At 43.0% G+C, this 72,089-nt stretch overlaps 3 protein-coding genes across 3 annotated transcripts; 1 reads left to right on the top strand and 2 right to left on the bottom strand.

The window, feature by feature from the left end:
- Positions 1–28,068: 28,068 nt before the first annotated feature.
- LOC126568101 (zinc finger protein sens-like) lies at positions 28,069–37,936 on the bottom strand. Its single transcript, XM_050224519.1, has 5 exons — positions 37,786–37,936; positions 37,558–37,710; positions 36,615–37,447; positions 34,176–34,326; positions 28,069–28,412 (listed from the first exon to the last, which is right to left on the bottom strand). The coding sequence occupies exons 1-5, from the start codon at positions 37,934–37,936 to the stop codon at positions 28,069–28,071; spliced, it is 1,632 nt and encodes a 543-aa protein (XP_050080476.1).
- Positions 37,937–61,143: 23,207 nt separating this feature from the next.
- LOC126567951 (eukaryotic translation initiation factor 2-alpha kinase 1-like) lies at positions 61,144–63,343 on the bottom strand. Its single transcript, XM_050224330.1, has 2 exons — positions 63,216–63,343; positions 61,144–63,128 (listed from the first exon to the last, which is right to left on the bottom strand). Exons 1-2 carry the CDS (start codon positions 63,301–63,303, stop codon positions 61,144–61,146), a joined length of 2,073 nt encoding a protein of 690 aa, XP_050080287.1. The 5' UTR covers positions 63,304–63,343.
- Positions 63,344–63,846: 503 nt separating this feature from the next.
- LOC126567818 (peroxisome biogenesis factor 1) lies at positions 63,847–69,700 on the top strand. The gene is made up of 10 exons (XM_050224127.1): positions 63,847–63,978; positions 64,148–64,375; positions 64,442–64,556; positions 64,630–66,030; positions 66,607–66,865; positions 66,936–67,558; positions 67,621–67,979; positions 68,047–68,220; positions 69,416–69,519; positions 69,624–69,700. The coding sequence occupies exons 1-10, from the start codon at positions 63,886–63,888 to the stop codon at positions 69,691–69,693; spliced, it is 3,426 nt and encodes a 1,141-aa protein (XP_050080084.1). The 5' UTR covers positions 63,847–63,885; the 3' UTR covers positions 69,694–69,700.
- Positions 69,701–72,089: the final 2,389 nt, after the last annotated feature.

The raw sequence follows: 72,089 nt of genomic DNA, 5'->3' as shown, positions 1-72,089 counted from the left end.
CGGATTTCGCTGCTTACGTTGTTGTCCGAAATTACGATCGTACCAAGGTAGCAGAACTCCTCTACCACCTCGAGATCATCGCCGTCAACTGATACTCTGCTTCCGAGTCGGGCTCTATCACGGTCAGAGCCTCCGGCAATCTGCGATTGCTTCACCATTGGACCTCAATTTTATTCTAGCTAGCTTTTTTAATTGTGTTGCGATTAGGAAATTGCTTGTTTACTGTCGTTTTGTGCATCAACACAACAATCCAGTTACATTGTATCTTAAAAGCTTCAAATCACCCGATGATGTATCTGATCGATTGTGAGCTTACGCGGCACTCATTTTGAGCAAAGCTTTCGCCTGTCCAAATGTTCGCTAATCATATGATAAAAAAGATCCTTCAATATCGACAGAGCTTCTGCTATCTCCATCAATGATATTTTGCGGCAATCCAAAAGCATTTTATGGATTTTATTGAATAATCTCTGGGGAAATAACCTCTTTTGGACGACTACAACTTAGGACTAGTACATTAGGACTACAACTTATCTACTCAGATGTTATGTTCATCGAAAGTGATTTCTTGGTCGGATATTGTATACTCATCCCGCCGTCAAAATCGTAGTAAATCCCAAAAGAATGTACACAAAAGCAGAAACATTTCGTTGTAGTTGTTTGGGAAACACTTTCGACGTCATATCTTACTTCTTTAGTTGGAGCACTACGGCACTTGCTTATATTTTTGTCCAACTTTATTTAAGTTCGGTGATGGTATCTGTGATTGCCTCATCAGATGCTGCTGCATTTTACATTCAAACTGCACTTCATGCCGTTTACTTTCAACAAAATATAGAATAAGTGGAAATAGCTGGTTTGGCTATTCGCGGGGGGACGCTGGTTTCACAGTCTTTAAGTTATTTACTTGATAATAATTGCTGATAATTTGAACAAATCTTTGAACAAGGACCCTTAACAAGTTTGAGTCGTTAGACTGACAGGATGCAAAAACATTGCTTGAAAATTCACTAAAATCTGTCCAGATTCGATTGAATGTGGTATTAGCGAAGCATGCTAATTTTGAGGGACATAAGATTTTATTAAAGTTTATGAGCATTAAAAAAGGTACAGCTTCATCGTCAAACGCTCATAATAAGTACCTTCACCGTACGCTGCAATAACTATTACATATAATTTTTTAATAAATGATCACGCCGTTAAAACGCATTTTTATTGAGACGTTACACGCTAAGCAACTGCACATTACAAAATTTAAAATCAATTCGCAGCGCATTTCAAATGCACTCTCTAATTGCATTCCCATCGACCTGAAGGACATGTGGCTGTTGATTTGCAACTTTGCCTCCTCGTGTGTGTGTGTGTGCCTATGTTGTTGCGGTGCATACGTTTGATGTTGCCAAAAGACCACACCGCGGGACCTGCTGTCACCTGCTTTTCTTTCCTTTTTGTTGTGCTGTTTCACGGGCCAAAGGATGGTTCTCGCTACCATTGGCCGAGATGGGTGTAATTTCCGCGCAACACCGGCTGTACCGGTGAGCATTGATTTCTGATATTTTGCTGTCAAAACAATTACCGTACTGTGACAACAATGTTGCGCATGTTGCGCTTGCTACTGTTGAAAATTATGAGTTTTGAGCATTTTTTTCTGTCCTGTTCTACGTTTTGTTTTTCGGATTTTTCCGATCAACCACCGTCCCGGACGTCAAAGTGTAGTGCCGACCGTAGGTAAATTCCTTCGCACCACTCACATACTGCTACGTGTTTGCGCGCTTCGGACAGGGTTCTGGCAAGATGAAAGCCAACACCCGATGTGGCCGATGCTCGCACGAGTGCTCGAGAAAGTATTACACCGGCGGCAAGCGGCATAAGTCTCAGCGTTGCGCTAAATTCAAAAGCGCAAACCCGCGCACCAATTAGTGTGGTGTGGTACGTCCTGCGTACGGTCTGCACTGGTCACAAACGGTGCCAATAATTAGCTACCATCGGGTGATGAAACCATTAAACGGAGGGCGTTTCTGATGCTTGCATATTCGGCCAGCCGAACGCTGGAATTCCTGCACAAACCATACTGTCCATGCACGCAAACGCTGGGTACCGCTGGGGACCTTCCTAATTGAATCGTCACATTATCACACGTCCCACGGAAATCGACAAGTGATTGAAGGGATATCGCTATATGGCGGCTGCACTTGATCACAGCCCCAAAGTGGATGGCACGTACACCCTTTCCCCGGGGCGAGGCACGATAATGAGCGTTCGATGGTGAAGATTTTGGGCGGCATGCAACCCTTTCGGCCAAAGGGTCACGTACCGAGGGATCCCGTGTGGCTGTACAACAATTTGCGTAGAGCCCGGGAGACACCGGGAGACAGCGGTTCTGTAAATTAGTTTTCAATCACTCGCAGATCACGAACAATTATTGGTCGGTAACATAATTAGTGGCATTCCTTTGCACCTGACAGCCGAAAAGCGATAGTGGGTCACCTGTGCTTTTTGGTGCGAGTGTATGGTTAGTAAAAGTTTGGAAGAAAAATAATTTGGAAGAAAATAATTAATAAAAAAAAGCGACGAGAAGCAAGCGGATCTTCAGATTCGGAGATATGCTTGGATTCGATCGTTTTGAGAGCTTCTTCTTTTCCTTCTTGGCTAACAACCTCTGAGGGCACGCTCGAATGGCTTATTAGACTGGCCGGTACCACCGTAGTTGAATAGTCAAGTCCTCGCTGGGATCCTCGATCCTCGAATGGGATTTGAATCCCGGCCCTGCCGTTTGAAGACCGGCGCCGATGTCGCTAAATCACCCAGCCTCAGAAATGCTTACGTATCGGAATTAAAATAATTTTTTTATTTTAAATATAATGCCCTGCGCCGTATTGGGGAATGGAAATAATTGCTCTGGTGCGAAAATGCTCGAAAAATATTGATTTTCTGTTCAAATGTTATTCTTTTTTTGGAAAAATATATCCAAATGATTACAAATGAACAACAGTGGAGATGTTCACAAAGAATTCGTTTTTTAAGTAGTAATTGGAAAATATTTTTATTTTTTTAAATTTTATTGCGCTGCCAATAATTTAATAATTATTATTTCGTAAATATTACAATTGAAAGAAATATATTTCATTCTCACGTAAACTAATCTTTCCAAACAAGCCTCACTATTAAATAATTTTTTTCATTAAATAAGTCATTGATTTACGTCCTTTATCTTAGTTTTTATCGTGTAGTAATCAGCTTCAGAATAATTCAAGCAAATTAAAATTAAATGAAGTGAAAAAAATCTCGAAAAATAACGAATATAACGAATAATAAAGAATCGCACTGCTTCAAACTAAAAACACCCATTAAAACAATTTACTGTCAACGTTTAGAAAATTTGCAGAGTTCGTCGAAATTTGACGTAAAATGAACACAAATGAGTTCCGTTCTCGCACCAACGTACAGTTCAGTATCGATTGCATCCAAGAAAAGCCTTAATTATCTTGTCATGATTTGGTTTAAAACAAAAACCATGTTCCACCTAATTTGCTTGTACAAACCGTAATAAAATTATGTCTCATTCCCTCGCTCACATTGACAAGGTAACTTCTTTAACTGGTGATAACTATAAAATGAATTATTCATAATCATTACAATTACAGCTAAGAGTTGCGACTCGTTGACGTGAATACAACATTAATATTATTATACCACGCAATCATTGCAGCTTGCAGCAACTTCAACCTTCGTTAATTTTCCAAATTTTCACCGAGAATCAATTTTATGGCTGATAAGAATCCAATAAAACAGGCAACAGCAACTAAAGGAAGAATCGTTGTATAATCATCCTTGTTTCCTTTCTGCTGCACAGTCAACGTGCAACATTGTTGCAGTGTGGCGGCACCCGGCCGAGCGTCCGGTGCCACATTCCGGTGGTTTCGAGTTTGTGATAAGATTGGAGCAGGAAATATGGAAGGAACTTGGCCAATTGCACGTTAACTATCACACGGCAGATGCCAAGTGCTAAGCGTATGCCACAGTATGTGTCTGTGTGTGTCGGTTTTGAGGGTTTTTTTTGGTGGTTGGTGGTGGCCTTTTCCTCGTCGCCAGCGTGCCCGTGCGGTAGGAAAACTTTCTCGGGGTTTGCATTTTAATCGAAACGCTTCAGCTTGATCGAATTACTTACGTATAATTATCAGCAGGTATCGGACGTGTCCTCGCCCAAAATTTGACCCTGTCCAGATGGTTGCGGGAAAACGTGTTGAACGGTGTTGCAATGATCGATTTTAACCCGTTTTGCAGTAAACGCCGCAAATCAATCCATTTTCTTTGCCGGATGTGTCGTCTTTCTTTTGCATGGTTTTGTTTATTTTTTCCTTATCCACGGCTTAAAGCGAAATCTATACCACCTGGGCTGGGTTCAGTCTGTGGATAAGATTTGCACTTGGAGGCTTCACGCCTAATCCCTTTTTTTTGCTCTGCAAACATTGGCTCCTGGTATTTGTAGGGTTAGTGGTTTAGCTTTAATTAAGTTAGGACAAAGTCAGTGCAAAGAAGGGTTTAGTTTCTAAATCTACACATTGCAGTGTCACTAAAAATCTGTTGGAAAGAATGTCCTATTAAGAAACGTTTCTATTTTAAAAGCAGTGCAGCTGCATGTTTTCCTCAGCGCCTGTACTGTAAATGGCAAAGAAGAGATGGAATAAATCTGTGGAAAGTTGGACAGAATGATTGTATTAGCCCAGTTCGCGTCACATAATATTGCGGAATAATATTTCATATTTCAATAGTTCAACGTCATCTCGATCGTTCCTCCGCTTGGTGTTCATCCGATGGCCTTTCGTTATCCCTTCGTAATTGTTGCTGAACCGGGCCCTTATCCCGTTCAACGGATTGAGACCGGAGGATATCTCCAACTCAACCTTTTAAGAGCGGAGGATGCCTCCGACTTGACGAAGTAATTTCGGCTAAATTGAAGACCGGAGGTTGCCTCCGACTTCAATGAACCGTCTAAGGGTGTTTAAGGGCCGACCGATCCGCAGTCAGCGGATATATCTGACCTTGTTTAACTGTTTTCGTTGACTCGCCTGATTATTACTTTTTTTTTGGTTGATCGCATGTCTACCGGTAACGTCGTCGGTAACATACGGCACATCGGTGCGTCACCAACAGTAATTGTTACTCTATTGCCTTCTGTCGCTTTCCTCGTCCTATTTGTTGTGCCTATAAATGTTGTGATATGTCTCTCCAAAGGGTGTCATTATTATGTTTGAAAGCTCGGTATTGTAGTCTAGTCAGACCGATACTAGAGTTTGCAAATATAGTATCACCACCTCCATTCAAAGAATTGAAAGAGTGCAAAAAGCATTCACACACTTTCCACGTCGTAAAATCTTTGGCTCTGGGTACCAGAGTACCTCCCTCCCTATTGAGTACGCCTACAACTCCTTGGACTTGAATTTCATCGAGTTCAGGCTCAAGCAGCATTCATCGCCTCAGTCCTGTTGAATGAGCTTGACGTCCCTCACCTTCGTTCTCTGTTCTTTAAGTTGCCGTCCTCCTATTTGCAGCACTTTCAAAATTTCTCTCCAAGAAGTCTCTTTAATGTTGTGACCAATCTGTTCCATTTCAATTCCTCCTTTGCGGCATTCCGGACTCGACTACCTATGCTTTCACTAACCTTGTACTCCCGCATTTTCTTCCTGAATAATCGTCCGTTCCTACTCTTTAGATTAAGTTTAGTTATTAAGTTAGTTTTTGTTCAGACATTTTCAGATGAATAGGTCATAGGATGCTACTGTTCGTGGGCCATACTTATGTTGTATTTTTTTATATTTACATTGATTATGTTGACTTGTCGGCACGAATAATTAATCTCGCCACTACAGAAAGGCTTTCCAGGAATATATAGGAGGAATCATACCAAATCCCTAGATTTATTTTAATTAACAAAGATAGCAGAGCAAATAATGAATAGAAAGGATGAATTCTTGAAATCGAAAACGGCGTTGACCTTCACATGGCAGGACCTAGGTTCAACTCCTATCCGGACTGTTCCTCCGAAGTGAGGACTGAATATCCAACTACGTGGATCAGCAAGTCTAGAAAGCCATGAGATGGCCTGCGTGATCTAGAAGGTCTTTAAGCCAAGCCATGACTATGACCAAGACCACGAAGCCACCACGAAATTACTTTAGATAAAGCTTCGATAAAAAATGTCCCTGTGACGACAGACTACTATCAACCAGAAATTACAGTCTTGCTGAGGTGATCTTAATATAGAACTGTTACTCTCTGCGGCGATCCGGGTGATCTCTTCATAGTTCATATCTACCACGTTTTAGTGGAGGTTCTAAGACATTCCTGTGTAAAACAACCATTAAATGACATAACTATTTTCAGATCGAAGCATAAATTTCTATTAAAGTCTTGCACATTTTACACTGTTCGTAATGGGCTAGAAATGAGGAGCTTCCTTGCCAAGCACCGGTCTGATGAGCCCATCAAATTTTTTCCGTCTCTACCAAAAGCCTCATCTTGTACTGCCACTACCCGCTCCAGGGTACTTCTGAGAGCACCTTCAGTAGCAAACAAAATGCATCTTTCCCGAATCCATCCAGAAGGCAGTAGCGCCCTTGCATAGCTGCTTAATGATAGCCATTAAATTTGGCGATTTAATAACAATAACAGCCCGGGTACGGGTGCTTTAACCTCATCGGTGAAGCGTTCAATCCACACAAATCGATTATTATCCCGCATCCCGATCCCCGTTGATGCGTGCATTCGAATGAGCTTTCGGCGGAAGGCATCTTTTAAGCGTGCTCGAGCTGCTGATCGGAGGGTGAAATTTTTGGCACACTTCAGCTACCGAGCCGAATGCTTGCGATGGAGTGGAGATTCGTCATTTCCCAAACGTTGGCCACACCGGCCCCCTTAAAAAAACAACCGGTTAAGCGGTAAAAATGTGTACGCACGAACCATAGGAAATATTTGAGGGGCTCAAGCCAAACCAACTATAAACCATTTCGTAACAGAAATGAGCCCGCTTTGCCGTTTCCCCCCTCCCCAGGAACCAGCGAAGTTCCTGTTTGGCTGGATTGATGTAGAAGATGCCTCAACGAGCGGACTTTAGCGCCCGAGGTTGTATACTAATTTTGGTACAACCGCTTCTTCGGCCAACTCAAACTGTTCCCCCTGGTGGCCAAAGAGATGCAATTCTCCAAAGGATGTGCAGTGGATGCAGACACATGCACATGCTCTCGGACAAGAAGTCAATAGCATTTGCAGCAAATCGGAGCAACTTGTTTTTTGGTGTTTCCCTTTTTTTCTGTGTCTCCACACTCCTCAGCGCTCGCCCAACGGACCACATATTTCAAGGCGTATACGCATACCGTATGTGGCTGCCGCAGTTTTGGGCCCCAATCGGCAATCCTTCGGGATCAGTGTAATGGGCTTTGGTGGTTGTTCTGTTCTGCAGGAGCAGTATATTTTTTTCTTTCTCCCGTTCTTATTGCTCTGTTAGCCAATACCATCCCATCCATCCTTCTTACCTCACTCGCGCTTGCTTGATGGTTGTTACGAAACCCAAGGATGAGCATAATTATTGTTTATTATCTTAAATCACTGCCTGCACTGTTCACTTTAAGCCGCTACCACTGGCAGGACCGCTGGTTCAATTTTGTATGGTGCAATTTCTTTGGTTAGCTGTTATGTTCTTTCTTGTTATTTTTTCCGCTTTAGCTTTAACGTTCCAATTTGTAATCTGCATTGAAACGTGGGTTAGAAGGATTTTGGGCCTGGAAGAGCGAAGGATCGCTGAGTACTTGAGTGTACGATTACCAATCTGAAGTCATTGAACTTGTTTCAAAGCATCATCATTTAAGAAATTCACCGAAAGATGATCTTACGCAACAATCCTGAAAGGCTGAAGGGCTGAACTGATTGTTAGTTTAAGTGTTGGTTTCGATTTATTAAGAAAACTTGTATTTTATGAGCTCCAGAAATGATTTAGAACAGGTTTTCATTAATTTTAAATGCTCATTTCTTCTTGCTCCTTGTCTTCGGTGCTGCAACGTTGCGAGAACCGAGAATGCCCGGGTTAAGGCAAAATCCAAGGAGGAAATGCCTTTTGAAATTTGTAATTAGTCAACACACGCGGTGTTGACGCCAAGACGGCAAAGAGTCGTCATCTCGGAGTTAAATAAAGTAAAATTAGCAACGTAGAGAGGTCTCGGTTTGCCATTTCTGGCTTCTTTCGCTTAAGTTCAGCTTTCCTTCATTGCTTTTGATTACATACGCGACCCTGACGTGCCAAGCCCGGCTCTTTAATCTCCTCGGTCCCACAGAATTTACAAGAATGTCCTTAAAATCTTTAACATCTTTCAAAGTTTCAGAATTCTTGTTCAAGAGTTCCAGAATGCGTTTAGTAGTTTTCTAACTCTGTCCGGAAGTATGACAGATAAACCAAAGGAAGTTGTCGAGCCAACAAAACAGTCAAAACAAAAAAAAAAATCAAGAAACAACTGTAACGGGGATCCTTACCAACACTCACCCTATTTCAACGACCCCGATCGTTTCTCGGGTGCACCTTTATCTCTGCTCCGAATCTGGCTTTCATCTGCCATTTCCTCTTTCCGGGCGAGATTAGATTCGACGAAATAGTTTATAATCGATTTCCGTCACTTCCTTCGCAAAGGTCGTCCCTTTTTCTTGTGTTTGGTTGCCGCATGTCTACGCGCTGCTTGTGCCACTTTCCTGTGCCGATTGGGCCGATCGCGACCGTGATCGAAAACGCGCTGCGTTCGATCAGCTGTTAGGCGAAGGGGTCTTTCCGAATCGGTACCGGCTGACGAGGCAATTAAAATAACATATTTATCTTTGATGAGATTCTGAATGCATCAGGCTGCTTTTTTTTTGGGGGGAAGTTTAAGATTCTTCATCTGACCTGAGGGGAAAAGAAAAGCACACACAACACAAGACAATAAAGGTGACGAGATAGAAAGGGAAGCGTTCCGTATTTTTTTTTGTTGAATGTATTAAGAATCATGATTCGGCGCATGGTTAGATTTCTTTGACGTTTGTAGCACAAGTCCAAAAGTGGTTTAAGGATTAGGTTTCTTGATTTGTTTTACTGATCAATTTTGTTTGAAATAGTATACAAAATAGGGACAATCATGCTTACAAATTTCTACTATCCAAAGGACTTACACAATATGTTCGTAAGTGTTTTGAGGCTCGAATCTTATTGCTGTGTCCTTGCAAACATTTTCATCATATCTTTACAGACGGCTCCGTTCATCTGGACTCAGCTGGCTGTGGGATCCACTCCACCACAGACAACTGCGCCATCATACTTCCTAATCACATCTCCATTTTTTCCGCCGAAGCAATAGCAACCAGCAATCCAGCTCCTAGACTCCATACCTGCATCCCCGACAATCATTTTCTGTTGGATTCCGGGTCATTCCGGAATCAATGGAAACGAGAAAGCCGACCAACTTGCCATCAATGGTCGCCTCCGTCCTGACGAACCATACAATACCCTTTCACGCCGTGATGCCTTCCGCTTCACCAACACCATCATCTCCCAACACTGGAACTCCACATGGTACAACGTAGACCTCAGCAACAAACTCCGTCCTATCAAGAACAACACCTCTTCATGGGAAGATACAGCATCCAGCCACATCCAACGAGTCCTTTCACGTCTTCGTATAGGTTATACCCGCCTCACGCACTCCTATCTCCTAGAAAAATCCAGTCCTCCACTCTGTAGCTTCTGTGGTGTTGACATTACCGTACGCCACGTCCTCACCGATTGCCATGGATACACGACACACCGAGCCACCTGTCAACTAGAAACTGATTTAACGACAATCTTATCCCCCGTCAAACTTCAGCAGAACCGCCTCATTAGATTTTTACGCATCAGTTATTTATACAACGAAATTTAAGCAAAAGTTTAAAATTATCCATTATCATATGCCATAATCGCAATAGTTTTCCATGACATTTAAGCCACATATACGATAGTTTTGTATTAGATAAAACCATCTCTTTTTTTATACAGCAGAGAGGCGAATGTAGCCTATAAGATTCAAAGCCTCTATAAATAAACGAAAAAAAAATAAAATTTGCTGTGTCCTGCTGATCATCAATTCGGTCAATCAATTCGAGATGTGGACCGAAAAACGACTCAATAATGGTTTTAGAACGGAATGCCCAAAGGACTTGCCTGTACATGTTCACATCTGTCGAGTAAAGATGTTATCGTGTAGTTTACCTCGATTGTGGTCGTTTTTTCTGGCCCAATCCAGTCATAGTTTGTGTCACTGTGTCTGTGGAGCATAAGAAATTCGATTGCCCGAGATTCATGTTCGCTTTTTTGCACACCTGACAATAGCTTCCTGTCGAACTCGATACAGTGGTATCTGTTTGGTAATATTTGGAGTACGAACCGCTAAGGTGTTGCAAGATAACAAATAAACTGCGGGAGTACGGAATGGAGGCTTAGGTTAAGCACTCGGTCGCACCGGAAGCAGCCAATCAGTGTCAGCGAGCGACGGGCAGACGATGTAGAAAATTGCTTGGGAACAAACAACCAGACAAACGACAACTACACGGTAACAAGATACAGTGAATGGCTGCACGAAATTTTAGCACCTGCAATGGCCGTGATACGAGTTTCCCGTGCAGTCGAGCTGCAACTGCAACAAACACCAAACGGCGTGGGCGCGTCCAAAGGCGTCCCGGTGGCGACTGCCAGCAGCATCAGTAGTTATAGCAAAAGCAGGTCATGTGATATTAATGTGATGCACGCAAGCGATTAAATATTTTAATGATTGCCTTGGGAAAAACAAAAATAAAAATGGCGAAAAATGTATCTGGATTCTTCTCGAAGGATTAAATACAACTGTGCTGGAGGGGACACTTAAATTCGTTAATAATTGTGTTATTTTGAATGTTGTTGAGACGAGTAATTGGATATTAAAAGATGAACGGTTTAGCTCACCAAAAATGTATTGAAAAATATTTAATTCTGTATATAATTATGGGGAAAAGCTATCAATGTTTTTCAATCGAAAGGGATTTAATTATTAAAATTTTAATATTTAGCCAAGATGCTGTACCAATCGCTTGTTAAATGTTGATGAATTTTTATAAAATAAATTAGAACCTGCCTGCAGGGGAACAGTAAATCAATATGTAATATGTACCATCAAGGAGTATGGTAACAGGAAGCGAGGTTGCTACAAACACGCAACAGACACCATGTGATCGGATACCTCGCTGAGAACATTGAACCGCTGCAACACTGCTCACTTTCCTTGCACTGTAAGTAGCATTTGACCCAGTTTCACACATCAAACCTGTAAAACACCGGCAGCAATACAGCCGATCGCGAGCAAGCTATCAATTTAAGCACGCTAGGCCCATTAGCTAGTACATATAAATTGTACTTACTTTGGGAGGCAAAGCATTACAGTGCACGAACAGATGCATTACCGTGTGGCAAGATGCGCAAACACTATTGTTCACTTTCTTCGCTGCAAATGTCTCGTCCGACCTTGCATTCCATGTCGTTGTCTTGCGCTAGCCGCGACATGCTGAGCAATTATGTATGATCGAGCGGCAATGTCACCTGCCACAGCCAGCGCCATTGGCAGGTTCAATCAGCCACACATATCATATCCGTTAAAAACTTCCGACCTGGCCAACTGCCTAGAGTTACATAAAGCGTACGGAAAAGTGCTAGACTTTCGGTTCGGTTCCAGCTGATCCGGTCGATATCGATATCGCTAGCAGTAGCAGCAGCAGCCGCAGCAGCTTGGATAAAAGACTCCGTGTTTGATAACAGGTTGTACGCGTATGACGAATTCACTTCCAATCCATTTACATGCCATCCAATCGCGAAAACAAGTAGAGCTGTATTGCTTGTTATCGTTGGATGGATGGGTGTGTGCTTTTTTTTTTGCTCTCCTCGCCGCACCGCTGTCGTCTGATAATGTTTTCGTTTCGATGCGTTTTTTTTTTGTTTTTGTTTGGGAACATTTGTACACGTGCTACGGCTACACCTTTTCACCGAAATGCATCCATAATCCTGCGTAATGGCATGACAAGACTTTCGCGCACATGTGCACTGTCCGGTGACGCCTTTTCGGATATGAAAGCCGTTCGACTGCGCCCGGTCAGTTGTGTGTTGGAGTGGAAGTGAATTGAAGAACAGCCCAAGGAAATCGCTTACCAGTTGTGGATGCGGATTGCACGAGCATTGCGTCTTTCAGTTACCATTTGGTGATCTGGTTGACACAGCTTAATTGTGCCAAGTAATTAAAGTCGAGCAGTAGCGAGAGAGAGAGCTTCCTGCTGATGCGACAAAGTTGCAGCTCAATTTATCATTGTATCGCGTGTGCTTTTTGCCACCGAATAACTTACGGTGTACGTGTTTCGTGTAGTTTTGCAATTTAATGTGCAATAATTGCAGATGGTCCAACGGGAACGGCTCATCGGAATCGAGAATTATAGCAGCTTAAGGTGTACTCTCTGATTGATTGTTGATTGGAGTATAGGAAAGAATTTCTTGTAGAAATTGCTAAAAATTGTCCAAAAACGAAATCCGGTTTATTACCTCCAATTTGTTGAAAGAAACTATAAAAACAATATTAGAAGGACGCTCAAATCAGAATGGCCAGACGGTTGTTGGGTGCGATTTGTGAGCAGAATTTGAAATTTCAACATCCAGTACGATGGTAGAATCAACTTGAGTACGATGGTAGAATCAACAGTGGCGTCTGCCTTCAAACGACAGGATGAAGGTCCAAATCCCATCCGAATCGATCCCCTATGATGTGAGGACTGCCCACTACGTGGTATCGATATGATTAGCAAGCCATTCGATGGCCTGTGTGACATTAGAATCGAGACCTTAGAGGTCGTAAAGCCAAGAAGAAGAAGAAGAGTATACAAAGAAGAACAATAAGAAGTCTTGGGACTCCTAGGCTCTAAGGACATGCAGTAATTTCACAAAATTATTAAGGATCTGTGGAGTTGTACCTGTGGCGTGGCCCGATGGAAGAAGCAATAGCGGCGCCGGTCTTCAAACGGCAGGACCGGGTCTCTAATCCCATCTGGGTCGTTCCCCCGTTGTGAGGACTGACTATTCAACTATAGAGTAATTATGTTTAGTAGACATATGTCACGCTCTCTTTTCAATCAAAACGGCATGTACACCCTGCTTAAAGTAGATGTATTACATTTCCCAACTTCATAGAACTCTTCTGCGCTGGCCATTCCTCGAAAAGGACCGCCCTAGCGAATCAGTCTTTTGTCTTAAATCCACCACCGAAAACGCAAGTTCAATAAACCGGACATCCGAATCAAGCGCAAACAAACGTCCATTTGTTGGACGGCCACATCCTCGCGCACATCCCTTATTTGCTGTCGACCAGCTGATAGCCGATTTTCAATCGAACGGAAGAAAACGATCAATAGCTGGTGTGTCGGTGTCTGAAGTTTGGGAAAAAATAAGGTGGAGGGAGGGAAAAGGAGTTTTAATGCGCGAGACGATAATTGCAATCGAGGAATCCTTTGCGATTGCGTACCGGTTAGCATTTGCGTTGTGGCCATACCACTCAACAGCCCATCGGGTGCGTGTCTGCGCGTAGCTGCGCGGTCAATTGTCGGGGTTGTTTGTGCAGCCAAAAGCCTAACGAATGGTTTACCATTCAACGAAATCATTAAGTCAATCCTGACGATCGAACGGATGTGTAAAGCACCGAATCCTGCACTGAACTTGAACTTCTGGGGCTTGGAAAGGGACTTGAATCCTTTTGGGACCGTTTCGTATGGTATCTCGTGATACTTGTTTGCTATTTGGTGGGTATTCAATGCTGTTCTGTGCTAAGTTAATCGTCACTTTCGGAAAACGGGTAACATTTGGGCGTCTTAACAAATGGGGCAAAGAGCATGCTTAGGGTTCATTCACATGTTTTCGTAGGAAGTGTCCAGCTTTGTATAGTTTAAAAGACATCATGCCATATAATTTTCTAAGCACCACCCATTTTGTTTTACTCGTTTAATTCTTGCTGAAAGCTGATTGTAACATTCATTGATTGAATTATCATAATTTCTCTACCGTCAGCTTAATGTTCCGTGCTGGGCGCACTCCGTCAAAATGGGTTTGTGTCCACACTTAATGTGGAAGTGCAGAAATTACAATTAACCTTAAATCCACCGTCAAAACGATTAGTACATTTGTTTCCAGCCGCGCACTCAACCGATCCGACTGACAAAAGTGTGACAGATAACTGTCGGCCTTTACCGGGAGTGGCAATTTATGACAGATGCAATTTGCACCGTACCACTACCATGTGCTTTTGGTCGCGTGTCTCGCGTGCTTCAACCATCAATTTCACTTATGTAAACCTGGTCCGGTCCGGTGTGCATGAGCGCGCGCGCGCGCACGCTCGCGTTCGCACCCGAACAAGCGCCCAATCCTGGACACGTGCGTCTGCGCATCGATGAGCAGCCATCGTCCTAATGCATCGCCCTAGGAAGCCAACACCGAACATAATTCCATATGTTTTTTGTGACCACCACTTGGCCTCTCCCATCATCATCATCCCCGGAGGATGTTTCGGAAGCCTTTACCTTTGGGAAGAAGGAATTATCGATCATCATCGTCCATATCAGCGCGAGCGCGGCTGATGTTCGCCCTGGTGACGGTGCTGGTGACCTACTTAACATAAACTTTCCAGTTGCCAGTTGCCGGCCCCACAGGGATAACTGTCAAGCGGCCAAAATGTACTTTTACATGATTGAGATCGGCTCCCGGGCGCGCGTCGTCGGGCAAAGCGGAATGGTACCCCCCTCGAATCCCTGATCGGCACCGTATCCCATTAATATATCGTTAATGAAAACATCCTACTTTCGGATGCTTTACGATATAGATACCACCGGGATAAATGGCTATGCAAACATGATGCTTGGGCGAGCTATTAGCTCGGTTTCTGTTGCTCTTTGTTTTTTTGGGGAGCAGGCAGGCACGCATCGCGTTGCTGTCGTTTACAGCTGGAAAAATAATTACCACCGGGATTCATCGGCACGAGGACGAGGACCGCTTTCACCCGGGCAAGATCCTTATGCAGCGCAGAAAACTTGTCTTACCGGAGCTCCCGGTCGTCAAGAATCTGCAGTAATCAGAATTTTTTCTACCTCGCATGCGTCGATTCGCTAGCATCGGTAAATTGGTTTGTGGTCGTTGGTTCACTTTTTTCTTCTTGTGAGGAGGGAAAGAGAGTGAAGCTGTACACCGCTGCTGGACGTGGGTTGCAAGAAAAATAATTACATTCTTTCGTGAGCGAAAGCTAGGCTCGTGGCACTGTGTCGTCACTTTCTCCTTGATTAAATTGGCAACAAAACAGTAAACTTTAAAAGGATAGTAGGTTGCTGGCTAATGATAATGAAATGCTGAGTAATAATCGAACGCAGTCATTACGAACGATGTGTAAATTTAAGGCTTCATAAAGCTATAAATTATTTCATAAAAAAACACGAACAGGCCTCGGTGCAGGATCGAGCAGCGATTAGAGCACGAATCGTGAGCGAACAAGCTTTTATGTAGGATGGGTTAAAAGTTTGACTGTGTGGTATAAGAATTGTAACCACCTCCGACCGCTTTTGGGTGACATGATGGCCTTATCACTGACTTTAGATTAAAGCTTAATTAATACAACCTGCACATAGCAACCGTTTCACCAACCATTTCATATATTACTGTTCTTCTTGACCGCTAGTCCGCTTCATGCTGGCAGTTGTCCAGTTCAAATTGACCATTGTCTACAAACGGCGACGGTTGTCTAGTTCTACCTATCCTTTGTCCACTCGCACATGTTACTCGGAAACCTGTAACTATAACAAAAAGTAACGCATCAAACAGGCCTAGTTCAAATTGATTGGCTAATGCCAGTCAAACAACGCATTAAATTAAATCTAATGAAGCCATCGCCATCATTGGGTCATTATCGCTACATACAAGATTTCGTAGATCAATTCTAAGTGATCTGAAATTACGGAACACACACATTAGCTCCAGTCAGTAGATCAGGATCGCATCTATCTCGCTGATAAGAAATTAAGATATAAATAGACAGTGTGGGTCACAAAATTCTCTGATGACTGATGACGAAGAAATCGTAGCATTTTATTAGCTTAGTTTAAAACATCACAATAGTGCGGATGAAAATCTAGTTTGCGGACCAGCGTAACTCCTGAATCACTAACTGTATTGCTCGGTAAAAGTTGAGCCTCTGAGATGAAATAATTAAATACTATAAGAATAGCTTATAGTAACTGGGGGGTGGTCCGGTGGTGTAGGCGACAACGGCGCCGATCTTCAAACGGCAGGACCGGGTTTCAAATCTAATCCGTACCGGCCCTCCGCAGTTGAGGAATGCCTATCTAACTATGTGGTATTGGCAGCTCAGTGAGCCATTCGATGGCCGGCGTGACATAGAAGGTCGTTAAGCCAAGCAGAAGCAGAAGATCGGAGGAAAAGTAGCTACACATTTATCAACAGATATTTCAAGATAGGTTTTTGCTGCATCAGTCGAAGAAAATAAATGATCATCCGGTGAAACAAAACGCACCGGACAGGACGAAACAACCTAACGTCAGTTAAGTGTAGAGTAAACATTCGGCCTAAGTAATAGCCAGTGTAACGTCGTTGATGTAGAGTAAGAACAGCAAGGGCCTCAGATTTCTGGTCTAAGTAAGGCCAGAGGAACTCTGGCATTTACCTCAAGAACCGTTGTCGATCTGCACGTAATAAATACAACCTTTGTGGTACCCTATTATCAAAATCGGTGTAAATCCGCCAACTAAGGCACTAAAAAGGCATTTTTGTATCGGAAAACTCCGTAGTAGTGGTTGTCAAGGCAATTTTGTACTAAATAATTTTACCAATCCTAGTCGGACAAGTTTAGCTAGCAACAGTAGGTGAGTCACGCGATCAAAAGCAGCTTTTAAGATCCTATATACAGCATCTGAACTAGTGGCGGTAGGAATACTATCGGGCCCAGGATTGTGAGAAATCTTCACCTGCTGTAGAGCACGAATTGCGGTGTCTTTAGAAAAAAATAATGACCCGCAAGCAATGTCACGAGGTAAATTATTCACCGCCGCATCTATTAAGTAGCTTCCAGAATCTACAGCAAAACAACCCTGGAAACGATCAACAAATAAATTGCCTTTCTCGTTGGGAAGTTGTTACCAGGTTTAAATTTAAAGTAATTTCAGAATTGTTTGGGGTTTCTGGAGAGTAATGATTGGATCCGACTAAGGAAACGAAACTGAAGCTTTCTTTTGTATCGTCTGTAGTACACGTTATGTACAGCGATTAATAGCAGCCTTGGACGTGGAGTTCCTTGCCTGCGGTATTGTATATTAACAAAGACTATAAACAGTGTATATTAAATGAGGAACCCACTTGAGCCGATGATGACTCTATGATGGAGGTTTAGCGTTTCCAACAAATGTTTCACTTATCTTGCTCGATGAGAATAGATCAGGATGCCCGGCCGCCTCTTCATGCGATAACTGGAGCTGAGCAATTGCCCGCCCTATTCTTTGCACAAAATCCAAACCTGAAGCCGTTTCTACTCGTCTACAGCAGTGTATTTTTATTTTTCTTCTTTAGACAAACTGCAACAGAATGTCAAAAAACTCGTCCGGAACTAATTTAGCAGTGCGAAGAGGATTAATAAAAATATTAATATTCAGCAGCATTGCATATGTCTGCCATATGTCCCGACAAATCCATAAAAGTGTGGCTCGTGTCAAGCCGTTTGCAATTTCAACCGTCTGCAGTTAAACCACCAAAAAAATAACCCCTTGATGGAAAAAAAGAAGCAAACAGTTTCGGTTGCAAAAAAATCATGTTAGATGCATCATCTACCAACGTGTATTGGATCACGCTCGAGGTATGCAAATTTGTGTCCGGATGTCGTCATTAAAGTGTTGTCGTTGGGTTTCCGTCTGCTGAAAGCGATATGAAACGATTATAAAATGGTAAGCAAATGCTCCGATTATTTTTGTTAACTGCATAATATCCAATTCAATAAGAAAAAAACGTTTACAGTGTGTTTTCTGCAGCATCGATGGCCAAAGCGAATGATCATGTCAGATCTGTTTCCGATTCTAATGATGCGTGTACCGGCTCAGCTCAATCAAACAAACCTTTTATCATTGCAGCCTGTACTCGAGGGTACGCGAAAAGCCAATTATGTTTGAAATTTATCAACCGCATCCTGCCACTCGGGAGCCTTTAAATCATTTCCTGACTAACGTCCTTATAAGGCAAGGACAGCCCCGTGGCCAAAGCATATGCTGACAGTCAATTTATCAATGCGGCCTGCATTGCAAGCGTACGAAACGTGGCAAAGCTCCCCAAAAACCACGATCACGAAGCCCAATCATGCCAATCATGAAGATAGGAGAGCGGCCGTACATGGATGTTATTTTGCTGACCCCTCTCGATCAGTCCGTACGACGTCGGGTTCTCATTCCCGCGTCCAATACTTGCTTATAAGATTAAGTTGTTCCGGGCAGGTGCAGAAGCATTCGGTCGCAGGCGAAACATTTCAAATCATTTCCTTCCAAATGAGTGCCGGATGGGATGGGACGAGTGTGGCCGTGTGCCAACGATGATCACGACGGCGACGACCGTTCCAACATTTCATATTTCTCACCATGCCCGCCTATCTTTCCGCCGAGCGAAAGCAAAAAAGTTACAACAAAAAATCGTGAACATGACTGCAAAACAACGCCATAAAATAATTGATAAATTAAAAGGAAAACTTTTGCACCCATTTCACCACCAGCTTTTTGTTTGTTTTTGTTTATACAGGATCGATCGACGGATGGATGGGGCGATCAGGAAGGCGGTATTTATGGTGAGACGCAGTGCCAGCTGAGGTTGCCTCCAGGCCATACTGCCGGTGATAGGTGCTCTGCACATGCCAACATTGATTTCATTGCTTTTTGATTGAGCTGCTGTTGAGGTGCCTGCTGCAGAAGTTGCCATCAGTGTTTGAGCATCGTTCCCATCACCCAACACCGATCATGGAGACAGTTTGCGACACTTTCGAACCGGCGGGCAGCGGAAACTTGCATTGATAATCGAGTGTCCTTCTCAGGTCGCTCCAGGAAATCAATTAAATAAATATCATTCAACCGATTTTTATTGCATCGACGGGTTGCGTCTTTTTTTTTCATACGAACGTGCCCGAAATGACTGATCGAGGACACATAATGGCTTGATACCGGTGGAACGGTGCATGCAGCTGCCTGCAATGCTTCCGTACCGATTGCAACACCGAGTTGGGCACCATGGGCTTTGTTTTAGTGGTTTCGGTTTTTTTTTTGTATTCGTGTGTACAGAAATTATGGGCCCATCAACACTCTCCTGAAACATAAATTTGTCCAAGTTGAAAGATAAATCTTTCCGATTGAGAAAGCCTTTGTGAAGGCTTGGGTCTTATGGGTTTTACTGGGTCTGTGCTCAATGGAGGAGTAGTCTGACAAATTCAGTTCTCAATTTTTCTTTATTGTTAGAGTTTTCTTAGTCTTATACAAGTGTTTTGTTTTGAAGTTTTGACCAACAAATGGTCGAAAAGCTTTTCCAATTGTTATAGAAAAGTTAAACTATTGTACTTCTTCTTTGTAATAAATAACATCTTGTCGTGTTTCGGAACGGAACGTACATGACACACACGTCCTAGTCCGCAGCTTGATTCCGAGTCGCAGCGATCTATCACCCGATCGCTACCGAAGTCCTTAACGGCCTTTGCGACAACAGATGCTATCATTTACATGACAGCATTGAGTCGCGGCTACACATTCACTGCCTGCATAACACTTCTATTAGCATTTCTCTTCATTTATTTCAAATCTCTCCCCTTTGCGCTTCATTACGGCCCTTAGACGCGTTTGGGTATCGTTTTTGGCAATGGCCGCACGCAAAACTTCATCCGACATTTCATCCCATATCTTAAACAACCGTTTCTTGAGAGTTAAGATTAAGGAGTTGCTGACTGTTTGTGTTGGTGAATAGCAGAAGTGTACGATTTCATGATTAGAAGTTGACGTATTCTATTGAATTCAGTTCCAAGGACTCAACTAGTAGACAGAGGTAAAGTCTGCCTGAGTAAATCAATTTTGACAATCAGGACAGTACATACCCTGCACTCTACTTAAGAGGAGATATAAGAGGATGTTATCGCAGTTACCACAAAATTAAAAATCTTACAGAGATGGTGAGGCAACAGCGTTCCCAGTCTTCACATGGCAGGACCGGGACCGCATCTCCGGATCTCTGTTCTCTCTAAGTGAGGAACTCAACTACGTGATATCGATAAGTTAAGCTAAGAGAAGGAGAAGAACTTGAAGAGGCATAAATAAAATTTAAACAGCATCATTCAGATTACCGAAGCAAGAAATACATCCGGCTTACTACTTGGCATTTGAATTGACTGATAAGTCATTGGTTGTTTAAATTATCACCGTGTCCAAACATATTTTATCAACAAAATTCCCATACATTTTCTCACACCCAAAAAGAAGGTGTAGACATACACGTTCGGCAAATAAATCCATCGGATTTAATTTAACTCGAACTGAAATAAACTAGTCCACTAGCAGCATCCAACGCATAAATCAATCATACCTTTCGCTTCCCGCTCGCCAAATTAAGGGTTCCCAACCCTTTTGCATGACGTTTGGCAACCCTGACAACCTAGTGAAAGAAATGCGCATAAGCACCAACTTACCAACGATTCCGTTGCACATAATGGGATTTTAATTAATTTCTGGTTTTTCGGGTGTATTATCGAAGGCACACAGCAGCGCAGAAGTCAAAATAAAAAAACCTGCTCCTGTCATTTCGCATAAATTTCCTCGCTCCCACCGCGAGCATACCGGTAACAGGATAACAGGAAGCTTTCCAGAACGGACGCAGAATCGGTACAACGGTACATAATCAGAAACCCGAATGAAATACACTCGAACCGCAAACAAAAAAACAAAAACCGGCAAACCTAAGGGCCAACAAAAAATCGCCAGCAAACTGATTGAAATAAGCACGGGATTCTTCATGGAAAAACCGTAAACATGCATTGATCCTGGGGCCCGTTCATTCATGGTCTAGAGCGATGTTTCTGGTGGGCAGCCGATGTTTGGCGAGCCCGGAATAAATCATGCCCCGGTCCGCGAAGGTTTCCATTCATTCAGTTGTACACGCGGGCAAACAATTACGCCGACCGACCATGACACTGACGGTTTCGCTTCGGACGAGTAGATCAATTTTCCTCCCCATACTTCAAAATTCGGCCACTCCGGGATGGTTGTGCGGATACCCGGCTCTAAACGGATGGACAACAATGTAACGTAAACAGCCCCTGTTCCCTTGGACCATGGGGCATGGAAGGGGGCATGAATTGGGCTGCCCAAACGCACGCTTGCCATTCTCAAGCGCCTGGCCTCCTCGTACGAGCGCACCGAGGCATCGATGAATATTTATCAGCGAATCGCGCGTTGATTATGGCACACCGTGTGTTGTACGCCAGGCCCCTTACCATCGGACGCCTTCGAACGTGATTTTTTGACGAATGATTGTGTGTGTGTTTGAGCGAGCTGATAAATGTCCCCGGACAGATGGGAGCGTACGGTTCTGGAACCATCAACACCATCCACTCTAAGCGAACGAACGCTTGTCGATCGAGCTGCATTAATTAGTCGCGTAAAGTATTTAATTGCCAAACTTTCACAATCACGAGCGCGACTGATTCGTGGAAAGCGTCAGCAATGTACGCGCTCCCGCATGCACTTGCGTCCCGCCCGCTCGGTGCAAATCCTTCCGCGGCGTGGCATTTCGCGTATTTTTGATTATGTGATATGTGGCCATGGCACGAGTGGCTGCTCCTGCTATCACTGCCCCTAAAGGGAGGATCCTGGAAGATCTACAATGAGAATAAAAATATGGCAGCAAGTGTAGCAGCGGATACGCAGTTCCGTTAGGCGGAAAATGATAATATCGAATTTTGACAGATGCGCTCGAATGCATGATTTTTAGCATTTGTGCTGAATTATTCATCGCTCACCCGGTCATTGCGCGTATTGCGGTACGGAATCGCTGCTCGATAGGCGTAGCGGTTTTGAGCTATCAAACAGTGAGCACCGTAGCGATTGGGTAAAATTGGCCACCGATCCATCGATTCATAATCAGCAAGTACTATTTTTATTTGAACGACATGACCACCGGGCTGGTGACATTGTAAGCTATCGTGTAAACGTCAGAGTCAGTGTTGGGGGTTTCCGCTGTGTGTATGTTTGTGTGTGTGTGTGTCTACACGAGGGGAAGGTTAAAAGAAACCATGTTCCGCCACAGGTGACCTCTTTTTTCCGGGACGATTGATGTATTCCTTGTTTTATGCTGATCATGTACCCTTCACGCTGAATAAAACCATGAAGAGCTGACGTACCATGAAATGATGCTCTTGACGTGGTGATGGCATATGTTCAATTATTGCTGAGAGAAGCTGCAACGGTGATAAGAATTTTTTGGCAAGATGTAATCGTGCTATTTGCGATTTAACGATGTTTTCTTTGAATGTTTACGCATGCTTCATTGGTATAATTCTAAAAGCTGATTACATTGGATACATATGGACATTTGGATACTTCTAGAGGTAGATGGTCACAATTCCTGCAAGGGTTTTTGAAGAACACGGAAACTTCTTAGTCTTAAACTTCTTTGATCCTGCAGACCACGAGAGGTCTTTCCCATAATTCCTGGCTTCTTTGACTTCATTACATCCGTAGCTGGAATGTAAGTCCTCAATCCTTAGCGCTGAGGCTTTTTGCGATATGATCATCAGCTAAAGGTTATCGGATTCTTCTTCTTGCCTTAACGTCCTTCTAGGTCACACTAATCATCGAATGGCTTACTAGACTTGGCGATACCACGCAGTCAGTTGCGGATCAAATACTTTGGAGGCCCTAAGCAACTACGAAACTACTACTGCTAACGCGGGTTCCCTTTTAGTAGATCCCTTGTACTAAGCAGCTGCCGGAGCGCTAGACGACCGCCTACTCCGCCCACTGTTCGATCCGCTACTGCACGCAGTTGGCTAGTCAGTCGTCATTACGAGTGAACGGTCCGGAAGGGATTAGAACTCCGGCCCTGCAGTTTGCCATCAGCAGATGAAGTTAATTCAATAAACATTGTATTTAAACAATGACCCCCTTTAGATAAGCCACTGAAAACTCTCTTCTGAAGATTTGAAGACTTCTGGACACTTCAAATTCTAAGAATAAAATTTGTATGCCCAAGACTATGAGCACAAGTTAATTTCTTACACTTAATTAGACTTACGTACCTCAGCCGGATGATGCACAAACACAAATACTTTGGTGATTCGAGATATCGAAACAATTTCTGCCAAGTTTTGTTTTCGTTCGTTTCTCTCTAAAGGTCACTAAAGGCTTCGAGAAAATTTTCCTTTTTTTCTTTTAAACTTTTAAAATCGATGCGAAACTGTCAATAAACCTCAAAATTGCGGTTTCAGTCTTTTCTCCACTGCCCCATGTAGGAAGCTTGTGTAAGTTGTGGTTCTCAAAACGCGATTTCAAAGCGAGGAAATTTACAAACATGTCAGGTCATGAGAACCAGAAATTTGAATTTTGAAATCTCTCGTGGCCCGCGGTCTTAAGACTCGCAGATTTAATATGGTGGCGGTATAAAGTGTTTTATATAGTGAGGAGGTGACGATAGTTATAATCTCAAAATTGGAAGACACCCAAGGACACTAACAGCCTAAATAATTCGGTAGCAGATTATTCAATCCAGGTATAATTTAATGCTCCAAACAATCTATGATTTTCCAGTAACCCTGGCACATAAAAAACAATAATAATCTTTCATTATCTCTACTACTACCCTGTGATTGTTCTTAGGAGAAATATCTTAGATAAAGCCATGTTTTGTAACCATATGCCTAAAATTTTCATTGAAGTAAGAGTGGTCAGGCTGCTTCTCATAAATGACCCCAAACAATCAATAATCAATAAATATTTTATGTACGCATCAACAAACGCTTTTCTCCATTTATTTTCAATAATCAATTACACACTTCTCTTTTACCTCTGTGTGTCTTTTGTAACAGATTTATTGAATGCTGAAGCATAAAAATGCACTAACAATCACTACCCTTCTAATGAGCGGAAAACAAGCTGTGGCACATCCACATAGTTTGCTACACACCTTGGAAAGAGAGACACAAGCCAACTCGGTTTCCGATTCTCTTTCAACAAGGCTTGGCAGGAAGCTAAATTAAAGATTGAACATTGTTATTGGTTCATTGGTAGTTTTGTCTTTTGGCCTTTTTCCCTTCCTCGTAATGAACTTAAAGTAACCGTACATACCCCAAAAATGTGCCTACCAGCACCAGTACGGAAGCATCCTTAGCATTTCCTTCCTTTTCGAAACGAGCGCACGCTTTGAACTCTCACAATACACTAGAACCCCGCAGAAGGCGGCATCGATTGGCAAACGCATCTTACACCTGATGCAAAAATCATAAACCGACAAATTAAAACATTCTCGCGCCACACACACACACACACACACACAAACAACAACCGGCCGCCAGTCTTTGATCCTGGTGGCGGCTTTCCTTTGTTGAGATCCGCTGAATTGAATCTGCGTGCCATTTTGGGGCGGCCTGGTCTTCTCCTGCGGGTGAATCGGGTTCGATGAGCCAAATGAATGATCAATTTCCTGACCAATTTTCCTCACGCTCTGGTCCGGCTTGTTCGTATCAATGTCTTAACGAGCAGCCCGGAGAGCTTTTGTGACAGCCGGTGGCAAATATGCTGTTCGTGGTCCACACCGTCGTAATGATCAACGATACCGGGAGATCCCACATTACCGATTCCTAACCAGATTTCAATCCCATTTTTCGGTTGTTTGAAAGGGGTAGCGCGCTTTGACTGCACCGGGTCAAAAAAAGTACCAAGGGGTGGGCAATTCATCAATACCGCTGAAATTGCATACCGATCCACCAGAGGTTGGGCAATTGAAACGCTGTCCGGCAACTGTTTCCTTTTTCCGCTTCATCCGGTCGTTAGCAGCGAAGGACACAGCGACGGACGAGATGATTTTGCGGCAATGTTTGATCATCAATAAGTGCATCCGTGGTATGCAACTGTTCGCAACACCTTACCATTGCGGGAAAGAACAGGGGAGAATTTGGTTGGGTAGCTTCCAAAAAAAATCATGTCTACTTGTGGTAAGAGTTTCTTTGAACACGAAACAGTGTTGGTTCTGGCTAACTGTTTTGTGAGAGAATCGATGACAGATTTTAAATTGTAAAAATATTTATGTATGGCAGTTTTATTTCCATCTATAAGAAATAGTTTAGGTCGTGGTCGTCTAGCTACACGCTATTGGCAGATTAATTATAAAACTTTTCGTGAGTAAATTCGTTTTGGAGATTGGATTCCAATGTAGCCCGAGCAGGAACCTGCAAATATAGATTTATTGCAATAGGGATAAACTATGACTTGTCGATCTACCCCAATCCCGAATCTCTGAATTGTTCAGGGAAATCGAGACTACTACGGACTCCACCAACCCATGCGAAGACTCCAGAAGACTCCAACAACACACGAAATGCACGATACTAGGGGTGACCTGGATTATGCTGAAGGAGGACGCCAATGCATACGCCATTTTCGAGATGTGGGTGCTAAGGACTATCTTTGGCGGTGTGTGTGAGCTGGGTGTGTGGCGAAGGAGAATAAACCACGATCTAACTGAGCTGTTTGGCGGTGCTTTCATCCTGACGGTAGTCAAAGTAGGATACGATTGGTGGAACACGTGATGAGGATACCGAAATCATCCCCCACCAAGAAGGTGTTCGTCAGCGGCTCATTCGGTACGAGGCGTAGAAGTGTACAGGGAGCCCGTTGACTGGATCAAGTAGAGTGAAACCTGTGGAATATAGACCGAATTTCTTGGTAACGGATTGGCAACCAGACCATGTCTACGGCGATGTGCTCAACCCTGAGATATTGAAGATATTACTCAAGTGGTCATCATGTACTTTAATCGATTAAATGTCTTAAAAATGGTTGCTTTCTTGCTGCAAAATATATGCAAACTGCAAATATTAATAACGAATAATTTCTCATTATTTTATCAGACAAAACAACGAACAACCTTTTTGAGGAATTTGATTTGAGATACTTTCATAGCGTTTATTTTTCGTACATAGTAATATTTATAAAGAATCGCTTCCACTTCGTACGGGCCACCATTCCTAAACTAGTCCGCTACTTACACTAAGGGTAAACGCAATGCTCAATACGAGAGACACCTTTTGCCTTACTAGCACATCTTTACACCTATACATCGTTACTAATCTTACCCCCACAAAAAAAACCCCGAAGGAAAACTTTCCAACGATTATTTACTTACGTTTCGCAATACTCGCACAGTATTAACATATCTAGACACTAGATAACAGACATTCCTTAGCAGAAAATGGGCACTAGTAGTAGTTGAACGGAATTGGGGATCGATTGAAATCAAAAAGAAGGAAACGAAAGACACCACAGCTCGCCTGTCGTGCTCTAATGCAATTATTAGCCCAAACAGCAGCGGAGCCAGATGTTTTGTTTGAAAATTTGAAAGCTTCTCTTTGGTCATGTAGCTGATATGAGAATAAGTGGCATACTAATTCATGACTAAAGACGAGGTTTTGTCTTTGCAAACAACAACGAACGGCTTACGTTTTAAAGAATTTTACATACTAGTTGCATGACTAAATGGTGGGAGTTACGCTGTTTGTTTTGTTTTTCTTTTTTGGACATTAAAACCGAACTACCTTAAACGTTCTAGGCGCAGCGTTACAATAGAGACGAAAACAATTCAGACACGATTTTCTTACGCACGCACGGTAACGATTCACACTCGTCGTTGGATTTGCCTCTTAAATTTTGATGTAATGTCGGCGTACAGTGAGAGGATTGGACTTGAGGAGTGGTGTGTTTTGCAAACCTTTTCAGGGACTAGATGCTCTAAAGAGATGATGCATGTGATGCAGTGATTAACAAAATGAATTGATATTTAAAGATTTTTATGAACAAAACCAACACGGAACGGACGGATAAAAGGATCGATGTACGTGTGACCATGTTTGATGAAGCGGCCCTTCCTCGCTTACTCGTCCAATCCGATCACTGACCCGACATTAGCTTTGGTATTGCTAGATCGGAAACAAATTTGCGCTACATTACACTTAAGGTGGTGTCATACGGTGGTGTTTCGATGGTAATAACTAGGAGCGAAATAAATATCTGTTACCGGAACCCATTGCCCATAAACACGGGACAGGCTATCGGCACAGCTCACCTTAAATACTACAGCTTAAACCTACCTACAAGGACGGATGATATTGTAGCCATCAAAGTTTTGCCTTAATCTTTGATAAATTTCTGAGCAAAATGTTTTGTGGCTTGTAAGCTCGCTTACAAACTGCCATTTTCGCCACACAAAAAAAAAGACCCTTCCAACAGATCGTGAACTGATTTATTTCTCCCCAGCAAGCCAGCCCTGTTTTGTTGCGGAGAAACAATTTCAGTACCATCTGCTCTGTTTAGGTTTCGGGTCAGTGAGCCCGGCTCGTAAGACATAACAAAACATAAAGCCAAAATGGCAACGGCTGCAGAAGCTGCTTGTGCTTGTGTGAATTAGAAGCAGCGCACGAATTAACAGGGAAAAAACGCCACGATTGGAACTTCCTTTTTTTCCTGTCCCCCCACCAAAGAGGGATAGGGAGAGAGGTTCCGGCGGGAGACGATCCCTAAGGAAATTGGGCAGCAAGGTGAACGTGAAGGAACATTTGGTAGTTTTGCTGCAGTTGCTTTTCGATTCTTTTTTTCTTAAGCGAATTTTACCTTTGATTTCGGTTCCCGGAGCGGCTGGTACAACATTCCAGCCAGCTCACTGATGGTACCGGTACCCGACAATCAGGAGCAACTGCTGCTAACCTGCTCCATCTTGATGTCCGCCTGGTGATAGTCGGCTGGTAGCGTGGTTGAGTCGTCCATCATATCGCCCGGTTCGCTGCCCGTGTGGCTGTGCTTTAGCTCCGGCATTTCGTACTTGACCATATCGATCGGGCTCGTTACTGTGGCGGGCTCGTTATGCTGACCTTCACGATGCCTCCGCAGGTCCACCTTGCGCTGGAACGCCTTATCACACAGGCCACAGGAAAAAGGCTTATAGCCGGAGTGTTTGCGCATGTGTGTGATGAGATTAGAGCTTTGACTGAACGCCTTCAGACAGACGACACATTTGTGAGGCTTTTCACCTGCGGGAGGAAAACAGAGGGTGGAAAGGGATGGGTTTAGTATGGTCGCCTCGTCCGTTGTTATCAAAAGGAAGGTTAAAATAATTTTATTCAATTTTTAAAACGATGTTTAGTACGATTTTAGCCCAATGCAAGACAAAAGACTTGTACGCTTTTTCGGCGAACAAAAATATTAAGCGACGAACCCGTTTTAACCCACTTGCTCAAAGTTGTTAACGGTTTACATTAAATGTGTACAATCTAAAGCTAGTATTAAGCGTTCGAAACTTTTATTTTCCAGCACAGAAAACCTTACAATGCATCCCGATTGCCTGCAGCGAAAGGAAATCTCTTTAAAGGCGAGTAATCGCACGCGATAAAATATTACAAACACGCGCCCTTACCACCACGCGCTACGAAGTATTACGTGCGCAAACAAAAAAGGGGTGTCATTCCATAATCTGTCCTGGTGGAACACCTTTGCTTCTTCGGGAAGCCCCTCAACATCCCTCAACCAGCCATGGAAGGTGTAAGGTACAACAGCAAGCACAAAAAATGTCTTTAAACACACTCGGAACGGATTACATTCTTTTTGCCGCTTGCGAAATGCATGTATATGTGTGTGTGTGCGGTGTGTGCGCCGCTACCACAAATTAAAAGTATATTAAAGCATTGCGCGTTGATAATTAATTTCAACAGCACTAGCAGCACCTTCGCGCCGGCTGCTTTCGACCTTTTTCTTGGGCCGCGTGCTGCGCAGATTTGGGTAAAATAGCTTTAAATTAAAGCCTCCGAGGCGCATTGTGGCGCGGTTCAGCGCGGAAGGAGCAAAAATAAAGTGAGGGTAGCAAATCGGGTAGGAGAAAGCAGGAAAACATAAAGAAACGATCAACAGCTGGTTATGCGTCGTTTGTATGTTTGTTTTACTGCCAACTCCGGTGGTGGATGGATAATTAAATGCAGATACTTTGAAGTAGTTTGTAAAACTACGAACCATTTAATCTCGCGTTCGTTTGACACGTTTTTGTTGTTCTTGGTGCTGGGAAGGCGATTTTGTTGCGTTTCGTTCTTTATTAATCGAGCAAAACATATTTCATAATAGATGCCGAAAGATAGCGACAAACGTTCGTAGCGATTTGTTTGACCCTGTTTCAGAAGCAATTAAACTGCTCATAATCTATCATCGAATGTCCTGTTTGTCTCTATTACTGTTGCACTCTGCTAATGAAATCGTTCTTCAAATCACCTCATCGAATCGTTTTTTTTTTTTGTCGTTCCTTAACCTTTTTGTAGGAGCAACTACTCCTCCCCAGTTTTGGTTTCCGTAGGAGCCAATTCACTGTCTCAAATATCAATAAATTGTGATTGTTATTACCACTTCACGTGACACTGCCTCGACCGGCAGCACGCACCGGGTGGCGTCTTCGAACGGATTCGATTTCGAAGAAATGACACCGACCCACACCGAGCCCCGAAAAGGTGCAATCGGCACAAGGTGATGCGCGTCCGGTAAAAGCACACTCATTAAAAATGGTACTGACACGCGAATCTAAAATAAACATTAAACCAGTTCCTGAGTGTGGTCTACGGTTGCCTGCTGTTTTTGGGGAGGTTTTTTTTCCTTTCCCTCATTTCCCACCCAGGCTTGAAAAAAAAAAAATGGGTTTGAAGCAAGGGTGAAATGTGTCCTGTGTGTTCTTCTGTGTGTATGTCACTTGAAACATTACTTAAGTACGGCTCAACTTCAATCCAATCCACCGGTGTACGCAATCGGAACAGCAGAAACGAGCACAGTCAAAAACAAAACAAAAAAGAACAGGAAAGAAATAAGTAAAAAAAGACATCTCCTTAGTTAAACAGCTCTACCGTCCCTCTCCGGTTAGCGGCACAAAAGGGAGCAATGGTACAATTTACGAAATGAGGTAATAAATTTGTTCAAATTTGTTTACAACTACCGAGTGTGCTGGGCGCTTTGTTCTTTTGATCGTAGTCTAGCGCGCGTCGTAGTCACCGTCCCCAGTGGGTCAGTACAGTGATGGCTTCCGGCAAGAAAAGGGTTCGGGCGAGGTGAAGGTGGGAAGCCTGGGTACGGGCAATTGCCCCCAAATGAAGGGTTTCACTTTCCACGAACTAACGCAACAGAGGATGGATGCAGCCAGTTTGGTTATCGATTTTTCTAGGAAATTTCATCACCCATTTGCCCCGCATGAACCTGAACTGCCAGCCACTGAACAGCAAGCTGCAAATCCCTTTCCGATTTGTGTACTGAAAACCCCCCCCGAAGAATGGATGCTATTATCAGTGTGGTTTCCCTGTGCGACGCTAAAAGCGCCACAGTTGCATAAATGCAGTTTTCCCATAGATTTTACGCGCGTACCAAAATCGACAAGCGAGACATTGTGGAACGCATGCACACGAAGGAAAGAAGGAGAGTGAGCGAGAGAACATATTGTTGCTGCATTTATAGTCTTTTTTTTGTCATCCATTTCGATACAGAGCATAAAAGTGCCGCTCACAGCCCGGGAACAAACTACACGCGGCAATAACCGCACTTTTGTTGCAACCTTTTGCTTCCAACCGTAGCAACCGGCACAATTTGCGATCGGTGAAATTGTCCGGCTGTCTAAATAAGGATATCTTTCCTATCCAGCATTCCCTTCCGAGCTTCCCATGGAGCAGGCTCCTCCCCCAAGCGAAAGCCCCCACACGGCGCACAGCGCTTATGCTGCAGCGAAGGAAGGACCTCACTCTGCATAAACGCAATGTTGCACAAAAAGACGGCGCAACAGAGGCACTTACCCTGTCCGATCGTACGTAGCCGTAGAGGACGCTCATATGCATGATCGCATGAGTTTGCCGTTGCCGGGGATCGGTGGTAGTGGGCAACATATTTATCACACCGCCCGCAAACGCCGTGTTTCGAATGGAAGTCAAACAATTGGTAGCAGTTAGCAAAGCAATATTACCATTAAATGGTCTCTCATCCTTGCGTCCAATCTGAGGCCGGGTTTGGTTGATACGGGCGAGATGTGAAACAGGATTTACACACGGAAACATCAATTAATTTAATTAAATCAAGATATAAAGCTACTCTGGGCGCTCTGGGCGCTGTGCAAGAGCACTAAAATCGAGCGAGTGTGTGTAGACAAGAGCCAGCAAACCATATCTAACGATGGTCATTATCGGCGTCAAGGTAGGTCCCCCCTTTTATTTCCAATCGGAGCAACTATTAGGTGGATGCCCTTTTTTGATTTGCCAGAAATCCGTTTCACTATGGGCAATGGTTATGGGAAAAAATATTTATTTTAGTATTTTTCCGTATTATTCTACATTATTTTGAGAGTAGATAAAGTTTAAAAGATATACCACTTTTACAGACAAAATTATAAGAACGCGATAAAAATATCGATATTTTAAATTCTTTTATCACTCATTATTCGTCATTTTGTGGTACTAACATATTAACTTTCTATCTTTATAAATTCGAAAATAAATTGTTAAAAACTTCGAGAAATAAAACCTATTTGTATTGTTATTCAAAATGTTCAGACGAAGTTTTAAAACTATAAAGTGGAAATGTGAATATTTGAGAAGAATGGCGCAAAAGAGACCAATGAAATCAATTCCATACCAATATACTGTGCTGTTTGCCCATTGTACCTTCGTGAGTCATATGTTCGCCGCAAGGAAACATGGCTTGTTTGAGATTTTCAATTTAGGAAATTAGCTTTACATAACAAATTACAATCCAACGACAATGGCTACCGTGCCACCCACCAGACAAAACTAACTAAAAGCACTGTAATATGCTTTTAATTGTCTCTTGAAATCAAAAATTTACAAACCCACCTCGTGCTGCATTAGTTGAAAATTGTCCCAAAGCTTTTCCCCATTCGGAAAGAGGGGAACCCACCGCCTCCTGCGGTGAAGATTAATGCAACCCCGGTACCATTCACAATCGAACAAGAGCATAAGTTGCTGCTGCTGCTGGCGGTGCTAGAAGAACACCAAATTCAGACACGCGAGCATTTATCGCGCCTCGCGCTCAGCCCGCGTGTGGTTGTGGGATGTTGTTGGGAGGTGCAAAATGCAATCTTCCTTTCGCGAGTTCCGTTCCTCCACCGTTCCTTACGTTGGGAGGGTGAGAAAGTGGGTGGGGAAGCGTGAAGAAAGAGTATATAGGGAAAATGGACAGTGAACAGGAGCATGAAATGCACAAGACCAAACCGACAATAACCGAGCGTTGATTCATGTTAACAAAGTCCCATTAATGCTGATGTGTATTAATTTTATGTTCGTTCCGGCGGGACCGTGCGCAACCCGTTGCGCCCCGTTTTGTTGACACCGGGTTGGCACGGTTTTGTTAGTACATGCATAACAAGACCGATAACAAATTGGTTTGTTGGGGATGTTGTGTTTGATTTCAGTGTTGTGCAGGGAGGTTGGTTTGCCTTCCAGGTATTTGCAGTTAGTTTTTGTTTCAACCAATAACTGAGCCTTGTTGACGTGTTTCAAAGAGAACATATTTTGCACTCGAGTCTGTACACATCCTGGTGTGATAATTAATTCTTTGGCAGTTATTCTTACAAGATTTATCTTGTTTTGGATTCAAAAAAACCTTATTTAAAATTTTCTATCAAGAACAATAAGATCATTAATTGCTTTATGGTTTGGAAAAACCAAAGTGATCGCTTTAACACTCTCAACCTGCCACATGCAAAGAGCAAAACAACTACCGCCTTTCATTACTCATGCATCAATACCGAGACGGGAAAAAACAGAACCGCCCGTTTACCGATGCAAAGTAAAGAAAAATATTTTATTTTCAGCTTCAACACGCACCGTGGCAAGCCTTCGTGCATTATTTGTCGGTTCGGCTTTCGGTACAATCGTTTCAAGTGTAGCACCAGTTGACGGATTTGGACCAGTGCTCCAAACACACCTTACCGCTCGTAACATATTTGCCTGATTTACTATGTGCTACTGAAGATGCGCACAATCGAATCGATTCATCAGTAGAAATTGTCGCGGTCCTGTCTGTGACACACACACACAATCCCAATACAGTGGTGTAGGACAAACAAACACATCCAGAACGTTCCCATTCCTTAGGTGCAGAGCAGTGGAGTGCTTTTGGTTTTGATTGGCCAGTGGTGGTTTTGAACAAAACGTTCGATAGGAGGATGTAACAAGTCATAGACGCCTGCTACACTCGTTGCATCGTTTAGCGTCCAGATGCTGCCGACGATTGCAGACAATCCTTGAATAAGGATCGTTTCCAGCCGCCTCCTTAAAGAGCACCGCTAGAGGGTAGTCGATGAATCAGCTCGTTCGCTCATCTGCGGGCGTGAAAACAAAAACCACAACCACGGTTCCGAAGGTCCCCGAGAGCGTGTGGCGAAGCATGTGGCACGAGACCGCAAACCCGTCGTAAGGGTGTGATCGTTGCACACATGCTGCCACTACACTAGTCCAAGAAATCGTACAGATGCTGTAAAACGATAGCTCTGCTTTGTTGGCGCGTGCTCTACTCCCTCTCCCCGCTGGAGTTCGGAGGATGCATCATCATCATCATCATCGTCATGGGGGCACAACAAGGCCAAAACGGACGACTAATAGCATGGACAGGGGATGACAATGTTATGGCCCTCAAAAAAGCCGAAAACAGTGTGCTCTGAGGGTGTGTATTCCGAGAACTGGTCGTTAAATTAGCCATCGTTTTTAAATCTTCTGAAGGATAGGGATACAATTCGGGGAGAATTGGGGGTAATTCTTTGCACTTACCGGTGTGGATGTACGTGTGCTTCTTCATGTCGGACTTCTGGTGGAAACGCTTGCCACAGTACTGGCAGGGATAAGGCCGAGTGTCACTGTGGATCAGCAGATGAGTCGAGAGTGTGCTAGAACGCTTGAACGTTTTGCCACACTGTTTGCACTGTAAGGAGAATAGAGACAGAGAGAAGAGAAAATGTAATTAAGATGTTCAAGTCTAGTTAATTATAAATAAAAAAAAAATGTTCAAGTCTAGTTTAAATCTGGCATGATTTAAATTTAATGTATCCTTTGTGTTTCAGAGATTTAAAATTCAATTATAAAAATGTTTAAGCATTCTCTTTTTCTCAGAGAATTACTACTAAGTACACATAAATATACATAAAAATGAACAAAGATGAATTTCTACTTGCAACTGCAATAAGTGCAATAATTCATGAAGTGCTCGTCCCGATCGAATCTTCGCAAATGAAGTCCGTGATTGTATTGTTCCAACAGTTAATTTTTTTTAGCGAAAAATGGTTTATCATTTGAAGAAAATCGTAAATGTTTCCGTGATTAAAATTCTCAAAATTTGGTTTTGCTGAACGCTGATCGTTCCTGTTCATTTTGAAGGCATACTCGAAAATGAACACAAATGAACACACATCGTTGTGAACAGCTACAAAAACACTCAGAATGATAAAATATTCAATAGTGTGAGTGATTTTTCATTTAAAATGCTACAGAACATACCCTTCCTTCTCTATCCCTAAAGAATACGAATTAAAAATAGAAAACCTGTGCCCTGCAGCGTACCACAAAACTTTCCTTTTCAAAGTGCCTAAATACCACATGTTAAAATACTCGCGATGAACGCACAGGTAGCGCCAAGCTATCATTTATGCATACCCTAATTCAATTTGTACCTACCGAGGTCTAGGCCATTTAATCGGTATTTTGATTTATGAATGTGGTTTCGGTCTCCGCAACTCGGGCCCGCCAGCGCAACAAGTATATCATTGCACAGTAACAACAAAACTCCATTATGCTAGATTAAGCCGGGAGTTCACGCAATCTGTCGAGCTTAATTTAATTACATACTAATAATATCACCCATGCCATCCTTCGGGGCGATTCTCCCAGTGACATTGTCACGGTGCGGCAGTGGCAAGAAACGAAAGGAACAGAAATCGGAAGCAAACCACCAAAAGGGTTCAAAAAGGGCTACCGGAGTTTTGTTTTTTACCACACAAGACCGACCAAACCCGGGCACAACAACGCAGAGCTGCAAGATTACATATTCATGAGCTCACGTACCTAAATTATGAATGTAAACGACCAAATGAGAAAACTTTTTACGCCTTGATTATAAATCAATACCGTACGGAGAAGACCCGCACAGACCCGGGAAGCGATACCGGGCCGCTTTGTTGTTGCGATGAGTAGCGATGGCTCAAGTACAACCGCGCACATGTCTAGTGGGGCATGGGGAGTTGGTTGGTTTTTTTTCTCTTTTTGAGGGGGAGAAACAAAACCAAAAATTCGGCCAGCCTTCGTGGGATCTTCCTTTTCCCGGATGGCTGATTCGGACACAACTTCCTGTCCTAGTTTTCATGGTTTCAGGGTGTTAGATTTTTGTTTTCTTCCCCCTCTCATGGGTCAAGGAATTAGACCATGACCGGGTGCCGATGAACGCTGGCTGGACATCGTGTTCTGGTGCCAGCTCGGTTGGTATGCCCGTCGACGCCGACATGCCGCCTATGGTCGAATGGCTTTTCATCTGACAATTGCGCCATGTCGTAGGGTGCAAACACAGTCGCAACGTCAACGTGACCTGATTACATTAGCATAACTTCTTCCTTCTAACCGTGCGACCGATAATTTATGAACCTCGGGAGGAAGCCCGGTCGAAGATGATGAAGATGACGCGACATCGCCAACCACTGCCATACTCTGGCGAGAAGGGAACACACTTGTGCAAACACACCGAACGTTGCAATGGCACCAACCGTTGTACGTCGGGTATGTACACCGGACTAGACCCTGAGACTGTTTCCCTTTGGTGCTACCGGCACTTGGTACAGAGAAGCAGTACATATATCGGCCAAGATCTTCCCGCGCCCAAGATTGAAGTGTGGCCGAACAAAATGGCTCATAGTTGTTTTTCGGTTTTGTTTGCGTCCCGCACGTAATTTGTCATCCGCCGCGAGGGTGCCGGAACTGATCGGGATTTCAAATGGAAAGCGGAGTCGGATGCAGCGCAAACAAACGTCAAAATCGAAGCGAAATGATGATGAATGCCGGTCGGTTCATAGTGCGGCCAAAGAAAAGCACCCGACACACACACACTCTCCGCTAGGTCCGCAAGATTCATTGTACACTTGTGCAAACAGCTATCAAAATGCGAGTCCTCCAAGGGTCTCTTTGTACGCCACGGGTGAGCTATTTGGAAGGAATAGTGTAACTCACCTGATACAGTTTGACGCTTTTCTTGCCCTCGCCGGTCGGTGTGCTCACGATCGAGTGCGAATGGCCATGGGAGGAAGAATCGTTCGAGCTGCCGTAAGGACTGTTCGAATGTGGTTGCGTAGAATCGGGCCGGGTCGCGGATGCCGTGGCCATCATCGTTTCCGACTTTATATATCCGAACTTTTCACCACCGGTTATCGTATCACTACTGTCACTAGTTCCCATCCCACCACTGCCACCAACACCACACATTCGCCCACTCGCACTGCCCTGAGTGTTTTGGTTCTTGACGCCCTCCTTGTTGTTGTTATCGTTGCCTGACGCATTGCCGCCATTGATCACGAACAGATCGGTCCGGTTTTGTCGCAGTATCTCGAGATTCTTCTGCTGCTGCTGGAGGTGCGTGAAGTAACCTTTGCTGATCTTGCTGTAGTTGAAGTAGTCCTGGGTGGTGCGTGATCCAACGCTGGACTGCCGGTTGGCACCGTTCAGCAGCAAGCTGTTGTACTCCGTCAGGATGCGTGCCGTTTCTCGTTGCCGATCGCGATGTTCCTGCTGCTGGTGAAGCTGATGGTTGTGATGTTGCTGATGATGGTGATGAGGGTGATGATGATGGTTCGTGTGTGAGTCAAAAGACTCATCGATTTGGAGATCACCGCTGGAGTCATCATCATTCTCGATGTCGATGTTGCTTTGGTTGTCGCCATCTATCGTTTCCTTCTCGCACATGCTCGCCGGCGACCAGATGTTGATCGAATGGGTCAGGGCCGTATGGCGAGCGTTCGGTGTGGAGGTAGAAGGCTTCATCGAGAGGTTTAGTGGCATATCTTCATCTGTTTGGAATGGTGTTTTTTTTTCGGAGACAAAAGACGACCAAAAATATAGCAAATTTAAGGGAAAGGCTCTACAGGATGTGCTTTTCTTTTAAGCGAGATGAACTTACCGACGATCTCTTCCTTCTCCGGTGTAAGCGTGTAGTCGCGACTAGTATTTAGATGAGGTGAAACCGGTGTGATTGGTTGCTGAGGTAGAAGGAACTGTGGCCACGGGAAGGCAGCACCAGAGTAGAACAAGGGATTGTACAGCAGTAGTAGGTCTATTTGGAGAAGTAAAACATTTGCGCTTGAGCTCCGAGAATATCCTGATCAAACACTCTAGTTTTATTACTTACCACGCGGATTCCATTTCTGACCAAGCACAGAACTAAATGCGGAGGCACGTTGGATGAGGTTCGCTGAGGATGCGTTCAGCGCGTTCAACGCGCTTACAGCCAGAGGTGTTTGTCCTACCGGTGGAGACGGTGGAGGTGATAAGTGTGCCATGTCTGTAAAGAGAATATTACCACACACACACGCCGGCAACGGGACAAGAGCAAGCAAATCGTTAGTCAAAGAGGTCCTGTTTGAGGAAAGTGAGCTGTAAATAAAATCATTTTCCATTTACTATTTCCCAACCCCGGGCATTGGACGTGTGAACAACGGTTCCCCTTTTGTTGAGCACAGGGCACAGTCCCAGCAAACCGAATGGGGGAAGAAAACCTTTGTCTGCGATACTATCATCTAATTTGTTAATGCTTTTCAATTATGGCTAAAACGCAACTCCGCGCTCAGCTTGCGGACGAGTGGTATGTGCGAGTTACCGGCTTATTATGGTTCAGTGCTTTAGTTGCAGGGTTTGATAGTCCAGTTCAAATATTAAATTTATGTTTTCTAATTCGTAAAACGCTAAGTAAAAAATGGCCGAATCGATATCAAGTTTGGAAAGTAAATTAAAAAACGTAAGACACTTCAAAATTGTAACACTATTTCTCGAATCCGTCAGTTGCTTACCTCAAATGATGTTTTGGCGGCTCGTTAAAACGTCATTTGAAACGTCATTTCCCCAATTAGATCTATGGCCACAACTCACAATTTCAAGTCAGTTTTAATGGAGTTAGTTCTTGGATTTTTTTTGGGTTTTGGAAAGTGTTTCAGCAGTTTGTTTTGATTATTGTATGTTTAAATTTAATTAACTGAACTTATAAAATGGGTCTTACGGGGCATGTGTAAATAAATCAAGTAATTTTTACTTATTTTTACTTTACTTACTCTTTTCCCTTAGTGGCAAAAGTACGTCAAAACGTCGTTTTGGAGGCAGGATTTGAGAAAAAGTGTTACGGTTTTGAGGTGCTAGCTTACGATTTTCCTTCCTTTCCTTTTCAAACTTGGTATCGATTGTGCTTCTTTTAGTTTGCTTTGTTACGAATTTGAAACCATCCATTTTATATTTGAGCTGGACTGATAAACCCTGTAAGAAAATTTCGCCCAGTACCACCACCCATGTGTATCATGGGATTGTTGGTGGGAGGCGGTAAACAATTTGATTAATCCTTCGTCCAACGCACTTGTGGCAACTAGCCGTGGCACACACTGTTGCTTCACTCGTTGAGGGTTCGAGGACGAGGAAATAGTTCAGCAGAATATGTGGCTATCGTGATGGTTGAGCAAATGTTTGTGAATAAATAACACTGATAGCAGATCAGTACGGGGGACTTGATTGATAGATAAATAAAGTCACAGTGTTCACTAATGGTGAACAGCGGTCGGAATCAGTGTGTCCAGCTGGAGCAGCGGGTGTGGCGGGTGGAACGCTTTAGGAGCGCCAGCTTAACAGATTAATGGCGATCGTGTAGTGTGATAAATGTGATCGGAATGTGCCATGGCCGAGTGCGACCAATAGGAACACGCTCGAGACGGGAGCAATTGTGGAGCAATATTGTGGAGCAACAAGCTATAGAGATGTTGTGTCTTGCATTTAACAGTGAGGACTCATTGCTCTACGTTTCACGTTATGGTTTCTCTCAACGATAAAAATAGTCCTAGCAAATTCGTACTCCAGAAGTGTCCGCCTTGTATCAACAGTGAATAAATTATTAACGACGTTACATCCTCATCCCATAGGAAATGGATTTATTGCGTTTTCTAGTGACAAAGTCAATGTAGAATGTAATTATTGATTGTAAGTAATAGCTCGGTCCTTTTTGCCGCTAGCTAAACATATCATAATACAAAAAAAAACCAAGGTTAAAATGTAAATGCAATCGCTACTTCTTCACCTTCCCCGTTCGCATGCCTCCCCAGTGCTTATGTTTGCTTTGGGTCTGGATTTACTAAAAGCCTACAATTATCCTGCCATTCTACCCTCCCGAGGCAAACGGTGGTAGGATATAAAAAAAGGGAAATGCTGTGGACGCATCAGAAATCTCTTATCCTACCACCTTACTCCACTGGTTTTGATACACGGCGCGTCGCAATGATGATCGATTGCCGTCCTGCAACGTACCGGAAATGCAAAACCCCAAGACACACGCCACGTTGACGGACACCGGTAGCCGAGTGAAAGAAGGCGCTGCAGGAACGATGAGCAAATTGTTTTTTAATTGATACTGTGATTATTTCTATTTTCCCTCACGGTGTCCTCACGGCCAGCGTTCCTGGTCAGTTTACGTGACACTCGTGCACAATCAAAAGGGGTTGAATTTTCTCCAACGGCAAATAGAAGGGAGGATACTATTGATTTTAGGCAGATTTATTTAGATGGCTAATAATACCTTCAACAACTTCACGTTAAAGAGCTTAATAGGACTTACTTTGTTGAGCTAAGGCAACAAAATTAAATCGTTGGAAATGAATTATTAAATTATAATTTTGTTTGCGAAGGATTAAAGAAGTTTTTTGAATGCAACTTTAACACAAGAAGAAATAAAACAAAACACCTTTGAAATAAATTGCGTAAAGCATGCAATCCGAAACGGAACGGAGTGGAGTAGCAAACAAAATATAAATCGGCTCAATACAAAGCGCCACCCGGCTCAAATTTTACGCACTAACTCACAACGACACACACGCACGTCATTCGAGGGTTTTTTTTTTATGTATACACACACTGGTTATGCTCACGATGGCACGCGGCGGCAGGTGTTCCTGCCCAACGGGGCAAGAAAAAAAAAAACTCCAAAGATCCTCACCGATCATCATCAATTTTTCCTTTGTTTTTGGGTTGTGTTTTTGTTGATTTCCTTCTTTGCGGCTATCAACAGGTAGCAGGTTGCAGAAGCAACCGATCTAGAGCAATCGATTTTGAAGCGCAGCAACCAAAAAAAAAACCTGAACTGAAACCAAAATCACAGACATCGGTCCTGATCCTGCACTAAAGCGAGCTCGAACTGCTGCTGCTGCTGCTGGTTCGATTTAATGATCGAACCGATCGATCTTCGTTGCACCCAGCGGAAAGCTGGTTTCGGGGAAAATTAGCAGGTACGCTTGCACCGATCGCGTGTTGCCGTGTCTCACCTTGTCCTTTCTTCGGCGAGCCTTCTGCACAGGATTCTGCGTTCGGCGGGACCACGCGAAAGAGCAAGGTGCTTTCGCTGCTTCCAAGGTGAAGTTGCAATGTTCGACGCTTTTAGTAGCGACACCTTGGCGTTGGGATATTGTTGCACACGGATAAGTTGGGCAAACACTTTGCAACTGTCACAGGACACCTTTACTGCTGTGACAACTTCACATGGATTCACTTATATTAGCTCACTTCGTTAGGTTATTGCTTTTTGTAATTTTATCACCAATTTTTCGAATGTTTGCCCATTGCTTGTTAAAATCTGTTTTTATTTTCTCACTGCTTTCTGTGTCACGATCACGACTCGCCGGGTAAACGCACACACACAAAACACGTTCAGAAAAATGCACGCACCACTACTGGGACCTTTGGTTTATGCTTGGAGCGCGATCGATTTTCACAGAAGTACATCCGTTCGGCTGGGTGCCCGGCACCTGACTGATCTCGACGCTGCGTTCGATCTTACGAAGGAACCACACAATCAAAGACCCGACCTCATCTGGTGCGACCCCATGTGCGCTGCCTGCGCTCGAAACGGACGAGCGAGAGAGAGAGAGAGAGAGCAAGCGAAAGAGAGTGCGAAGCCTCAACATAAGGTGAGCACAAAGGTAAACACGCATCCATGCCTTCGCGTGGCTCCGCGTCCGCAAGAGCGCGGCAGTGGTAGAAGCATAATATAATTGCCCCCTTTTCTGTGGATGTGGACTTCGCCGATCCCCGGCGTTTTTGGAAGGATGCGCACTCTTCAGTGGGTGAAAGGGGGAGGTTGAAGGATGGGAAAAGCACCGGAGCGATTCACACATTTCGTTCGATCGTTGAGTTTAGCGCGCGCGTTTAATCAAAGGTATCCTTTTCTCTGACTTCTGCACTGAGCCGTATAGGGGTGCTTCAGGAAGGAAAATCCTCCCTTTAGAGACAAAAAAAAAAAAAAACTATAAGGACCTGATATACGGGACGATAGGCTTTATAAAATACAGCGAGAGAGAGAGAGAGAGAGAGAGAGAGAGAGAGAGAGAGAGAGAGAGAGAGTTCGTGGGGGAGAAAGTATGGTAAGGTTTTTGTTTCCCAAAAAACACCAGGCCCAAAACCCCTTTTCGAGGATAAATGCTTAGGGATGTGCCACCATTGCCCCGTCAACCAAAAGCCGGAGCGTTTTAGTGGCGTTTGTGTCGTTGGTGGGATTGAATTTTTAATGTGCAGCGCCGTACGACGACTCTTCTTTGCTCCACATTTCCATCCAGCGAATGGCCAGCTTTACATGGCCGTTCGTCGCTAGAGAGATAGGTGTCGGTTGCAATGCATGAGGGTGCCATCAGAAAATCGTTTGTCAAGAGACAAGCGTCAACTGCACGCCGTACTGGCGTACACTGAATTACCTTTTTGCCCCTCCGGGGGTAGCACGCAGGCGGTGCAACGTTCTCATTTGCTGGTGCCGACGTGTTTTCCACGATATTCATGAGGAAAGTCAACGGTCGCCGGGATGGTTTCAAATGCGCTGCTTACGTGCGGATGTGATGATTGGCGATGATTTCTCAGCAGTGTTTGAATTTGGTGCGAATGATTTTTGTATTATTTTTGACTTTTTTTGATAAGTACAGAAAAAGTTACACAATTTTGTTTCATATTGAACGTGTAATAATTGTACAATAAATACTAAACAATAAACGATGGTAAATTAAACGGTAAGTACTATTTTTAGGTTCTTAGTGGTCTCCTTTGATGGAATTTATTTTGATATCTGTTGTAGCGATTCTGCCTTTTGATGGACATGCACAATATAATGGTGTCCATATACCAACAACAGGCAGTCTTCCATCAATAGCTTGCTTTTAAAAATGCATTTAAAAACCTTGAAAAACCTTATAAAAACCTTTTAAAATCTTGAAAATTATATTACGATTAGGGTTTGCGATTTTGATGAAGCGTTTTAGTTGTGAAATTTGAAGGCTTTAGATTTACCACCCATTTACAGATTTTACTTTATCATATCAAAGGACTTCCCACAGTCAAATGGAAAATTCCACATTCTAGATACATGTATAAAGAGCTGAAAAGTTGCTCATTTAATTTACTAGCATTATTGTTTAAAATTTTGCTAAGAACTTGTCCCGCCTTTCTCTTATTTCTAGAGGGAATATATGTGCTTATTGTTCTGTTATTATTTAATCGTATTTCTATTTGTATTACATTTATTCGACTGGAGTGTTCTTCTCTTCCGTTTTATAGTTTATTTTAGTTTTTTATTTACTTCTTTCCTTTCGTTTTTTACTGATTTTTTGTTGCAATTTTCGACCACTATCCTTTCATTTGCGCGTTGATTTTTGTACGCTTTTTGATGTCAGCGATTTTTTATTATTATTACCGTATTACAACTTTATTTATTTCAATTTTCCCAGAAACTACTCCTTTTGCCTGTTGTATGTGTTTTTGCTGTAGTTTGAAATTATTTCTGAATTAATTCTGTAGATTAAAACAATTTCTTTATGCTTAAATAGCAATTCATTTACGTTCTGCAATTAATGTAGCAAGCAGTTGTTTTGTAAAACCATAAGCCCCAACCTCGCACACCTAATTTGCAATCCAAAACAATAAAATATAATTACCAACACCACACATCTCACCAGTTTGTGCACTAATGTAACTCTACCACTGCTACTGCTACCTTGCTTTTAGCCTAATCGTTCGCTAGCAGTGTGCAATCAACTGTCACACGAACGCCATGCTGGAAATCCGTTACAGCCGAGGCATCGTCCCACCAGAAACAGATGCGTTCAGATTACCGCCATCATCTACATGAAGGTGCCCACATAATCAACGAATTGTAGCAAAGGCTAGAATTTGTTATTTTGCCCCCAACCCCCTCCAACTCCATCGCTTCTCGGTATCGAACCGCTCCACACCCTTCCCTCGATTTGCTCCTGAAGCTTTGTGCAACAGGGTCGTAACGAACAAAGACATTTCAAATCAAAAATAGCTTCCGGTTTGTACTGGGGACGCTCGGGGATGAAGACGACACCGTTCCGACGTACGTGATAACGATGATGTGTGTTTGTTTCTGTGCTTCCTGAACCTCACCCCCCCACTCGAGCGTCACCCCTCCGTAAGTGCCCTGTGGCCCTGTGGGAGCGTGAGAGCGTGGTTCCATTCGAGTGCGTTTTTGCGCGTTTATGCGGTGCGCCCGATTTGGCGCAAAAACGCTCCGCTGCGTAAAACGCCGAGTGAAAAGTGAAGGAATTAGTAACGGAAAGTCACGTGCCCCGTGTTTTACGCTTCGTTGGCCGATCAAAGCACGCCAGCCCAGAAGGGTGATGTACGAAAACCGAACCAAACCGACCTATTTGCGACCACTGAGCGCTGACCCCTGACAACACAAGACGTGCTCCAGCAAAAGGGGCCCGCCACGGCACGAACGGAAAGGATCGACCTTCGGGTGAAGAAGACTTTTCATCCTGCTCACTTTGGTGCACACACACACTTTAGTTATTTTTCTTGTTGTGCATCGATCGTAAAATACGAGCTTTACGAGACACCAGCTGGCCACCTCGGAGAAGGAAAACTGTTATTACATGTCCCTTTTTGTCGATCGCGCGCGCAATCCTCGTGCTGCATAATGTGATGCACGTTTTTTTTTTCTTTTCTCCCCTGTTTCCAGGACGCGTGCGCCCAATTGGTTGGCGCTGGTTGGTCTTCGAACCACACGAACGAACCGCGCACGCGTGTACATACTTAGGGAAAACACTTAGGCGGGAGTAGAGGGAGGCAGGGATGCGTCAACCCCTAATTCGGCTTTTCGCTTCGTGGCGCACTAGGACATTCGACTCGAGAGACAGGGAACGATTTTCATCGGATTCATCGAAAGGGAAGATTTAAGGGATGAAATGGCGGGTTTGCTTGTTTAAACATTCAATCCGATAAAAAGTTGAAGTCATCCACGATACTCGAGTCAAAATGAATGTTGAAAATAGAAGAATCTTCATCTTTTTTATGGTTTAACATTTTTTTGGCAATTTCTTCAAAATGGATAATTAAATGGATGGATTAATTGATGAAAAATGAAACAAAACAAACGAGCAAAAGAGCAGCAAAAACGAAACGAAAAATTAAACAACGATTAAATTTTCCATTTTTATATTGAGTTTTGCATCACGATTTTTTGTATGTATTAAAACTTCATTAATACATTCATTCATTCGTACATTTACCCTTGGTAAATGCTTTTCTTGTTGGATTAAGATGTGAAAGAGTATGTCGACTAAAACCTATTATTTTTGCAAACGATCTCTACAACCCATTCTTCCAAAGAAACTAGTAAAACAAGGAAATATAATAACCTAAAAAATAAATTAATTCTAGCCAAATCACTCCCTCTCTCTCTCTCTCTCAAGCTCCCTGCATTGTATAATCTGTTCAAGCACCCCATCGCTGCATATGCTTAGCGCAGGTCGATACTAGATTGTTGACCTTACAACCATCCATCAAGCACAACAACTCGTTCAACCAATCCAGGTAAGGTGCCACGGCGTAACCGACCCGACCAGTATGGAAGCCAGCATAGTTCGTATGGAAATCTTATCCCAGCAGTGCTTTGCGGTTCAACGTATTTTCAGGGCTTATCTAATTAGCTATTCAAAACAAAGGACGGCAGTAGCAACAAACAGTACGTACGCCATCGAGGCTGCCGAGGTAACGTAATGCTTTAAAGTTAAATTTTTTAACAATGCAAAAGTTCATTTGAAAACTATGTTTTTTTTTAAAGTGGATGATAATCCTAGTATTTTTTAATATTTATAACAATAAACTACGAGTAGTTAAGGGTTGAGGATGAGCTTCTATGGTGGTTGAAGCGTTTTCATCTTAACGTTTGTACCCCCTTTTTGTTTGGAAAAGCGAAGCAAAGCGTTAGCTCCTCCTATTTTTCACAAACACTTCCATCGTGAAACGCTTACACTATGGACGAAGCGTACAGGGTGAATGCTCAGAATAATCGATGAAGGGATGCAATTGGGGTGCAAAGAAAATAGAATAACTAAAAAATTTCTATTTTCTAGTTATTCTATTAAATATTATTTCATAGAAATGATTTAATTTTATAATAATGCTTTAAATAATAAGAAAGTAGCCATGCACGAAACAAGTTCTTGGTGGAATGAACGGCTGGGGATCAATCAAATTATGTAAATTATTTTTGTAAAACGACAAAAAGCGTCAACATTTAAATTATAACATGCTGTACGCCAAGAAAAGAAAGAAGTTATTAATTACATATTAAAATCACCGAAGATTGTCCTTGATCCTTGTAGGAGTAAACCAGATAATGTTATCATCTTCAACATACATTTCAATATGCGAAATAAAGATAATAATTAATTATTGCTGAAAATATTTTACGTTAATTTTTGTAAATGGTTGTGAGCAAAGTATTAAACATTTTGAAGACCAAAATATATGAACTTCTGCATGCGCTAAAAGCTCACAACGCTCAGGTGGCCCATTTGTGTTTATCTGCAGTTACTCCCAAGTACAAAACCGAACGCGTGCCATGGACGTACGTTTCCGTGCCTTACGCAATCATCAAGTACGAGCATTAATATATATATATATATATATATATATATATATATATATATATATATAAATAAGCGGAAGTGTACAGTACAATAAAGCCCGAAAGATGAATAACCGCGCTTACCCTGTTTACCGCCGTACGTAATCATTTTAACCTCATTCCATCGACCCGCGCCAAGCAATGGCCAGGATAGGATCGCTGCACTTTGGTAAACACATTTTTCAAATTGCGCACAATCTTCCGTCAGCCGGATCAGAGATGATCGTCGGCAGCCTAGCGTTGCCGAAAAAATGCGACCTCCGCAAGGCTCAGCCGCTCGATCGTTCGTTGCCTGCGAGCTACTGGCCGCGGGGCGTTCGATCGATTCGCATTTTCCCGTGCCGCCTGTCGTTGAGGTTCTTGGCTTCGGTGCGTTTTGTTTTTATTTTGGGATGGTTTTTTTTTCCCTTCCCACTGATACGTATCTGCACACTGAAGAATCAACTGCCAGCAGTTGGAAAATTTATGATGGTTGAGTTTTTTTTATTTGTTGTGTGTCGGCTGTAGTTGTTCCTTCCTTTTCGTCTCGACCTTTGCGGAGCGCACGCGCACGCGGCTAGAATCGCGCGAGACTCCAGACTGTTGTTGTGATGATCGTTTTGAAATATACGTTTGGCCTCTTTCTCTTATCTGGGCGTACCGGTGTGCCCGTGCCTACTGTACCCTCCCTCCGAGCGATTTTGATTAGTTTGTCCGATTTGCCGGTTGAAGCCAGTTGGTTTACGGTAGCTGTGGCAGTCCATGTGACACCATGCTTCGTTGGGTCTTCGGATGAAGCAGGGATGAATGAAGGATCCGTAGAAGGATCAAACGTTTGCAAAACGATCAACACCCGATGGTGCACCGGACCGCTGCGAGCCCATTGTGAGGCGCACAATTAGGAAATCCTTCAACCGATCGAGCCCTGACGAACCTTTGTCGCTTCGCGTTCATTCGCATTCTGTTTTTGGATCACTGGCAACAGTTGTTTCGAATGACGGTTGAACGACCCGTGCCTCCGTGCATGAAGTGTTGCGAGTGCATTTGTTGTGAGGCGTGAAACAATTTACCATTCCCTTGGATCCTCTCTCCTCCGTCAAATACGCACGAATCATGTCCGAAAAAGCGTACACGCAGAATCCGATTCCAACGATGCAAAACACAAAAGCTGCGAAACAACTGGCCCACGAACGTTTGCTCTCATTTTTGGAAGCTTTTCTTGGCTTCTCATTTTGCGTTCCGAACCATTCCACATCTTCAATCATCTAACCATCAGAATTTAATTAGAACAGCAACATATTATCAAACACGCAGAGCATCCGGAGCGAGTGAGATTTTGCTAAAGCGGCAAGTTTGTAAACCAGTTTGATATTCCGCAATACGTTGGAAATTGGATTGGATGGACTGTGGCCCTTCGATGAAAAGGATTCAAACGCACGAGAAAGGCACGCGTACTGTTTTGAGCTTATTCTTGGAATGCAACTTGAAGCAGTTCATAAAAGAAGTCGTTAATCTTGAAACTTTTCCCAAAGCGAAAAATAAATCGTGCAGCGATGATGAAGTACCATCGTTTGAGGAAAGTGTGTTTTGGTAAAAGGGAAGAGTTTTAATTTTGGAAAAGACATTGTGTAAGTAGCCAAATGTTGTGGATGTAACTTGGTACAAGATGATTGGAAGGCAATGGTTTCAATTGTTGATAATTGTGATTTTACTCTCAACAATACGGCTTAACCGTTCTGTCGGAATAAATAAGTACTGAAGTAGACTTCAAATTCTTCAATTTGATGTATAATTCCAGTAACAAACAGTACAATATAAAATTAATCTTCACCAACTTTAATCATATGAGTTTTTTATTTTTCCAAATAATTCTTAACCTAATAATTTGCTCTCTGGAGTCTGAAGTAATGTGGCGTAAAATCTACTTAATATCCATAAGAAGTGCTTGATATAATCTGGATTTTCTTTGAAGCTCTCCTGATAATTTCTTTTGCCATTTTTATCTCGATGGATTTAAGGCTCCAATCTAATTTTCGGCGCTTCGAAAAGAACTTGCCAACAGAAAATCAAGATGTAAAGCTCAGTGCCTCACCAGGAAATTCTACAAACCCATAGTCAGACCAGGAGTTCTAAAGAAGTGCATACCCTGGTGCGTTAATCCCTGATCCTGACCAAAACGATTTGTGAGAGGCGTTGCAGTGTTGCACTGCTACTGAAGTATCGATGTTGTGAAACATTGAAATCGCAAGATCCGCTAGAAATTGGGGGGGGAATTCTTCATTTGAAGAATGAAGTACTACATGTAAATAAGTCTTACGAACACGATCCATACTATCCATAAGATCCATTTAGATCATTGGTGCATCAAGATGATTGGAGGCTGGTGGCGGAATGAATATCAATGCCCATCACCATCAAAAGTGTTGACCGACTAGGGTGTATCTGTATCTAATGTGTGACCGGGGGGGGGGGGGGGGGGGGGCTGTCCTTCAACGCGGCCCCAACACGAACATCAGAGGCCCCGAGTACGATTCCTTGCTAGAAAAATGCTACTGCGAAGCTCCCAACACGGGGCCACTGTTATGACACGTTTGGGAGCTTACACGAGGCAGCTGTCGGGGCCGTAGGCGACCGCCTAATCCCCCCACCGTTAGATGCTCTAATGATTTAGATCCATACTAATGAAATCTTGTTGAAGAATGTCAGGACATTTTCCTGCACAAAATATTCTTCTGTAGGATCAGTCTAATTGGAGTACTGCTAGGCTTTAGCAAGATGTACTACCTAAGGTTTGCGACAATGTATAGTTAGAAACCACACGTTTGAACTTATTTCACTAACTTTAATTTAACTTATTCAAAACAGCACATCTAGTTCCATCAAACTTGACCTTCCGCCAGAAATCTAATTTAATTTGAAGCGTAATATTTCTTCCTTTTCCGTGGTTCTGTTACCGAGGCGGAACAATCTGTTATCTTCACAAGGAAAGAATTAGACATCAAATCTCGTCCTGATTTGCCTTGCGCACAGTAAAAATTTACCAGCTACGAATGAAATCGAGTCAAGGAAGCCAGAAAGCAGGATTTCTTTGGAGGTCCTACCAGCGGCCCAGAAGCGCGGCGTTGGCCTACACACGTTAGGACCGGAGTTCAAATCCGATCCGGACTGTTTCCCCGTAATGAGGATTAGCTACGATCTACGAGGCATCAGGAAGTCTAGTAAGCGATTGGATGGCCAGCTTGGCCTAAAATCTAGCTCAAATAAATTAATGATTTATGTTATAGATAGTTCGTAAAGTGTGGCTAAACAAAACAAGAGAAAAGAAGTAAACAAAGCTTTTTAGCTTATCTTATAATTTTGATTGGTTTCTGTACGAATGAAATCTTCTCAAGCTTTCAACCATTGCATACTGATATCGAATCTGATTGCCCTATTTTGCTAGCTGATCTAAATTTGATTCATTTTGAAGATAGTCATTTAGTACAGTCTTAAATTAAAGCTACATCATTTATCTCGCGGGAAATGAATGAACCGATTTCTCCCCCTTAATCTCGCAACAATCAGTTATAGTGATTCGTTACACCAATAGACAAAAACAATTCTCATGATGCGTTCAAATTTAAGGCTCACCTCCATACAGCATGCTTAATCGTCTGCCCGTTCGTCCCTTCGTAAAGCTTCGCTTCGTCTGCTCCTCCTAACCGTTGGTCTGCATTCTCCACCGAATGCACATGCAATCCGCTGCTGCTCATCCCAAAATCAAACATATGCTGCGTCCATCGTTGCACCGAGGATGCCGATTCCCCTACCGAACGGACCCACACGGACGCACGAGCATCGTTAAAGGAGGGTGCATTCTCTTCGAAACTCAAACCAAGTGACAGCCGGCACGCGTTACCTATTTTTTCGAATATTTTCTCTACTTCTCACCCCATCCCCCTCCCCCGGTTTCGAGCTCCTCGATCGTTACACGCGTGGTTCAACGACTGTTACACCGCAATGCCATTGTCTGCAGTTTGCAGTCAGTCAGTCGTCGGACGATGGATGGAATGAAATTTACTGGAGAGAAAAGAAGAAAGAATTAAAGGAAAAAAAGCAACGTAAAGGGATCAAACCGTACCGTAAGAAAATGAGGAAACCAAAATAATCAGCCCCGGGAAACGGGAAGCAGGATGAGCTGTGATGAGAATGCGCATTTCCTGCCGCGCTTCCTTCGAGTCGAACGCCATCTCCAATGTGTTTTGTGCGTGTGTGCGTATGTGTGTGCGCTGGGTTCCTCTTTTGGGTCGTTTCAATCAACGAATGATCTATCAAACGCGAAGGATCGAAGGGCAGAGAGCAATCGGACGGTGCTTGGCGAGCCCAAAATTCAAGGACCCCTTGACTTTTTTTGATTGCTGTTTTTATTGGGCGCTTGTGCGTATAGCTCACGGAAGGATCTCCTACGCCCAATCCCTCGTGTTTGTGGTACTAATAATTAAAATCAACGGCAGAATGGTATCCAAGCGTCAAGTTTCAAGCAGTTGTCGATGAAATCCTAATTTTTCGTTACCTTTTTTTTTCAGGGACACCTTGTTGATCGTTCCGATGGGGACAAACAGGGTACGGACTTGTGAAGGAGCTTGATTGTTCGAACGAAGTTCGTTCGAATGGCATAGAAAAAAGCCACAGAGAATTTTTTTCTTGCAGGATTAAAAAAAAAATCGAGGTACAAAGAGCATACAATATTCGAGATCAAGATCGTGTTGTTTTTTATGTTTAGAAGGTTGATTAATATTAGAGCCGAGTGTTAAACGAGTGTAGCCTCCTAAAATACATTTTTTACCAAGCTTTTGTACATTGATTAGTGTTAGGTTTATGGTGGAAAAAAGGGATTACTCCAATACTTCATGGCTTCAAAAATTGAATTCAAACATAGTATTGAATCCTCAAAGTATTTTGGCTGTAAGAAAATATGTCTGTGACAACATAAATATGTAGGCGGCCTCGATAGCTGCCTCAGGCGAAGGGCCTCAAAACAGACGCCCCGTGTTGGGAACTTTGCTGTAGTAGCTCGTTTTAGGGAGTCCCTGCCAACTCATTCCACCAAGGGTCTCCAAACAGCTTGATCCGACACTGATCTGTTCATCAAAATCATTAGAGAAAGGTATTGTTGATTGTTTTCACCATGGCGAAAGTGAGCGACCGCCAAGTACTTTGTCGTCTAGATCTAAGTTGTCTCGTACGATTGCTAGATACTAAGCAACTTTAGAGAGCCCAGGAGTTTCCTTCTTCATATTCTTGGCTAAATGACCTACTAGGTCGCACCGACTATACGATATATTACTATACTTGTTGGTACCTCTTAGTTGGATAATCAGTTCTCACTAAGGATAAGCGATCCGAATAGGATTGGTGGATAGCTGTCGCTTTACCAGAAGCAGGACCCAGAGATCAAAATGTGTATACCCCGGCTTGCAACAATCCAAGTAGTGGAAATGTATACCGTTCTCCATGATCTGTTGCCTTTCGACCAAACGTGAAGTAATCCTCGAGAGACCTTAGCCTATCATTCCTTGACTTAGTTTTACCTGTAGCTGGATACAATCAATTCAGCTTCTTCATGGTTTAACCACCATGTAGGATACGCTGACCCAAAGGTTTACTAGACTTATTGTGCTCATGTAGTTAGATAGTGGAGACGGGTGGTTGATGAGCCGACAAAAGCACCTGTTTTCACAAGGCAGGACCGGGGTTCAAACACTGTTCGTATCGTTCCCTCGAACTGTGAGGGTTGACTTGACTATCGAAGTACATGGTAGCCATGAGTCTAGTAAACCATTCAATGGAAGGCGTGACCTAGAAGGTTGTAGAAGAAGTAGAAGAAGAACAAGTTAGATAATCAGTCCTCAACTACAGTGGAACAGGATGCGTATCGGTACCTAGTCCTGGCGCGCGATGATGGCGGATGCCGTTATCGTTTTAGCCAACGAACAGTCCCTCATTTAAGCTATATTCGGTTAATTTTGGTTACAAATATTTTACCATTGTTTCCAGTTTGTAATTTACAGAATAGTCGTTAGCTCAAATCTCATTAAACAATTTTATAAAGATTATTTTTTATGTTGTTATAAATAAATATAAAACTTGGATGGAAATTATGAATACACATTTTTTACTCATAAAAAAGAAAATGTAATCGAAAATCTACGATCCTCCGAGTAAAAGCCCATTACCAGTGCATCATCGTCAAGTCCATCGAAGCGATCGTAGGAAAATCGCTCAAAAGGAAATTAAAGAAAACGATACAATAAAACGAATAAAAAGAGCGGTCGAAAGTATGATTGCTTAATTTGTCGATATTCTAAAATTTGCACGACATCTGTACACGTCACGTAAGCGTTTACGATACGCTCGTTTACCTTGGTCTGCGCACTCGTGTATGCAAAACCAGATTCCTAATGAACCAATTTCACAGGAAATAAAACCACACCGTAGTACCTCCGTTGGGGCACTGGGATCGATGAGTGTAGGTTACCTGATTTTGAACCAGAGGGTACGGACGAAAAGGGATAAAAGTGTGAAGCGAACGAAACATTTATCCAGCTGCCAATTGAGATAAGTGTAACGGTGGAGAAGAATAATTTCCGTACACATCAACGCACCAAAGCTACAATAAACATAAACAACCGAAGCCATCCGATGCGTTTGCTTGCTGCAGTACCCAGCATCGGACGATCGCTTTGGATCGTCATATGCAATATAGGGAATCTGTTCTCAGATCAGCGAAACAGCTGAGAAAAGTAAAGAGTTCATTCTGGGGTTTTATTTTTTTATTTTTACCAGCATTTTGAATACCTTTTGCATTTTGACTTAAAAGTAGGATGGACGATAAGTGACTGGGTTGTACGGACCATTGAGGACTATCTTTAAGAATTTCGTTAGTGATGTGCATTAAACGAGCAACTTTTGTTTCGGACTGCATCAAAAAATGAAACAGAAAAACATGATGTCTTGGGACAATTGACCGAGAAGTTAGTTAAACTTTTTTCAGTTAAAAGGTTGCCCCTATTATAAATTCTTCCATGTTTTTTGTCATTTTTAAAGGAATAGATGATGACATCAGACAATACGGCACTGGACCGTCATATTCAATTGTAAATAAGATGATGACATCACTTCATTCTCTTTCGATGCAGGGAGGCTTCTTGTACTACAAATCTCAATGCTCAGTACAGAATCCTAGAAAAGAAGACTTTCCCTGCTCAAGAAGTGCCAGAATCTGGTAGATATTTTTCTGATTTTTTTCAGGCACGGATTGAGGAGACTGTACGAACAAACTATAGTACAAAGTTATTTCAATATTCTCATTGTTACTACCATATGTAGTCTGCAATTATGCATCGACAACTGTGATAGTCCGGTCTTAAAACATTTAAATGTGACAAAAGCGCCGGTCTTTTGTCTTTAGGTTCAAATCTTATCCGGACCGTTCCCCCATTGTGCGACGACTGACTATCCAATTACGTGGTATCAGGAAGTCTAGTAGCCTCAGAGGCCAGCGTGACCTTAGTAGATCGTTAAGTCAAGAGCAACAAGACATTGACCGATAGATCGACTACTTAGAAAGTCTACCATTGAGTGATTTTAATGTATCCTAAATACTTTTCCCTCACAAATACCCACAATCATCTTTTCAATTTTCTTAAATCCATTTATTTTAGCTGTTTTGTAGGATTTTATCCTCGCAAGTTTTATTAATATCGTATTAATTGATGATTTAAACTATTTTTTTCTACGTTTTCCCAACAAAACAAATATTATTAAAGCCAAACTAAATTAAATTTACAATACAAATGACACTGATCACAGTTTAAATCACCTTCGATGTAATATAATAGATGCAATTTAAACCCCAAACACTTTTCGACTAGCCGCCCTGCAACCCCAAGAAACTGAAAATACTCCAAAGAAAAAGAGTGGCGCGTGCTGCTACTGCATCCAATCCTTCGATTCGAGGAGTCTGGAGATTCAGCATCGGATGGCCCTTTATTTTCGGGAATCATCCGAATTGAACCAAATTGATAATAGCAATAGCACAGACAGAGAGACTCAACCATCTTCGGGTTCTTTCTTTCGTTTTAATAATAATGACCGGGCAATAAAGTTGGTTTCAAACGAGTTGCACCCCGAGTGTGGTTTTGTTGGCGAGCTGTTGCTGTTGGGTACCTTATAAAAAAGGTGGATTGGTGAGCTTTATTAATTCTCTTTTCATTTTACGTTCTTTTTTTTCATTCTCTCAACCCCCCTTGTGTCGTGTGTGGAGGTTAATAGTGGAATTACTTGATCGAAAACTCGAAAGCGGACGTCCTTTTTCTCTCGTCCCCCAACCGAACAAAAGGATCACATCAGCCGACCGAGGACGAGGTGCAATGGTAAAGAAAATGATCCACACGCTCTGTTCACTTATGGCTCGTGTGTGTATGTGGGGTTTAGTGTGATGAAGAAAAACGTTGCCCAGCAACGTTAAGGGAGCGGGAAGACGCCGCAGCAGCAAAGGGCGAACATAAATATGAACTGCTTGTTGGCAGGACGAACGAACGAACGAACGAACGACGAAGACGCTGAAGGATCCTGGCCCTGGGTGCACTGGGGAAGGCACGTGGACAGGCACGCGTCAAACAGTTGGAGGACAGGTGGATTTGTACCTGTTAACCGATCCGAAGAAATCGAATCCCCCGTCTGTTATGTCGTTTTCTTCCGGGGTCGGCATTTTTTTTTGGTTTTCTTGCTTGCCATCCTTTATGTTGTTTTTACTTCAGTTCTTTTTTCATCTTGCGGACCTTCCCGCGGTGGTTGTTGAACGTTGTGGTGCCGTTTCTTTCGAAACGTGAGGAATTTAACGTTAATTTTTATTATGTTTTTTTCTTTTAATGTACGCGAATGCGTGCTAGGTCATGCAGGTATTTATAGGCTTTCCAGATTAACTCGGACCATCAACGGATTTGGAAGGGATACGCTTAGGGTCCTTAGTCATTGTTATTTACATTTTTAACTTCGTATAATTTGAGGTGAAGGATATTTCATTGGCTTAGGTTCTTGTCCAGGAAGATCCTGGAAGAGTGATTCAAATGCCAGATTGTACTTTCTTTTACACCTGCTTTTGACCCTTAAGTGAAAGTCTGGTAATAAAAGGACCAAACTCAAGGCGAACAGAGAATGAGATTTCATAAAATTTAAATTAAAGAGAATGTCGCTCTTTTTAAAACATTCAAATGGAAAATTTAGAGCAAGAAATTTTAAGTAAATGAATAAAATAATGCATATGACTCTTGCCTAGATAACATGAATGAGTCATATCAAGCTCTTTTTCAGGCACTACTTTTTGGAAAATTAAGTGTAGATATCCAGGGATGGCACAATGCAAATTCGTTATCACCGGAGAGTACTCTAAAGTTTTCATTAGAATAGATAGAACATAAAACTTTGTGGAACCTACTAGCCATTATAGAAAGGTAAATGGCAACCCGTTTAAGAACAAAATCGTAGCCATTAATAAGGATCATAAGGAAATGTACACCTGGCAGCAGTCGAACCTGGCAGGACTTAACTATCAAGATGAACGATAAATAATTTTAATGGTTTATGTATCATTTTAACATCTTCTATAGGCACAGTTTGGTTGGTTTGGAGTAATAATCGCGTCATTTTGCATTAAAAAATCAGTTTATTTGTGGAATATTGGAAAATTCTTCTTCTACTACTGATGAAGCAAAGAACATGTCCATCTTCAGGAATAATATGATCTGTAGATGTAACCGATGCGAACTGTGGAAAATCAAATCTTCCTGCCAGTGGCAGATTAGTCCCTCAGAAGCCCTAAGCGGAGTAGCATTTGGGGATCCCTATCACGTTGAATTCGTGTGGACGGATTGGGGTCCGCGTTAAGTTAAACCCGTAAGTTCTTCCTGGTGAAAGGTAAAATTATCGTATAGGACAAAATTATCGTTCAGAAAACTGGATCCACGATCCAAAGCGTTTAAAAAGGATTTAAATTGTTATAGGAAACATCGCTTCAATTAGACACATGTCGTTGCGGTCAAGAAGAGTCCCTGATGAGTATTCCGAACTACTTCTTTACGACCTTTACAACCTTTTACGACCTACTAGGTCAAGCCGCAGTTGGATAGTCAGTACTCACTACGCGGGACGGTCCGGATGACAATTGATCACCGATCCTGCCGTTTGTAAGATCTGTGCGGCTGTCGCCTCTACAACCGCGGATCGCTCGGACCGAGGAGATCCATGTGGAACTTAAATTTGTTGCCTGGACCATGTTCCCGAATAAGAGCACTTCATCTCGACTTCCAAGCCCTTGGGTTAGACCAAACTTGTAGCAGGACACTGGCAGAAGAGAAAGATTTTGGACGAAGATCAAACAAAGGGGTTTCTATGAAACTTCATCTTTTACTCAGAAACTGTTATGAACAAGCAAAAAATTAAGTAAGCGAGTCTGGATTAATTTCGTAATATTACCCAAATAGATAACAGTGTGTTTTGTGAAGGTCGGAGTGCTCAAAAAATAAAAAATCTATTAGATTGTAGTCATTAATATTTAAATATAGCGCAAATAAGACCCATTTATAAGATTTTTAAAAAATACTACGTTTAGTTATGTTTCACCAAACTAAAACAGCGATCTTTAACGAGTAATAGGGACTTTTAAAAAAAAATCTAATTTCTATATTACGGCTTACTGTGGCCTTCTACTGACTTGTTGTTATAATTCTTTATTTCGTTTTATTATCAATGAATTCAATGCTTAGAAAACATTCAACTTACCCAATTTATCATCCTTAGATCTGGAGCTACATTCGGCACATGATTCCTCTTAAGTCTTTCGTAAACAAATGACAAAAGCTTAATTTTAGCATGACATTTGTCGCCGAGGATAACGAGCAGCACTGAGTCAGGTGCAATCGGGAACATCACACACACACACACACAAGAGACAAAACCCGCTCGTCAACGCAGTGATGAAATAATTTTCCTGCTGGTTTTACGTATGCTTGCAGCGCAGCGTTCGAGCCCCTTCTCGCCCCACTATTTCACTATTTGAGTGGCAAAACGCAAAGCCGAAGCTGAAAATAATTTATTAATTACTATAAGTGCGAAACAGCAGACAGCTACTGACTGACCTGACAACAAAACCGCCAGTCGATGGCGTCTGCGTGTATGTGTGCACGTGATGGCCAAGTTTTAAGGATCGTTGTTGATCCTTTGTTTTGCACTGCAATGCCACCTTGCTGCTTGATTGCATCCTTAGCGACCACCTGGTAATTGGCCTCGATTTTTCAAACCGTCCGTTACCGCAACACACCTCTTGGCCGCTTTTCCAAGGTTCCTTTGCGAGCGCTTATCAGCCTGACCGGGCGCACAAGTGTGAAGTGTGTCTCCAAGCGAACCGTCGTAACCGTCGATCCTTGAATGGCGAACACTGTGAACCAAGGGTTCGTCGCTTCGGCTGTTACCCTTTCAATAGGATAATTGAATCTAATGTGATCTGCTTAAGGCAGGTTTATGGATGGAACAACGAAACCATTCCACTTTTCTGACATCTACATCCAGGCAATTGCTCGTTCGGCGTAGCAAGCGGATGGCGCTGGATGGTAGTGTGGCTTTCGCCCCAAAAACCAAGCGAAACAAGCGGATGCCAAAGACGCGCTGTACATATAATTGCTCTTAATAGGAAGCAAGCTTACCTTTTGCCTGCTGTTTTTGAATCTTTTAACACAAAGCCATCAACCATCAACAGCTCAAGCGAGCTCGCTATTTGACGATCCGTGACGACGATCGTCGGTACGATGAACGCGAAGCAAGACGACCGACAGAAGGAACTGTACACCACAGTAGCGATTGTCATGCTGCAGCTTCCTAATTTTCTACCAGTTGCGTCGTTATGTAAATGCAACGGCCGAATCAGGGAGTAAAATGCTTCATGTCTCAACCGCCAACCGCCAAAAAAAAAAAAACCGCCACAAAAGTGTTCATCGAAATGATTGCGCCAAATGATAGACATTGGACGATATTAAGCCAAGTGATATTTTACGTTAATAGCCACCGGGGACACGTTCGATTAGCGGCCGTGATCGATTATGGAGCACTCTACGTGCGTTCGGTGTGTCGAGGACTGGCCAATTTGGTCGCCTTCGATTTACGCGCCTTCGAACACTCATCTCGTCCAGAAAAGAAGACCCATGCAGAGGAAACTCGTGAACAGGGAAAATATATGAGGTGATAAAATCAATTACTAACGGCGCCAGATGATTCTAATACCAGGGGGCAGCTGTTAGTAGCAGCGCCGTGTGATGGCTTTCCAGCCACCAATTCTAGCGATAGCTTCGAGGGTCCAGGGGAGCGAACGATTTCCAGAGCAGCTTTTACGACGATTTTCGCGGTTATGCATTAGCACCATAAGTTAGGACAGGTGGATGGAGCAGTACAGGTACAGAATGATCATCCCGAAATTGGGGTGACCGCTTTGATTCTGAATCGTTTGGACAACAATTTGTTGTCGTAAAAAGTGATGCGAAACAATTTCTGATATGATAGTCGTAATATTTGATTTATCGTTTCAATGAGTCCAATGACTTTTGCGGTCACATACATTGTGAGTATAAATCGTTCGAATGATTTTGTTGTGGTTTTTTATGGTAATGACAGGTCCACGGGTAATCAGCGAGTCGTAATTATTTGAAATTTGAATAAATCAAGTTTTTTTTTGTTTAAAGATTATCTACCATTACATACTATAATTCAAACACAGTGCTAAAGAACCTTGAGAAACAGCTTCCATTAACCAGATCATTTTTGCGAATTGAAGTCCTATGAATGATGTACATTTCGTTAGTCTAGAGTCATATTCGAGCTATGGTCTGTGGTCTTATCACCTCAAAATATTACGATCATGCAGGCAAACATATTTATTTATATATTTTTATATGACTTTTTATCTATGTCCTATTACACTGCTATCCATACCAACCTATAGAATCACTGCTTGAGCCATTAAGGATATTAAGGAATTTGAGGATCAAGCATCATTAAAAATCGACATCTCAATCAAATGTGTGTAGTGAAAGTGATATCAAGCAGTCTCGTAAGCTATTAAATAACCGGCATGACCTAGGGATCGTTTAGCCAAAAAATAAGTAGATAACCCGCCCATGAATACAGTAATTTGAATTTGCAAACTTGTCCCACGCACCAATCCTTTCTTGATTCCTTTTCCTGTTAGTGTTCTGCTGACTTCCTTGTACTTTGCCCCAGTAAATGTTCCATCATATCACGTCGTCTCTTGTTCTCGTTATGATTTTGTATCTAACTATTTCCTCAACTCTGTTCAACTTTCACGTGTCTCATTTATACGCGACCTGGGTTGGATTCTGGACTGCAAACTAACTTTCATTACCCATTTCGGGACCATCATATCAAAAACCCACAAAATGGTCGGTCTCGGTACTATTGAATATGCTCGCTATGTCTGGAGTTCGCTGCTCAAGTTTAGTCATCTAAACTCGAATAGAATCAGCGCTGTTTTACGAGGAATGTGTTTAGACGCTTTTCGGGGCTCGCGTTTTCCCGAATGACATCTTTTGATGTGCGGCGTCAAATGCTTGGCATGGAGTCATAGCAGAGTAGACGGGTTTGAAGCGCAGGCTTTATTTATTGCTGGACTGATCCTCGGTGTCACCAACGCGTTATTTCTCCTTTATCAAGTCCCCCTCTGTATGTAACTTCCCGATCTTTACACCCCCGTGCGTTTTTCTCAGATCTTCTGTGGTGCCCTCAGTATGGCTACTTGTTTATTCTTTAAGGCGGAAATTTTTATTAAAAAAATTATTTCCATGTGCTGTTCATGTCATGGCGAAGCTCGAAAATTGTTTTTAGACTGTCTCTGTGAATTGATGAGACTTGATAGGTTAAAGTTAGTATGGAGCAATGCTTTTGAAGCCTCTGATGCCAACTAAAGACTTCTACGATAAAGACGATGAATGGATACGTTGTATTTGGAGATAAGGATTCAACACTGTTAGGAGTGAAAACCGCATTATGTCTAACACATGATAGTCCGTTGGGAGACTATTCAAAATGTAATTGCCACAAAATATCACTACTTCAAGATAAGTTTGGATAAACTACGGCGAATGGTATTTATCAGGAAGATGCGTTGATACTGTGAGAAACGTAATTTGAATTGTTTTCCCAAAACCCATCAGATCATTTTAATAAATCGATCAATTCGCAATCTTTTCTCAAAAATATACATTTTTCTTTTCAAAAGTTTGCGGGATTGCTGGAATTAAAGCGATACAATAGAAATAACATTTTATGCGTAATTTATTGACGCCATCACAATACTCGCAATCTTAAACTAAAATTTTATTAAGTCTTTTTGGCTATGATAGCGTAAAGTTTACGGTAAGCACACACGGTATTAATTTAGGATAAACTACTCGCAAAGGACATACTTTCAATACGAAATGCTACAATTCCGAAGATAAAATTGATATGACAGCTTATTACTTATCAATCTCTTCCGTCTTGTGCCCGTTGTTTTTGTTGAGCTTGCTCTTCCTTCTCTTGGTATGAACGGAGCATTTCTTTGAGCTTCTTTATTTCCTCGTCCTTGCTTCGAAGCTCCATATCCTTGCTGCGAAGCTGTATCTCCTTGTTTTGCATTTCCATGCTCATGAAGATCAGTTCTTGCTCTTTTACGATGAGCTTGCGCGAGCGTTGCTCCATCAGCGTGCGTTCCTCTTCCGTCTCGAGCTGTACCCGCTGATGTTCGTCGATTTGCGTCTTCAAAGAAGAAATCTCTTCCTCTCGCAATGACAAGCTACGACGCAACTCCGATATCACTCGATCGCGATTAATACGGATGCGATTGACGGCTTCAACCAGATCCTGCATGCCCGGCCGTCTCGTAGGTTGGATGTGAAGCAAATTTTTCAACAGGCCAGTAAAATCACGATCCAAATCGGATGGAAACTGACCGCGCCGTACCTGCTTGATTGTTTCCGCACGTTCCATGTCGGTGGAAAACGGTACAAGCAGCTCGAGCAGTATTATACCAAGTGAATAGATATCGGACTTTGGATCACACTGTCCTTCTAGCTGTTCCGGCGCGGCATACAGCGGTGTACCAAAGCCCACTCCCACGTGGGAACTTTGCAGTGGACAAGCTAAACCAAAATCTCCTAACTGAATGCTGATTTTGGAGTCATGGTGGGAGAGACTTACAAAAATATTGCTTGGCTTAATATCATGGTGCACAATACCGCGTGAGTGAATGTAGTTCAGCCCGTTAAGTAACTGTTGGAAAATATCGATAACGATATCGAGATGCTGTACGCTGTCCCCCGTTTGGGAGTCATCTTTCGACGACTCGGAACTACGACGAGAAGGTGACTCGTTATCGAACTCTTCAACACTATCGCTGATGTTGGAAATCTGTGAACTTTGTCGGCAGAACGAGTTCCGCGGGAAAGAAACCACATGGCCATGCTCGTTGTTTAAGAAAACGGAATAAAATTGGGAAAAGTTTTCGGCAGTGTTACGCTGATCTAGCCATTCGCGCAACGTCAAATGGCAGAGCGTCATCTGGATGTACAATGTAGCCCACTTCAGGTTAATGTGTGGTTGTGACTCTTCGATGCTAACAACGTTGCGCGATGTATCCTCTACTTCCGCTATCTGGTTTCGTGCCTCATCGCTATTCTCCGGCTCTTGCTCCCCGTTGCTCCTCTCGAACAGGATGCTAAACTCTTCGGAATCATGTTCTGGCCGCCGCAATGAATCGCTGATATCACGCGATCCTTCAACATCCTCATCATCCGAAGAGGAACTCTCATCTTCGTCGATCGTCGATGAACTGTTGACGCTGTTCTTCCCCGGAGACATAAGTGGTTCGAGCCAGGCCGCTTTGTAGGGCACAATGTTGATGTGATTAAGACTGGCAAGCGTTTTTACTTCGGCAAGATGTACAAGAACATTTTTTATGGTGGTCGATCGGATGGTCACCTTCTTCACGGCGTACACGATATCGTCGAGCTTGTTGCGGGACCGGTACACCTTACCGAATCCTCCACCGGCAATGAAGGAGATCTCTTCAAAGTCTCGGTAGTAGCGTGACCATTCGAGCCCCGCCGGAAGTGGCCAATATTCTTGCAGGTCCGGTAACACAACCGGTAAATCTCGTCCACGTGCAATACTGACCAGATGGTACAAAGCTTTTTGGTATTGGTTGCGCATCATTTCGAACTCTCCCATCGTGTAGGTTTCATCGATCAGGTTCACTGCATGCAACCGGTCACAGATCGTCTTGTACAGGACGCGCGATCGTTCTGCGTCCGGTTCCAGCAGTGCGCACAGCTGTTGCAGTAAGCTTTCCACCAGCAGACTTACCGGGGCCGATGCCTTCGTAGCCAGCCGGGTTTGAAGCGAACGTTCCTCATGGTGCAGCTCGGCGGTGGTTCGCGTTACCACGGACAGCAGGTTTGTGGTTGTTTCGGCTAAGGATTTAGAACAAAATCTACATAAGTTCCGGTACTTTCGAGAATAATCTGACGAAATGTTGTTAACTGTTGCAGGCATCATACCCGAATCAAACTTTTTGATAGTTTCAATGTTGTTCCAATCGATGTCCAAATCATCATCGTCTTCTGAATCCATCGTTAAGCTAACCATATCTTCACAGCGTCCGTGTTTTGTAGGAGATAATTACATTAAAATAAATTAGTTTCTAAAATAAGCCAATCGCAAGAACAAACTCCACACTTCAGAAAACTGGAATCAAAACAAAAGCACGTCAAACACTATGCAGGGTTCTTATGAATGTAGATCATTAAATTTGAATATACCCGAGCTAAACTATTTATTTGATCCAATAATTGAAGTAAGTTGTAACTTAAACAAATGCGTCACGTAAAATAAATAAGTAAACTTTAAAAAACGAGTTGCAAAAATAATTTCCGTCGCGCACAAATACCACTTTGACAGTTCTGTCGCGATGACAAATTTGTTGTGAATGGGTTTTGTTACTTGGGTCTAAGGCGCCGAATGACAGTTCAACATCAGCTGTACAAAAACGAAAGGTTCAAAACAAACGCGGTGATAAGTTATCGGTGCTGATTTATGATTTTCATTGGCTCGGCACCTTTTCCGATAGGTGCGTATTGATAGACGACTGTTTCAAAGCGAAGAAGTTCAAAGCTCACTTATGGTTTTGTGTGTTTCAGTGTTAGTAAACCCTTGTGGTGTGTTCAGAACATGTTCCGCCGTTCGTTGACCGTTTCCTATTCGCCGTTCCGGAACAATTATGTCACGCTACCGGACAGCTACTATCGAATGCTTTCAAGCTACGTAAGTTGCATGATAATGCTGATTTCCTTGGAAGGGAAGGCTTCCGGTGTGGTTTCAAATGTCTGCCCTGGGTCCCTTCTCATACTAATTATTAATTTTATCCTTCATTATCGACGGATGAAATCGCTTGGTACTGGTGGGTACCGGCGGGATGTGTGTTTATTTATAGAAAAACGGGTGTCTCTGCTTGACGCATCACATCGACACGTTCTACGTGTCGTGGGCACCGTATGGGGGTGGAGGATTGCAGGATAACCACATCGGCATAAACGCGCAAGTAGCCAAATCGATGGGTCTGAAGGAAGGTGATGCCGTTATGGTGGCGATGATCATCGATGTTCGATCGTTAAAACGGGTGGAAGTGAGCGCGGTGAGCGAGAAGGATTGGGAAATGTTGGTATGTGTGATGCCGTGTCTGCCTTGTGGAATGTCGGTTGTTAATGTTTGAATTCTACGGTTACAGCAAATCAGCAGCAGCCGTATCCAATCAATCCTGCTCGATCAAACGAGGATCGTAACAAAGGGACAGAATTTGATCGTGTGGATAAATGATTCCATCAGCATCAAGATCAAAATAAGTAAGCATTTTTCATATCATTAGGCAGGGCATTGTATTGTTAATGCTCCTAATATTCCAATTTTCAATTACAGAATTTACGATCCCCGCTCTGCCCTTTGGTAGGTTGGAAAATGATACAGAGCTAGTGGTGGAACCGTTCAAAAAGCTCGGTGGGCTTAAAAGCACCCTACCGGAAATTCCAAAACTAGCGCGCAGTAACACAAATTTGAACATCGCGGAACTCGTGCGACTGCGTAACATGGAGCGAAAAAAGTCCAGCGAATATATAAGCGCGTTAGAAAATGGGTTGTCCGCGAGTACAATTGCAAGCCCACCGGCTACGGAAGAGACGAGAATTGTCCCTTCGGCTGACAGCCTAAAAAGACGACCCATTTCCTGGCAGCGAACATCCAGTGTTAATAAGGAAAATGGTGTTGTGGCAGCGGGAAACACTTTGAAGAACAACGCACTGCAACGCTCATCAACTAGTGGCAGCAATTCATCGTCCGGATCTATTGCGACAATGAACGCACAAACGGCTGTTCGGAATTCATCCTTTGAAAAGGATCTTGAACGTCATTTGAATCGGCTGCAAACGAGCAAATCGATGGCAAACTTTATGGCGTACGATTCAACATCGACGTCCCAGCCGGAAAGTCCCATCATGAGTCCGAAGCGGGATCCGCGCAAAACGGTCCATTTGGATGGTTTGATCGAAACACTTGGGCAGAATGTGGCGAAGCTGTACGAATTCCGCGTGATTCGTGGTGTGTGGAATTGCCGGCGTAACATGATACAGATTTGTGACATACTCACGTCGAAGGAAAATGTCCCTAAAACGATGGACATCAACAAACCGTTCCTGCTAACGACGAACGATAACCGTGAGTACTACGTAAATGTACGTCTCGCAACGGAAACTGAACGATTTCCAAGGAACGCTTATCCAACGGTCGAGATAAACGATCGTCTGATGGAGCAGTTGGAAATTAATCAGGGTGAGAAAATCACTCTCAAGCCGATACACAACGCACTGAACATAGTGGATCGTATTGATTTACTACCGGCCACAAAAGTAGCAACGATGATTGAAGAAGATATTGCAGAAAAGTTTAAACAGTTTGTCCTACACAACTCCAAGATACATGCACTGTTGCTTAACCAGGATCAGCTATTTAAGCTGCCGGAATACTACGTTACAATTAAGCTGCAACCACAATCGTTGAAGTACTGTTTGATTAACAGTACGATACTACGACACAGCAAAATCAGCTGCATTGGTGAGGTGAAACCGGTGGCTGGGTTGTCTGATGGAGATGCGAGCAAAAAGAAACCTCCCGCGATTAAGGAGCCGGAACCGGTCGAGCAGTCTAAGATTGTGAAGATAGAAAAAATCGAACGGATTATCGAAGAGTGTACGGATCGGTTAAAGTACGCACTGTGCTTAGATTCACGCAATAATGTACCGCTGCAGTGTAATATGTTTATCGCAGGTGAGAAGGCTGTTATAATTCAAGATTGTAGACGAGATTGCCTTTCCCCATGCTTTTTACAGTCTTTCCGGTGTCCCTCAAGGGAATATCGTACGTCCTCTGTTGTTTCTGCTGTTTGTCCACGATTGTAGTTTAATAGTCCCTCTCGATGGTTTTTTGCCTTTCCTCGATGACCTGATGATTGTCGTCTTGTTTATTGACTATTTTTTCCAATTGGTGTCTCTCAAATGGACTTAAGAATGAATGGAATTATACCTTATGCGGCATGTTATGCAGTCTCTCCTCCATGAAGAACGTCGGTGTGTGACTTGATTCGTCCTTTGACGTTTAAGGATCATGTTGATTTCTTAATCAATATGCCCAATAAGTCTTTAGGTCTTATTATCAGAAGGTCTTACAACCTTTTTGACTACAATATTCTTGTTTCCTAATTCTGTATCCGCCTTTGTAATACCCTCACACCATTCCCTGCTACTTCCTCTGCTTAGCGCAATTTAGTTGCAAGGATTTATATAGTTAAGCCCAAGAGGCAGATGTTATTTGATTAATATAATAATTTTGTATTTTCCTCCCTAGGTTCCTCTCAGAGTGGAAGGAAAACTGTGTGTGAAGACATACTCAAACGTCTAGCAGAATCACCGTTCTACTGTTTCTCAACCACTTTCGACTGTGCCAAACACAAAGGACGCAAACCAGATTCGATCCAGAAGGACCTGCGTCATGCACTGTACCTATGTATGTTCCACAGTCCGGCGGTCCTATTCATGGATGGATTGGATGTTTTGACGCATCAGCCAGGCGATCAGAACACGCCCGATGCTGAATATCACAATAAGTATGGGAAAGTCTGGAAACTTTAAAACCAATTTCTTATTAACATACTTAATCCAATTTGTATTTTATAGAGTTTCGGACGTGATTCGCAAACAAATCGAAGAGTTTACCAGCAACAATCCTATCGCTGTGATTGCTTCAATTAGCAGCACGTCCAGCCTAAACCGTCGGCTTCATTCTTCCCGAGGGTATCATCTGTTTCAGCAGCATGTCAAGATACCGAACCTCGATAAGCCTGACCGGGAAGGTGCGCTGAAAAGCTTGTTCGTGCATCGACAGTGCAAGCTTGACCGGCGTATCGATTGGAAGCGACTCGCGAACCAAACGGAAGGGTACGCCATTGGTAGCCTGGTACAGCTGGTTGATCGGGCAGTGTTTTACGCGCACAAGCAGGACAGTAAGTTCCCATTCGTCACGGAAGAAATGGTTGCCAATGCGCTGGACGTAACAAATCAGTACTGTTTGGCGGGTATCGAAAATCACAAACAATCCAACCGGATGGACGATAATGGTGATGATGAGGATGATGATATTGCGGGCGATAAAATACCGGGTCTGGAAGGTGCGATCGAAGTCTTTCAGGAGGTGCTTATGTGGCCGACAAGGTTTCCGAAAATATTTGAAGCGTCACCGCTTCGTAATCAGGCGGGAATTTTACTGTTCGGACCACCGGGAACTGGCAAAACGTACCTTGGTAAGATCTTCCTGTTTGTGATGTATTGAACACAGAAACTTAAGACAATTTCGTTTTTGTAGTATCAAAGTTGGCCAAAACGTGGAACTTACGAATGATCTCCGTGAAAGGACCGGAACTGCTAGCGAAGTACATCGGGCAAAGCGAGGAAAACGTGCGCAATTTATTCGATCGAGCCAGAAGCGCTAAGCCTTGCGTGCTGTTTTTCGATGAATTTGATAGCTTAGCACCACGACGAGGACACGATTCGACCGGTGTTACTGATCGTGTCGTAAATCAGCTGCTTACGGAGCTGGATGGTGTGGAAGGATTGCAGGGCGTAACTGTGATAGGAGCAACTTCCCGACCCGAACTGCTCGATCCAGCACTGCTACGTTCGGGACGCATTGATCGGCTGGTTGAGTGTGCTCTACCGGGGGTGGTACGTTGGCTGGTTGACGGTTTGTAAGGAATTTTTGTAACTTGTTGTTGGCATCTTGCTTTTTCAGACTGCTCGTTTGGAGATATTTGTCAACCATAGCAGGTCGCTTTCCCTTGATAAGGATGTCGATCTGCGAGAGTTTGCAGTGAAATCGGAGTACTATACAGGAGCGGACATTAGAAGCATTTTAACTACTGCAAACATGTTAGCCGTTCAGGAATGTCTTAGCATAGACCGGGAGGTAAGTGAGAGATATTATATTCTCCAATAATCTATTGAAAATAATTCACCATCCTCTCCATCTTCCAAGAATCCAAGATGGAAATCCAAGATCTCCATCTTGGAGCCCTCATTGGAAATCATCAATCGAGCAGGTTTTGTTCATTTTGTTATCCCAGAACGTTTATCGTTGACAACTGCGCGAGGTACCTTCTCTTTTAATGACACAATGCAGCTCTTCGTACGGCGTTGTGACTTATCTATTTACTACCATCCCCTGCAAAGGGTAAAAGAAGTTGAGTGAGAATGGAACACGAAGCTGAGTAGCATTTAATTACAGGATTTTAATTATTCGCTAACGTCTTTGGAACGACTTTGTGCAGATCCTGCCCCTTTGCTGACTTTGTGTGTCAGATGATACGTCCGCTAGATCATCATCACAAGGGCAGTGAACTGGAGAATGAGAAAGGGGTGTAGTACTCGGGAAGGCTTAATTACTTTCCATCCATCCTACCGATGGCGAACGCCGTCCTTGTCGTTTGTCGCCTTTTTCGCCAACCGGTTCGGGAAAGTTTTAACCGCGAATGTAGATAACGGGTTCGCGTTTCCCGTGCCAGTCGGCTAAGTGACGTTGAGAAGCGTTGGGCACAGATACTATGCACAGAGTTCTAATATCCTGTGAAACCGTGGAACCATGGAGCTCCACATTTATGTCAGCTTCCAGTTCCGCGCGTGCTCGCCGGATGGGATGGTAATGAGTTGCAGGTGAAGTTGTTTGTGTCGAAGAGCTGCTGATAGTAAGATTGTTCTGTTTTTATTAGTTCATTCTTTTGGTGGATTCTTGTTGAAAGCTTGCTCACCGACTAGCTGTTCCGAATGCGATATCCTAAGAACGAACACTTTTCCAACCGAACCGCAAAGCCGATGATGAGCTGCCGATTATGTAAATGCATATGTGAAGATAGTGTACCATACCGATGACGACGTCGTGCTGGCAGCAGAGCGATAGAAATAAAGACAGTGCTTAGCGTTTCTTTTTTGTTGCAGTACACTCTCATATTCCCAACGATTATTATGATGAGCGTCGTTGTACCGGCGAAATGTACCGAACTTTGAATGACGAAAATTGTCTGTTTCATAAGAATAGCAGCTTCACAGTAGCAGTGCCGCCCCCTAATGATTCGTGTTTCGGTACACTTTTACGTGCAATTTTACAGAAAGTCCCAGCACAGATAACGATTAGCCAGCGGCATCTAGTGGAAGCGTTTAGCAGCACGAGACCGTCACTGACAGCACGGGATGTTGCAAAGTACAGGGATACGTAAGTAATAGTGCTGCTGGCTTCACGCTGAAGATGATAGCTTCATTAGCACCTCAAAAACCATTCTACTAATATAGCCCGTGTCGTTCTTCTTTCGTCCACAGTTACGCCCGGTTCACTAACAAAGAACCTCCTTCGCGGGACTTTGTTGCCAAGCGTGCTACATTAGCATAAAAGCATTAATTCTCTTTACTTTACAAAAAGCACCGCTTTTGGGGGTTGGAAACGGGAGGGCATTATATTTTGGAAGTCAGTTTTGATTAATTTTACGTTGACATTTTAACAAGTGTAGCATTTTGTTTGTGGGATGTTTCGTTTTTTATTTGCAAATAATAAACCTGTTGGCATTTTGTTATGAAAAACGCATAAATTTAGCTAGATACGTTATTGTTTTTGAAGAGTTTTGAGAAACTTTGCGCTCTATTACATGCTTGAACACAAAATTATTAGTTCACCTGGTGTTGACGTTTCGTCCCACTTAATATTAAAACAGTATCACTAGACGTCTATTGAGAATATAAAGTCAATGCTCATAACAATTTACATCGCACCCTCACCCTCGTAACAAACATTTATTTCTCTATTTATAGCGCAAAATGCAAACACCAGAAAGGACTTCCGAAATGGACATTAATCAGATTACTCTCGTTTCAATTCGCACATCCCACTGTATCATGCCAAGGTCCAACAGATCAGCACATGATAGCTAAATGATGGACAAATTGCTTTTGACTGTGTGCCATTGCCAGCAGTCCTTCCCCAAAATGCTTTCAGTCTCGGTCACTCCCCTAGGCACTTGAGCGATGGAGCATATTCGCATGGACTCCATTTGAATGTTTCTATATTTTTTTTGGACCTTAGCGGTGTACAGTAAAATGGTGGAAAATTGGAAAAAAATCACTCGAACCGTGGCGAAGGTTTTTGCGCGATACCAAATAACGACCACCACTCAAAAGGCGGCTACAACACTAGAAAAATACCCTCCGGAATAGACAAAAGCGCTCATGTTGAAAATAAACGTCATTCCGCGGATGCTGGAGTGGTATGTTTTTCGTATCCGTTTTTGCTTCTGTTTGCTGCCAATCTCGTGAACTTTCAAACCCGTATCATGGGGAATCCTCTGCGATTCTAATCCCTGAAGCAATGTTTTACTTTTTTTTTCGCTGTCAATTTTTATATATATTTTTGCATGCATCCGGCGAGGTGTATTTTTTCTTTTCCTTCGTACATACGAGCCTCAGTTATCGTGGATCAAAAACACACCAGCGATTTGATTTGACGGATGGCAGAGATGGTAGAGAGAGAAAGACACACACAGAGAAGCAAAAATTGTTTTGGAACAATTTCAATTTTCACACTTTTATGTAACGTTCCTTGAAGCAGTGAGGGAATGAGTGATGTTGCAGTTATTCGAATACAATTACAGATGTGAGTGTTTTTTTTTGCAACTGCGCTAGTTAGTTGTTTTATTGGACGAACGGTGCCAAATAGCGCCAATGGAGTAAGGCATACATACGGTGGTGATTAAATTCAAACAAATCTTGTTTGTGCGCACGATGTTGGAGAAAACTCATTTTCATATTCTAACGGTTCGTTTAACGTGACATTATTGGAGTTTGCTATCTTGTATATTGTTGTTTGGTTGATTCTAACAAGGGTTCGAAACATTGTAAAAGGGAGAAGTGTGGTTTGTAAGATGGAAATTTTTTAAAAATGTTATGACAAATTCTGCAATATGCATTGCCTTAACCATCCTGGTGGCTACATAAAGTTTTTAAATTAGAATTTTAAAATAAATAACATACTTAATGTGATGAGAAAGTTCTATAAACTTGATTACAGCCTGTAAGTTTGTTAACATAAAGTATAAAATTGGCGTTTTCCTATTGATTGGAAATTTGTGTACGATGTGCCATCGTGACTCTACTAATGACTATCAATGAAGGTATGATAATAACGTTCACCTGATGCTCCTGCTCTGAAGCGGAAACTGCTAGTGCTACCAGCCCAGGTAAACGAGAAACAACACCATGCCTTAAGGGTGTCGTCAGCAATACATAACTCTGCTCCGTACATAGGAAACATGGTGACAAACGCGCCTATCACCATTGTTGCGCAGCCTCGTCAGATCCGAGCAACAGCACCGAGCACTCAGAAGCGAACCTGTGACACCGAGATCACGCTCCGGTAACAATGATAATCATATTTTCTATATTGAAAATTACTATAATAGTCATTCTACTGTTTAAAAAGGTGTGATAAAGGTAATTGAGCGTAGAATCGGCACAAATGGAAATATTTCCGTAGACAGTGCGCGCCCGTACGGAAGTTCTCGGGCAGCGCATCCCTTGGCGATGGAAGGGTAGTTAGGCAGGGTGCCGTACCCCGACCGACCGACTGTCATGAATGCGCCCGGGTCGTTTGAATGGTGGGTGAATTCGAAACTTAACCATATTTACTACTGCTCATCTTTCCAAAATGGAGCCAGTAATTGAATTTGCTGCTTATCCGGAGGAAAAACTGTTTTCACAGCTTTGCAACAACCGGCATTGAATGTACTGGAGTGTTGG

Source organism: Anopheles maculipalpis, chromosome 2RL (assembly GCF_943734695.1).
Source record: "Anopheles maculipalpis chromosome 2RL, idAnoMacuDA_375_x, whole genome shotgun sequence".
Classification (NCBI taxonomy): domain Eukaryota; kingdom Metazoa; phylum Arthropoda; class Insecta; order Diptera; family Culicidae; genus Anopheles; species Anopheles maculipalpis.
Note: the sequence above shows the minus strand (reverse complement) of the source record. Positions and strands in the feature narration are given on the sequence as shown.

Excerpts from the sequence above, each read along its gene's own strand:
- LOC126568101 (XM_050224519.1), bottom strand. The coding sequence starts at position 37,936 with ATGGCACACTTATCACCTCCACCGTCTCCACCGGTAGGACAAACACCT. Across the intron at positions 37,448-37,557 it reads GGAGAAGGAAGAGATCGTCG|ATGAAGATATGCCACTAAAC; the intron begins GTAAGTTCATCT and ends CATTCCAAACAG. Across the intron at positions 34,327-36,614 it reads AAAGCGTCAAACTGTATCAG|TGCAAACAGTGTGGCAAAAC; the intron begins GTGAGTTACACT and ends TTCTCCTTACAG.
- LOC126567951 (XM_050224330.1), bottom strand. The coding sequence starts at position 63,303 with ATGGTTAGCTTAACGATGGATTCAGAAGACGATGATGATTTGGACATC. Across the intron at positions 63,129-63,215 it reads TATCAAAAAGTTTGATTCGG|CCGAAACAACCACAAACCTG; the intron begins GTATGATGCCTG and ends CTAAATCCTTAG.
- LOC126567818 (XM_050224127.1), top strand. The coding sequence starts at position 63,886 with ATGTTCCGCCGTTCGTTGACCGTTTCCTATTCGCCGTTCCGGAACAAT. Across the intron at positions 64,376-64,441 it reads AGAAGGATTGGGAAATGTTG|CAAATCAGCAGCAGCCGTAT; the intron begins GTATGTGTGATG and ends CTACGGTTACAG. Across the intron at positions 66,031-66,606 it reads GTGTAATATGTTTATCGCAG|GTTCCTCTCAGAGTGGAAGG; the intron begins GTGAGAAGGCTG and ends TTTCCTCCCTAG.